This window comes from Carassius gibelio, chromosome B12, assembly GCF_023724105.1.
Source record: "Carassius gibelio isolate Cgi1373 ecotype wild population from Czech Republic chromosome B12, carGib1.2-hapl.c, whole genome shotgun sequence".
Lineage (NCBI taxonomy): Eukaryota > Metazoa > Chordata > Actinopteri > Cypriniformes > Cyprinidae > Carassius > Carassius gibelio.
Window position 1 is genome coordinate 739,499 of NC_068407.1, and position 72,089 is coordinate 811,587.

At 33.5% G+C, this 72,089-nt stretch overlaps 4 protein-coding genes and 1 pseudogene across 4 annotated transcripts in view; 2 read left to right on the forward strand and 3 right to left on the reverse strand.

Annotated features, from left to right (window-relative positions):
- Positions 1-4,507: 4,507 nt before the first annotated feature.
- Positions 4,508-8,755, reverse strand: LOC127969415 (steroidogenic acute regulatory protein, mitochondrial-like). Its single transcript, XM_052571338.1, has 7 exons — positions 8,691-8,755; positions 8,505-8,609; positions 7,701-7,837; positions 7,453-7,611; positions 5,493-5,677; positions 4,981-5,074; positions 4,508-4,797 (listed from the first exon to the last, which is right to left on the reverse strand). The coding sequence occupies exons 1-7, from the start codon at positions 8,752-8,754 to the stop codon at positions 4,684-4,686; spliced, it is 858 nt and encodes a 285-aa protein (XP_052427298.1). The 5' UTR covers position 8,755; the 3' UTR covers positions 4,508-4,683.
- A 4,177-nt stretch (positions 8,756-12,932) lies between these two features.
- Positions 12,933-23,764, reverse strand: LOC127969269 (protein TBATA-like). The gene is made up of 9 exons (XM_052571118.1): positions 23,659-23,764; positions 23,259-23,453; positions 21,258-21,413; positions 20,450-20,544; positions 19,003-19,167; positions 17,745-17,826; positions 16,164-16,317; positions 14,761-14,795; positions 12,933-13,042 (listed from the first exon to the last, which is right to left on the reverse strand). The coding sequence occupies exons 1-9, from the start codon at positions 23,762-23,764 to the stop codon at positions 12,993-12,995; spliced, it is 1,038 nt and encodes a 345-aa protein (XP_052427078.1). The 3' UTR covers positions 12,933-12,992.
- A 2,659-nt stretch (positions 23,765-26,423) lies between these two features.
- Positions 26,424-32,451, forward strand: LOC127969569 (pyroglutamylated RF-amide peptide receptor-like; annotated as a pseudogene).
- A 1,246-nt stretch (positions 32,452-33,697) lies between these two features.
- Positions 33,698-55,546, reverse strand: polr3a (polymerase (RNA) III (DNA directed) polypeptide A). The gene is made up of 31 exons (XM_052571257.1): positions 55,351-55,546; positions 55,074-55,209; positions 54,851-54,988; positions 53,549-53,720; positions 53,317-53,471; positions 53,000-53,239; positions 51,810-51,972; positions 51,596-51,732; positions 50,467-50,570; positions 50,205-50,346; positions 48,998-49,138; positions 48,819-48,888; positions 48,608-48,735; positions 47,264-47,402; positions 46,514-46,678; positions 46,226-46,398; positions 45,905-46,016; positions 44,706-44,824; positions 44,183-44,320; positions 43,934-44,104; positions 42,713-42,826; positions 40,110-40,196; positions 39,946-40,028; positions 39,614-39,784; positions 38,288-38,381; positions 37,728-37,820; positions 37,488-37,652; positions 36,448-36,612; positions 35,567-35,698; positions 35,362-35,494; positions 33,698-34,215 (listed from the first exon to the last, which is right to left on the reverse strand). The coding sequence occupies exons 1-31, from the start codon at positions 55,392-55,394 to the stop codon at positions 34,067-34,069; spliced, it is 4,173 nt and encodes a 1,390-aa protein (XP_052427217.1). The 5' UTR covers positions 55,395-55,546; the 3' UTR covers positions 33,698-34,066.
- An 8,020-nt stretch (positions 55,547-63,566) lies between these two features.
- Positions 63,567-72,089, forward strand: part of LOC127969270 (zinc finger MIZ domain-containing protein 1) — a 30,652-nt gene continuing 22,129 nt past the window's right edge. Inside the window, exon 1 of the mRNA XM_052571119.1 lies at positions 63,567-63,692. The gene's annotated coding sequence lies outside the window, so the exon portion shown is untranslated. The remainder of the gene's footprint in view (positions 63,693-72,089) is intronic.

Below are 72,089 nucleotides of genomic sequence, written 5' to 3' on the forward strand. Positions count from 1 at the left end.
AAATTATTTTGTATCATATAAGAAAAAAATGATTGAGATTTATTTGAAGGGAGGGAATGTGTCCATTCTGCTTTCCCAAAAGCACCTCCTGCTGGCAGACAATGAAAAACAGTGAATTTTTATTAAACATGTCCGCTGTTTTTGTTCAGACCAATGTAAACATCAACCCATGTTTTAAGGTGTAAGTGTAAACTTTTGGATCCACAAAAAGCTAATGTGTAAAAGTTTTAGTATAACATTATAATACCATTCATATTTTTACTTTTATATAATTTAAAGTAGAAACAAATCCGATGTATAGTTGACATCTGAGGCTTAACATAATAAAGCACTAAAAGTTTTTCAGAGTGTTTTCAGATTGTTTATTTTCATATAAAAATGCGGCATGCAGTTGCATCAAACAATGGTATAAACATCATTCAATGCAAATTGTGATAATCTATAATTAATAATCGCGATTAAAATTTCAAGGGAATAATCGACAATTAAGATCTTGTCATAATCATGCAGCCCTAAACTAATGCATTATTATTATTTATTATTTATGTTATTTAATATAGGTTATAATTGATTGATAATTATTTATTTTAATAGAGTTTTGCTGTCAATCAAACACAGCTTTAAGTGCATGTGCATTCAGCTTTAAGTACATTTAACTTTAAGTGCATGTTTCTGCCTGCCTGTGTGTGTGTGTGTGTGTGTGTGTGAGTGTGTGTGTGTGTGTGTGTGTGTGTGTGTGTGTGTGTGTGTGTGTGTGTGTGTGTGTGTGTGTGTGTACGCTGACTGACACTGTGCCGGCGCGTATCCAGCAACATGCCAATCCCGCACTCATTAATTAGTTAGTAACGAGACGCTGCAATAATTTACAGCAGATTGTGTTTCTGTCCATGACACTTGTGCTAACTCTTACATGAGAAATTTATGTTTAATTTTCATTGCATTACTCAAGCAGATGGCATTTTAATCTCATGCATAAACATGTGCACACGTTTCAGCCTTCAGCGCTTCTGGGGTTGGCTTGAAGCTGCACAAATAATAGTGACAAAGAATATGTATTGAGTTTGACAACTAGAAAAACAAACTAGAGGAACGAGTGTGGGCTTCATTAAGTGATTAGTCGTCAAGCTGGTTTGCTTTAAAGCTGTTTGGTCATTGAGCAGATCCAGAGGCTGTTGGTCATTTTAGATGCATAATTCATATCTGTGGTTAAAAATTCTGTTTAAACCTGGAAATTAACTAAGCCTTTAATGCGTAATAACACAAACAAAAAAATAAAAAATAAACATTATTCACAATTATAATGGAAAACATGATCATCTGGTTTTGTTTATGAACTACTACAATTAAAATATATAAAATTAAAAAAAATGAAGATTTTTTTTTTTTATTTGTGTAATTTTCTATTACAAAATTTTTTTATTTTTGTGCTGATATTATAAAGAAAAATCTTTGTATTAAATAGAAAAATTCAAACTTGTAGCATTTTCACTAGTTGGCTTTTGCCAATATATGTAAGAAATATTTAATTATATTTTTAATGGTATCCTAAAGATTATCTTACAATTACTGAATTACAGTTATTTAAAAAAACAAAACAATTATTATTATTATTATTATTTTTGCAGTGTGACAGGCAATGGTAAAATTTTATAATTTACCACTGGCTTCTACTTTATTGTAAATTATATATTTTTTTATACCTTTCTTGAAAAATATTTAGTAGCCTAACAATTGATGGTGAGCTGAGGGTGAGTATATAGTGACAGAATTGTAATTTTTTTGGGAAATATCCCTTTAAAATTAGCACATTTTTTTAAAACATTTATTTATTTAGAAAAACCAAGGCAAATAAACTATATCACAGGTATCAAGTGTAGATTAAAATAAAATGTCAAATATTAAAGCATGGCTTGCTTTGAGAGAAAAAAATAACTTCACCTTCATCGTTCTTCTAGATATGTAAATGTATCTTATAAATATTTTGAATTAGATGTTTTTTTTAAATATATTTACTTTATTCTGTTTTTATTTAATTTAACTTTAAGTTTTAATGATTCTTTTGAAGTTTTAATGATTTTTTTTTTGTTTTGTTTTTGTATTTTTTAATTAGTTTTTCATTTTTAAATATGTCTATATAATTTTTTATTAATTTTTAATTTAATACATTTAGCTTATTTATTTCAGTATTTAGTTATTTGAGTACTTTAAGTGAAACTAAATGGAAATGAGAAATGTTGCCTAGGCAACCAGTTGAAATTAAAGTTTCCTTACCATTTGTTTTGCTTCAAGTAACAATATTGTTTGGAATATTAATAGCAATAAATGTCAACACTGGTTTCTGCGGTGCAAATGAAAACAAAATGTCAAGTACTAAAATACAGCAGCACCAAACTATAGATCATCCTCCATGCTTCTTTAAAGTGTGTGAATGTCATGCATTAGATCTTTTCTCTTCACTAACGTCACTCTTCTTCACGATTGTTGAAGTCTCTGGTGTTTTGGTGATTTTAATAGATGTAGAGAATCACATTAACATGATTCATTAACCACAAAACCAACACGACATCTACTCTTTTAGGTTTTCAAACTAAACAAACGTCCTTCTTTATGCCTCTAAGTTGTGTTTGTGCATCTTTCTTCACCTGATGTAATATCTTGTTCTAATGCATGTATTATTGGTGTCCTGTGTTTGACTCGGACTCAGTCGAGCTCATTGTGTGGGTCACTTGTGAGCTTCTGGCTTCAATACTGGAGAACTTGTACAAATCTGAACTACACTGTAAATTGCATATATAATTTTTTTTTTTTACAAATCATTCAAAAATTGCTAAATGTCACAAATAATTGAAACTGCAAGTAAAATTAAATTAAATGTGAAAATTTGAAGTAGAAAGGCAGAAATGCTATTTTCTTTTGAAAGCATACTCTAATAATCTCAATTTAAAATGACCTTCATTTCTTTTTTTAAATTTTAAATTGCACCAAAGTTAAGTTTTTATTTTAGTTAAACTATTTTTATTTTATAAAAAAAAAAAATACAACTTTTATTAATCAAGCATGCATTAAATTGATCAAATGTGACAATAAAGACATTTATAATGTTATAAAGGATTACATTGCAAATAAATGCTGTTTTTTTTTTTTTTTTTTATTCATCTGTGAATCCTGGGGAAAAAAAATGGTTTCCACAGAAATATTGTGCAGCAGAACTGTGTTCAACATTGATAATAATCAGAAATGTTTCTTAAGCAGTAAATCATCATATTATTCTGATTTCTGAAGATCATGTGACACTGAAGACTGGAGGAATGATGCTGAATATACAGCGGAGCATCACAGAAATAAATTATATCTTACGATATATTAACATAGTAAAATATTCATTTAAATTCAAAAAATATTTTTCAATTTTACTGTATTTTTAAGTAAATAAATGCAGCCTTGTTGAACAGAAGACACTTTTGAATGGTAGTTTGTGTTTATAATAAACGACAGCTCACTTGGTTTTGGAAGAGAGCAGCATAGCAGGGAAAAGTCATATTTAAAGTTCACAGTTGCAGTTGTTAATGGAACAGTGAAGTGACTGTGAAAAGAAATGAAGTCAAAAAGCAGACGGATGTGAGGGAAACGAATCAATCTCCATTCATCTCTGCAGAAACCGGAGTGGATTCATAGCTGTTCAATATAGATTTGTTTGTATTGATTTGTAATGTTTTAAAGTACATCTGTAATATCAGCCAGCAGCAGCTCAGAGAACAACTCATGAACTCATCATTTATAACATAACACAAATAAAAATGGAAATGTGAAACCTTTTCTGTTCAGCCACTGTGAATCTGCAGTTTTGATCATGTTCGTGCCATTTCAGATATTCCTGGAAGTCAAAATTATTACTGTACTTCATTATTCTAGGAGAATTTTTTTATATTTTTATAAAATATTTAATACAAATATTTTTTTAAGTGCATAATATATGTATACTGTATAGTTCATCCAAAAAATATAATTTACAGATTTATAAAGAGATATTTATAAAAATTAAACTATTATAAATAAATATATTTATATATATATATATATATATATATATATATATATATATATTATGATAATGCAGCAGTGATTAAAAGAATGGTTTTATAGTATTTTGAATAGTAATTTTTTTTAAATAATAATTTATAAAAGTAATATTAATATTTTGAATCTTTTATTTAAAATAGTTCTCAATACAATTTGTTATATATATATATATATATATATATATATATATAATTATAGATTTAATTCGTTTACATCTCAGAATTGCAATTGTGACAAAAACAAAGCATTACTATAAAAGTTATTATAGTTATGTAAAAAAAAATAATTAAACTTAATTATTTCATATGCATATAAGCTAATAACATTACATTAATAATTTTAACTAAAATGAAAATGAAAACAGGAATATAAAATTAAAAAACCTGAAATATAAAAATGTCAATATATATATATATATATATATATATATATATATAATGATATTGAAATAATACTCCAGTGAAAAATATTTTTTATTGTCATTTTATATTGTTGGATCAATTTCATAGTAGTTCTGCTCTGATAAGCGGAGTTTCTAACAGTTCGTCTGAGGTGTGTGTTGCATGTCTGTGTTCCTATATCGTCTGTGTTGATGTCTGACTCTCAGTATCTGTTGTTGTCTGAGTTTTGAGCAGCCAGCCGGTGCCGCAGGTGTTTAGTGAAGTCCACTTGAGCTCGAGGAAGAGCCTTGTTCACTAGTGACTGCGGGAGCCATCCCTGAAAACACAAGGACATGCTCAAAACACAACACATTATTTAAATACATGTATGTGTGTGCATTTTTATATGCATGATTATATAGCTTTTGGTTTTGATTAATCACATCAGATTTTGGATGTGATTAATCGTTTGACAGCACTAGTAGAATCATAAATCATAACACAAGTGCATGTTTAGTACCTTTGCATCCATGTTGAGCAGCCAGACGAAGCGACTGCGGTCAGGACGGTCCTGAAGCGGATACAGGATGATGCAGGTGGGGCCGTTTTCAGCTCTGAACACAAACACCAGACCAGAATGGTCTTAACCATCAGAAAACACTTTCAAATTGTGTCCTGTTATACTAACTTCATCAAAATGTAGCCTTTATTAAATAATATACAGGAAAAACTGTCATCAGTTATTCACCCTCATCCATCCAAACCCTTATTAATTATGCATATATATATATATATATATATATATATATATATATATATATATATATATATATATATATATATATATATATACATATATATATATAGGTTTTTTTTTTCAAATGACGGGAGTGCACGTTTAAAAGGGAACAAGCTCATGCATTATTGTGATTGGACCAACATGAGGGTGAATAAGTTAGCTATTTTAAAATGTCATAAAGATTGGCTAAACGAGTGTTTTGAAGGCTTCAATCCTGCACGCGCTGTGTTTACCTGACAATCCCCGGCAGAGGAGGCAGAGACTCCAGCCGCGTCGAGGCTCCGCCCAGATAAACACGTGACTCGCGTGTGGACGAATGTCTGACGCTCAGAAAGTCCCGCTGGCCAATCAGGTTTCCCGCTGTTTCCGACGAAACCTCGTGTGTAACCAAGGTGTTCCTGCCCACGTGTTTTAGCACCTGCGGCATAAAGCCAGAGTTTGGTCTTTCGTTATTTTAACGGAAACATAACAGTCTAAACAAAGAGTCTAAACAAAACAAAACAGAATTTCACATGGACACGCCCCTTTCAACATTGCTAATGAATCATCTAGAACTTCGAACGACAACTCCACTTCATATGTCAGAATTACAGAAAATTACGATGCAAATGCATTCTTGTTTATTTTCTGATCAATCTGTAAAACGTTTTACATTTAAGTAAATAAAAATAATAAATGTATCATAAATGCATCAAATCAAATCATTCTAACATAGCAAAGGTTTTCAGAAGAAAAAATAATACTATCATAACACAACAATGACACTCCACTGTTTATAATTAATATGTTACACAGTCCATGTCTCCATTACAGTACAAAATTATTCCTAAATTTTCCTCTTTTTGTATAGATGGTAATGAAAGTAAAAGACTAACACTTGTGAAGATGTTTAGCTATATGCAAATATTTTTTCTTATTTTTGTACTGTGCTAGGTTTTGAACTTTAACAGTTTTTAAAACAGTATGTAAACAGGCTTGTATAGGTAGGCTACATCAAGTTTTGGTGTTTGTGTGAGTGTGATAAAAGAATTCATGTAATTTGAATTAATGCATTTTGTGCCAAAGCAATGATAAATGATTCTCAGTTTAGCTCACAGACTGATGTTGTGTTCGCTGTATGAAGAGTTTGGGGAAAGAGTGACTTAAGGATTGAGAATTGTGTCCTATAGTGATCATAAAAAACATAAATGAATGCATTTGCAAGTAATAAATTCAAGTCCATTGATTTAATTAAACCTTTTTAGTTGGCTACACTATTTTGATGAGTTCTGGTGACATGATGTGTTTATTGTGCATTATGTGTTAAGTTAAATTGTCTTGTTAGCTTTATAAATTGAGCAGTAGATTTCTTGTTCCCAGCATGCTTTGCTTAGACCTGAACAAGGAGAAAACTGTTAAAAATAAGAGATAATTTATGTGTTTTTGGTGAAGGGAAAGATCATGTTTAAATGCTGTTACAAAACCTTTTCTCTAACTCAACGTAGTTTGATCATAATTTCATTAAAAGTGGGTCATAACTCACGCAAACAGTTGTCCTAATTCATTTAGAAAAACACTGTTGTCCTGCTAATTACACTTAAAGTTAATTAAATGCAAGATCGTTATTTTAATAGTGTGTTTTTCCATTAGACGCCTTGTTTCTCTCTCTGTTCAGCCTGTTTTCTGTAGCTTATTGATTGCATAACAATTTATAATTTACTATCAGTCTTAAGTGTGGAGAATCAATGTATTTACTTATTATTCATAATGCATCCTTATGAATAATTTTCATATTAATAAGCACTGCTGCGTGAATGACAATTAGAACAAGTATAGAGCATGTATTACAGTAGCATGGGCCTAGTATTACATCATTTCTGTTTAATATTTTATTCAGATTATTAACACAAGCAGTCTTAAAAGCAGATGCTGTGTGACCTTTACAGAGGATGAGAGAAACCTCATCTATCTCTGATCTGAAAACTTCTAGCTCTATTGATTTATCAGGAGAGAATATTAATATTAAACAGCGCTGTGTCCTTGAGAGATGCCAGAGATCATCAATCTAGAAGTGATACAATGTATTTTTCAGAATTCACAGATGAATAGAAAGCTTTTATTTTATTGACATTATAAATGTTTTAACTGACACGTTTGATCAGTGCATATAATATAAAACGCAATGATAAACGAGTAATAGGAGATAAGTCTTACTTTGATGCGTCTGATGCTGGGGTTCCATTCGTGCATCTCCTCGAGTCTGAAGAACAAGATCTCGTGAAGTTCCTCTGGAGACGCGTTCAGTTCGGCCTCTAGTCTGAAAACCTTTCTGTTTCCGCTGAGAACTTTACTGTAGATCACATCTCCATTGCTCTGAAGGAAAAAGACGTTCCTCATATCTGTGAGAACACATTCTGTTGATCTACACACCGAGAGAAGATTTTAGATTGAGCGAGGATCACCTCAGCCGTCTCCAGTTGCCATCCGTCCTCAGACTCCACGATCTTCAGAGCTTCCTCCAGCGCTGTTTCTCCTTGTTTCAGATAAAACACGTCCTCATCGACCAGTGCAGACGTCCTCTGCTCCACCGCCTCGGTCTCTGGAGACATTCATGTGTACATTCAAAATAATTAACATAAAATGAAGTATGAGTAGTGTTGGTGTCAATGTGAGTGATCGAAAATTGTCTTACATCATTAAATCTGAAGATGCTTTTTTGAATCATTTTCAGTGTAATTTCTTTACTTTCCTGCATTTGAAAGAACTCAATCTTTTATTCATAAAGAACACATGCCATTATTCAGAAGGGATGATAAAGACATTTAAATGGTTCCCGAAAGATTTCACATAACTTTATGTTCATCTGTGAATCCTGAAAAATAAAATGCATGTTTCCACAGAAATATTGTGCAGCAGAACTGTGTTCAACACTGATAATAATCAGAAATGTTTATTATATGAGCAGTAAATCATCATATGTTCATGATTTCTGAAGATCATGTGACACTGAAGACTGGAGGAATGATGCTGGAAATACAGCGGAGCATCACAGAAATACATTACACTTTAACAGAGACTCACACAGAAACAGATGTTTTGACTTATAATAATATTTCACAATTTTTACTGTATTTATAATTAATTAAATGCAGCCGTGGCGAGCAGGAGACACACACAAGTTACTGACTCCACACTTTTGAAGTGGACTGCAGCTCTGCTGGAGTATTGTATGGCAACTGAAGTTAAACATGAATGCACAGACTCACTTTCAGTCCGTCTCAAAGGGATCCATGCTGGAAGGGGCATTTGTCCTTGCATCTGTAAGTGTGCGAGCTCCAGACCGAACGCCGCCAGAGCTGCTCGCTGCAGACCTGCAGGATGGAAACGACTGCATTAATAAAAACACAAGGCAAGCACAAGCTCACGCATCGAGCTGAAGCTGCAGTCGGCACCTGTCATGCTGCGCAGATGTGGGTATGTGATCCCACAGCAGAGCTTCAGGACGGCCCGCAGCATGTTGGCGAGGACGAGGAGGCCGTGGCACGCTTTTATAGAGCCGCTGAAGGACAGGGACCAAGATAACGGCTTCTTTTTTTAAGATAGGATTCAATTCGGCTTTGCCTTCAAGGACACATTCAGGAGGAACAAGAATACATTTAATATTCATATAATTCCATAGCTGTAAATATTTTTTTTCTTTATTTGTGTGTTTGTTTATTATTAATAATTAAATAATTGTGTTAAATAATTTGTTTACATTTTTTAGCAAAGGTTAAAAATGCCATGGAAATATATTACTCATTGCAAGTTTGTGTTATGTAATGCATCAACTGATGATAACAAATGAGACTTTGTTGTAAAGTGCTACGTTTGTTTTTGTTTTTTTAGATAATTATTCCTTTATTTAATATCAGTACAAGAAAAAACTTTTCCACATGCATGCATTCAAATCTTTTTTTTTTCTTCTTCTCTAAGGTGTTTAATGCTTTAAAGTCTCATTGACTCTGACTAGAGAGATCAGCACTGACCTTAACCTCTTAACCCCTTAACTTCCAGTGTTGCTTCCAGTGGAGTGCTGTGGATTATTGTGATGTTTTTACTGTATCAGCTGTTTGGACTTTCATTCTGACGGCACCCATTCACTGCAGAGCATCCATTGATTCTCCAAATCTGATGACGTGTTGCTGTTGGATGATGTTAATCAACAGCCAAAAAGATATTAAGGTATTGATTTAGCAAACACACAAAAGTCCTTTAAAGTGTATGTTGCTGAAAGCTGTTAAACGGTGTTGTGATGTCATTGCCCAATGATGTCATCATGTAATCATGATGCAAAATTCTCACTGCATCAAATCTAAGCAAAATAATCTATTTAAATTTGTTTGTAAAATCACAATCATCTGTGTTACTAAGAAGGAATTTTCCAGATTGATTTTGTTTTTTAGCTGCATTTTAAATAACGCATTGTATTATTTTGTGTTTTCAGGTTGCAGGGTTACAACGGATAATGGATATGTCCTGGAAAATTACTAGTAACTTTACCATTTCTCTAGATTATTTTTTTTTAACTTTATTTTTTAATTGAACAACTGTAAATAGCAACTGAAGTAATGTGTGTCCAGCCAGGCATCTTTTTGGGTAATCTAGTTGGAAAATGTTTGCCTTTTTATTGTTTGAGTCACTTATCAATAGTTGCTAAAAGTTGCCAAATAAATGTTAATAAAGTTAATAAAAATAGCTACATTTGTTGCTAGGTGCTAGCATTATTGTAAATCTACTGAAACTTAACAATAAACCGTTTCACACATCTCAGATTATATCTAAAAAAAATCTAATAATATTATGCATAAGAAAAAGGAAAGATCCTTAAAAAAAATATATATATATATATTGGTTATGCATAATATTATTAGATTTTTTTTAAGATATTGAGATGGTTTAAAGTTGAGTTTCCGTGGATCTACAGTAATGCTGAAGTGATTGGTGTTAACACTAAATCCAGTCTCATTCACAAAGTCCTTCTGGATGCCTCAGGGAATGTTTTGCTCTTTCGTCCTATGTTGTAAATCTTTAAATGAAAAGCCTCTGTTTCAGCAGGGAACCGAATACAAGATCTCAGGGATTGAACCTGTCAGTTTGATCAAGGATGCAACATTAACATGTGAGTTTGAGACCCTGTAGAAGAACTGTCTGTTGTTTGTTAGCAGTGTTATTAGTTGTTATGTAATGAGTGCTGTAACAGATGTGTTTGGAGCTCGGCCAGTGCTTGAGCATGTGGTCAGCAGGTGAAGTTCAGTGTCAGCCTCATTCATCCTCACACAAGGACACTGTGTATATAACGGAGAGATGCACTTTATCATGCGGCCTGAGCGACTGACTGACCTCTGACCTTTAGTGTGCACTGGTTACAGAGGTCACGTCACATATGACCTGCACTCATTGGTCAAACACAACCTGCATCCACACGACAGAAACAGGTTCTTTATGTAATGCATGAATTCAACATTAAAATAAGTAATAGTAATTACAAATGGAAGCCCGTTTCCAACATTTAATAAAAAAAAATAAAACAGGTAATGTAACTTTTCATCTCACAATTGTGAATTTATTTCATAGAACTGCAAGTTTATATCATGCAGCTGAAGAAAACAAATTCAGAATATATAGTCTATAAAAGTCAGAATATATATATATAATTTTTTTTTTTTTTTTAATGGAAACGGCTTCCATAAAGAATATATTGTTCATTTTAAATCAAGCCTGAACGTTATTATTTCTTAAGTTACTGTAACAAAAAGGTCATTTTAAGTAATTGCAACAACTTTTTTACACTGCAATATATAAAGTGAAATATTTTGCAATGAGGTTTTAAGAAATATTAAGTAATTAAATTAACATTTTAACTGCTTTGATTACTATAACAAGGCATGTGTTGTTCCTTATTAGGAATTTATTATTATAAAATGTGCTCGCATGTGTGTGTGTGTGTCTCTGTGTGTGTGTGTGTGTGTGTGTGTGTGTGTGAGTGTGTGTGTGTGTGTGTGTGTCTGTGAGTGTGTGTGTCTCTGTGAGTGTGTGTGTGAGTGTGTGTGTGTGTGTGTGTAAGGGATAATGTACATCCAGCCAGTTGTTATCTCAGAATGAGTCAGTCCTTCAGTCTGACGGCTGAAGGTCTGGAATCCATGTCATCTTTCATTGGCCAAGCCCCGCCCATGAGGCTGTTTGACTGACATGTCAAACAACCAATCACAGTTTGTTTAGTTTAGGGTAACATTTTCTATGCTGCAAACTTTCAATATTTCACAATATTTGGCTTTTCAATATAACTTTTACAACATACATTATTGCAAAATGCAAAACATCTCCTGCTGCATCCAGAAGGGATTTGAGCATGAGGTTGGGTTTAGTGTGCACTTCAGAGGGCGAATTTCAAAACACAAACATCATAACTACACCTTGTCCCGCATCATTAAATGCACTGTTTTGGGTTCTTTTAAGGTACAAACACAGTCTGTGAGAAGTCATAAGATAAAATATAAATAATATTCATGTTTTCTGAAATTACTTAAGCATGTGAGAAACTGCCATTGAGCTTTATGTTGATGGCAGACACTTTCACTTTCTGAAACACAGGAGGAAGTGTGAAGGACTTCAGTGCACTGACAGAAAGAGCTGCTTTTAGACATCCATGCACTCATTTGCTGTCAATTCTGTCAATTCAATTAAAGAAAGAATAAAGCATGCCATCGATGCTCCACCGTGCAGACTCTCATTATACACTCCCCTTAAATCACAGAGAAATGTCACCTCATTACAGAGGGATATATGATGATTATACACTCTGAATAATGAGGAACGAACAGAAATGAAAGGGTGATGATGACAACCCTCCATTACAGCTGTTCTCCTTCCACAATGTCAGTAGTGCTTCAGCGGGGGACAATCTGCACTAAAAGAAAATCAGTTTTCTTATTCTGGCATCGGATGCAACACATGATCTCGCAGCTGGCCACTAACTCACCCCTGGGAAATAAAACAATAGCGAAGCTGTTTGCATACTGAACCCCGATGAGATTAAATGTTTCAAATGAGAAAACCCTTGGAAGCTCCCGCGTGTTTCAGAAGAGCACCGATATTGTTTCGATCGCTCCTCAGATTTGCCACTGTCTGCAAACAAGCATCACAGATTTTAACATGCAAAAGAGCAAACTATTTGGACTGTGATATGCACAAAGAAAGCATGTTGTTATAGCAGGTTGATCATTTTTACCTGAAAACACTAGTAAAACTTACAAAAAAATTATTTTACTCTTGTTACAATTACAAAACAGTGTAAAGCATCATCACATTCCTGAGTAAATGATGACAGAATTGGCATTTTTGCTTAACTTTTTATTTCAGTTCAGTGTTCTTGATTCAAAATGACGTGATTATCAACTGAAAGTATTGTAATGCAATGGAAGTCTAAGATCTATAATAGAAATGTGCATCTCATATGTGTGTTAAAGCGCTCACAGTATATTAAACCTTCCATGCAAATATTGTTATTTGAGCTGTAAACTGTCTAAATTGTTTGTTTTGGTGCCTGACTTGTGACATTTCACAAGAGACGTCCTGACTCCCACAGACAATAAATACGCTCAAGAAAAATACCTGTTTTATTCTTTATTAACCAGAAATTAAAACTGAACATACTCATGATGATTATGATAATGAAACTGCTAAACGAGCTAATGTTCATGACAGCAGCGGCATTATGTGTTTTCTGGGTACAGCGTGAGAACTTCTGCCTCTCCGATCCGCTCTGGAACAGAAAGAGACAAAGAAACACAACATCCTGAGAACAATCTGAGACTATTATAAGATCCTGAAAACATCCTGAGAATCAGTCAGTCATTTGAGTTTAAAGAAACCCAGAGCATCGGTCATTTCGTTGTAATATCTTATTTATCATGATATCAAAGTATAAAGATGCATCTATTTATTTTTTATAATTCAAAGAAGTTCTTTCTACACAAGGAAATGCATTTTTCTTCGAATTTGGATTTCACTTCAAAAGAATTAACGAAAAAATACAAATAATCATAAGATTTAACAACACAAGTTCAAGATCACTTATTAACATGTTTTCTTCAGAAGAAAGATTTAGGAGATCACTAGCACATGCACACAGACAACAAAAGGTACAATAGCGGAACTGGGCATGTACCCTTAATCATAAGAACCATATAAGTACTAATATTTACACTTTAGATACTAATATGTACCTTTAATAAGTACACTTCAGGGGTAAATAAGGTACAAAAACTTGACTACAAAAAAAAAAAAAAGATTCCGCCTCAGTGACAGCTTTTGTACCTTTTTTCTGAGTGTATATGTAAACCTCAAAGAGTTTAGTTTTTAACTAAAATACAAGTCCATAATTCATAATAACGCTTCCTTCAGTAAAAAAAGTTAATCTGCTGTTGTCTCTCACATCAGAATCCAGACACATATTAGTTTAGATCTGTTTAAACGCTGCTGGATCTGTGCAGATTTCTCTCCTGATTCAGACCAGAACACTTTTTCACTGGAGGAAGTGTTATTATGGATTATAGACTCGTTTAAAATGTCTTAATGCTGGATTTGTTTCATCTTTTGTCTTCTCCAGATGTTCACTGATGGACTGGAGTGCTGTGGATTATTGTGATGTTTTTATCAGACGCTCGTTCTGACGGCACCCATTCACTGCAGAGCATCCATTGATGACACACTGAATGCTACATTTCTACAAATCTGATTGATTTTCAAATTTTTGATGTCATTTTGAACTATTCCTTTGAGGCTGGAATATAAAAGAGTTTTGTAAAGCACCAAGAGAGGAGCAAACACTACCAACAACAAACAAACACAGAAACATGTGCACAGTTGCTAGGAGACAACAACAACAAATGTGTTCTAAGATTGTCTCAAAACATCAAACACGTTTGATCTTCTCTGATTGGATGGACTCAGAGTCTGACACTAAAAAACAGAATCTGTGTCCAATATACACACTAGTGTCGACTCGACATCGAAAAATGTGGACAAAATCCTTCAAAATCAACTCACACTAGAACCATTTAAAAGAAGCATGGAATGTAAAGAACATTTGTGCAATGGAAATGTTAAATGAATATTAAAGCTTAAGCAACCTGTTTATGTGAACAGTGTATCTCAATCCTCAAGAGTCACTTTCCTACAGTGTTTAGCTCTAGATCCACTTAAATCCACTAATCAAAGTCTGTGAGTTCACTTGAAAATCCTACCCAGGTGAAACGAAATGGAAACAGAAAAAGGAACGAGGAGCTCTGATGCAGACAGAGACTCACTAGAGTTTGAAACAGAGCCAAATCGTGTTTTAATGAAAGCTGAGAGCAACATTAATCTTCTCTGCCAAAAGCAGCCTACGTGGAGTCATGAACTCAATCCTCTCGGAATGACAATGGCGTATTAATAACACTCCAATTCACAATACATCTGACACAAGTACAAAAGCCTCACCTGGATTGTCCTGTAATGTCTCTTCGGGATGTGAACTGTGCAAAAGAAAGATAATAATGTCTTGAAACATTCATAATCATAGTCATATAACCATATTATGATAGGGGTAACGCTTAAGAATACTGTACTACTCGGGAACAAATGAGGAAAACAGTATTAATATTGTAGTAATTAATATTAACTTAGTTATTGTCCTTCAGAAGGAATTACTGTCCAAAAACAATCGCTATAACAAATATTATTTAAACACTTACAATGAAAAGACTACTTTACACCATGCTTTTCACTTTAATACTATTCCAAATAATTATTGATGAAAAAATAATATATATTTATCTGCTATAATTTGTGAAATTTGCCAATTTTTTTAGAATATTATTTCAAATAATTATTACTGTATATATATTTATATTTAAACTGCAAAAAATGCTTGCTTAATATTTGTCTTGTTTTTAAAAAAAAATAAAAAACAAAACAATTCTTAGAACAAAATATTTACTTGAAAAGCAAAATGACTTCAGATATTATAACTTATTTTTTAGGGAGAAAAAAAACATCAATTTACAGTAAGTGAGTTTTTGCTTGAAAGAAGAAAAAAAAAATCTGCCAACAGGTCGCAAAAAAAAAAAAAAGTTATATTTTTGACCAAAATGACATATTTTTGCTTATTTTAAGCATAATCTTACTTAATTCTGATTTCAATTTTTAGATAGATAAATTACATTTTATTGGAAAAAAAATACTAGAGAAAAAATACTGAGTAAGAAATAAAAAAAATGTGCATGGTATAATTAATTTTCCATTTGCTGTATTTACAAAAATAGTATTTATTAGATTTAACATTTATTAATTTATTACTACTAATTAGCTTAATTGTTAGTCAGAGTTTCTTCTTAGTTACACTTGTTGAGTGTAATGCATAATCAATTACTTTAAATTGAATTACATACCTTGAAAACATAATGTAAGGGATTACTCTTAATCATTCCACATTTTAATTACAGTTACTCTTGATCTAATAAAATTAAATACTGAATAGATTATACATAAAATAAAACTATAAAGGATATTTAACATAATAAATTTACATCTAATGCTAAAATAAGGGTTTTAACTGTAACTTTCTCCTTTAAATATATATATATATATATACATATACTTATTTTTTAGTTTTCAGTTTAAGAAAAAAAAATGCAATTTTATATTATGTATTTAAGTAAAAGAGCATTTCAATTCAGTTCTTATATTGTTGAACTGGCTGAGGCTGATGTGGGAAAGTAATTAGTAATAGGTAATGCAATACTTTTTAGAGAGAGTAATTAGTGCACTGCATAAACAGATAGGAACAGAATTCTACCAATAATATAAGACAGCTCCAATAAAACCCTGTTGGAAACACCCACATGCTCTTCCTTCGGCTGACAGATGAGCTGAGGAACACGTGATCAGGCAGATCTTTAGACGTCAAAGGCAGAAGTTCAGATCCAGACGTCTGCTGGGTCAGAGAGCTGGGGTCGGCCATGGCCTGCTGGAGTAACCCCTGAACCAGCTCTTTCTCTGAGAGCACAAACACATCTAATGAGTCTTCATTAGCACATCCATCTGCAGGACACCATCGGCCCGTGTCCAAGTGTTAAACTCACAGATGTTACCATAAGAGAAACTAATAGGACCCTTCGTGCTTCCTTGCTGTGTTTGTACTGCATTATTATGCATGATTGTTTTAAGAGTTGTTCTCATGAGTAACTTGAATAAATTGAAAACAGTTTTTACTCATGACAAATTAAATGCACAGAACTATGCACACCTGTCTATATCACAGGATAAAACCATATCTATGTGTGACTTTTTAATCTCACAATTCTGTTACATCTCACAAATCTGATTTTAAATCTTGCAGATCTGAATTTATATTTCACAATTCTGAATGTATATTTCGCAATTCTGAGTTTATATTTCGCAATTTTGAATTTATATTTCACAATTCTGAATTTATATTTCGCAATTCTGAATTTATATTTCGCAATTCTGAATTTATATTTCGCAATTCTGAATTTATATTTCGCAATTCTGAATTTATATTTCACAATTCTGAATTTATATTTCACAATTCTGAATTTATATTTCGCAATTCTGAATTTATATTTCGCAATTCTGAATTTATATTTCGCAATTCTGAATTTATATTTCACAATTCTGAATTTATATTTCGCAATTCTGAATTTATATTTCACAATTCTGAATTTATATTTCACAATTCTGAATTCACACTTCGCAATTCTGAATTCACACTTCGCAATTCTGAATTTATATTTCACAATTCTGAATTTATATTTCGCAATTCTGAATTTATATTTCACAATTCTGAATTTATATTTCACAATTCTGAATTTATATTTCGCAATTCTGAATTTATATTTAGCAATTTTGAATTTATATTTCGCTATTCTACGTTTATATTTAGCAATTTTGAGTTTGCATTTTGAAATTCTGAATTTATATTTCGCAATTTTGAATTTATATTTCGCAATTCTCAGTTTATATTTCGCAATTCTGAGTTTATATTTCACAATTATGAATTTATATTTCACTATTTTCTATTTATATTTCACAATTATGAATTTATATTTCACTATTTTGAGTTTATATTTCGCAATTCTAAGTTTATACTTTGCAATTCTGAATTTGAATTAATGTTGTTCAGTTGCTTGGAAACATTTTTTTTTGTTTAAAGTGCTATATAAATAAATGTGACTTGACTTGACAGGAGAAACACCAATCTTTGCAGCCTTTACAAGTGATCGGCACTTTCTGTCTATTTTCTGGGGGAAAAAGAGCATTTTACATTTCATCAGCAAAAGTGTAATTTTGATAGTTTAGGATAGTAGCATGAAGGTCTTTAAATGCTCTTCAAAGCAGAACATTCACCACGTGTCAGCTATTTGTATAAAATCAATCAATTAAATCAATGGGAAATGGTTCACCTCTGTCACTCGCCAACAGAAGCCAGTGCTGAACCGTCGAGAGAGAATCAGTCTGCAGGATCTGACACAAAAGCTCCAGCACCTGAAAAAAAACAGTTCATTTAGTAGCACTGATATATGATTACAAAGTCAGTTTAGTGCATCAAGTTAAATAAAGCTAAATAAAAATGAGAATAACTTTAATAACCCTGGAGAGAAACAGTGAACACTGATATCAGCAGCTCACAGGACTGAATAAAACCAGCTAACCAAATATGGAAATTATGGAATCGTAATTAAATATTTGAATTGCTTATTAAATGTCTTTGGCATGCAGTCTGTGTCCTGTTTTCATATTCATCATATCCTAAATTGAAAATGAGCAAACAATAAGAGCTTCAGGATCTATCCTGACACACTGTGTTATGAATTTATTATTGTATAGACTGCAGATATTATTGTATTTATACAATTTCAATGTAGTTTGCTACATGGTTATCCACAACATATTGCATGCTTAATTCAGCAAGTACAATAAATACACTTTTTTACAACAGTTTTGTATAGAAGTTTTGGCAGTCTGATCAAATAAGTCTAAGAAATCGACCACAGTTTATTCCTAACAAAGAACGTTTGAGAACACTAAAAATATCAAACATACTTTATTGGTCAAACATTGGGATTAATTAAGAAATATGTCCCTTCTGCTCACCAAGACTGAAATTTTTAAATAAAAAAATGCACTAAAAACTAACAGAAACGAACTATATTTTAAACTACCACTGATGGCAGTAATGATGCTGAAAATTCAGCTTTGCGTCACAGGAATAAATTATATCTTACAATACATTCACACAGAAAACAGTTATGTTAAATTGTAATAATATTTCACAATATAAGTGCATTTTCTTGTATTTTTTATAAAATAATTTCAGCCTTTGTGAGCAGAAAAGTCTTCTTTCAAAAAAAAAAAATGTCTAAAATACCTTATTCGAAACTTTGCACCTGCTGTGTATTTATGCTTGGTGTTTTATTTAAGTTTGTTCACTATGATGCACTTAATTTGTTCTGAAACACTTTGCAAGCGGTGAATGAATGCTATTTAGTATTTTGCATGTATGACGTGACCTGAACACCACATCGTAAAAATCAGATGATGCTTTTACCAAAAATGTGAGTAGCAATTGTAATAAAAAAGCGGGATTTCCTTTCTACTGCATACTAACTAAAAGTTGGAGCTCACATTGACTATCAAACTGTAGCGTGAGAATGTCATTACCTTGAGCTCGACTCCCTCCAGGGTTTGTGTCTGCCATCGCTGGACTCGTTTGTGTGAAGTCCTGCTGCTGCGCTTCTTCCCTCCCCAGGACGAGGCAGGGATGATCCGGCCGGACTGCGCCGAATACTGCGTCTTCCTGCGAGGAACTTCCTCATCCGTCAGTTTCTGAGTTTATTCATAGACAAACACAAAGACTGGCTGTATTCTCCAAGAGCGAATGCATGATTCTTTCTGAATAATCTAATATAATGTCCATTAATCCAGTTCAAAATGTCACACACAAATGCATTTTAAATTATGGGAGGTACTTCCTCTTTGGGGAAGTTTTTGCTCAAAAATACAAAAAAAATTATAAAATAATAATTTGTAATCATAAAGATTAAATATATCTATAATATATCATATAATATATATATATATATATATATATATATATATATATATATATATATATATATATATATATATATATATATATATATCATATCTAAACAATCCTCATCTGTCTGTTTTACTGAATGAGCTGAACATTTTCCTGCATGTTCTATTCTCAGACGAAAGGAGAATGACATGGTTTAACAAGAATAACTATGGAAGAGCTCTTTACACTGCTGTATTATTTTATTATTTGCACAAATTATGTCTAGTTTTTTTCTTTCCAAATGCTTTAAATGTAAAGGTCTCCTCTTTTCACTTCTAATCCCCATCAGCTGCACTGTAGAAAATGATTAAACAGTATTAAAAAAACTGTAAAAATGTTACAGTAAAAACCTATTAAATGGTTAACAATAAATATCTCTACTATATGCGGTGGAAAATTTTTTTTGGACTTAACATGTAATTTTACAGTATATGGTATAACATGTCATTTACAGTAAATAACCGTAATTCCCTGTTACATTTCAAATATAATGCTTTTTTTTGTTAAAATAACTGGTTTTTTCATTGTTTTTTCTTATCAATTTTGGTTTTGTACATTAGGTTTGTATGTTACATCTAATGTTGTTAAAATAATGTTTATTGCATTTTTTAAGTTTTATGTGCGTTACCATCTCTAAAACTAAATCAGTCAAATCAGCCTTTAATTTTTTATTAAATATCTTGGCCGATTTTATTTTGATTTCCACTATTCAAGAGAGTGTTGCAGGCTAAATTTCAGCTTGCTTTGTTTTAATTTAACTAAAAATGTATATATAAAATCAGTGCATAATAAAATACTACAAACATCAAACAAATTTGATCATCCGTTTTCAGCAGATTGTGCTCAAAGCCTCTATTCTCCTGACAGCAGTGTTTTGCAATGTGGGAGATGCCAAAGCTTGAAAACAAATGTTTGATGTCACTCCATCCTTTCAGAAATGCTGCTGTCTCTGCTTCCTACTCATGTGATTTTTAACATTATTCATGCATCATTTGTGATGTCAACAGCCAGTAAAAGGTCAAGCACCTCTCTCTTGTCCAGCTGGGTCTCAGCCGCCGCTGAAAGACTGACTTTAGTGGCCAAATCCTTCAGTTCCTCACGCCAGCTTTCAGAAATCAGTGCTGAGAGCATGAAGAAGAAACAGAAGAGAGAATATCGAAAAGGGAAAAAATAAACACCTACACGTGCAATATATATATATATATGCATGGCAGAATTGATGTTTCTCATGATACTGAATGAGATGCATGAATTTTTTTACGCCAAAAATACTTTCTTCTATCTTAGTTTTATATTCAAAGTCAAACAAAGAATAAGCTATGCATTGGTGATTCTCTGTAAAACATTCAGAACATTTAAACATTCATTATGCGCATATATAACAATATCTCCACAAACATCCACAAACTTATTTCTTTCTATTTATTTAGCTTTTCTATATGTGCATATTTTCTCAAACTTTTTTTTTAAAGTCAAACATATTTTTTTTTTACTTTTTACAGGAAGAAAAATTCTATGCATATACACACACACAAAAAAACAGAAGTAGGAAAAAAAAATTTGCATGCATATTTTTCTCTCTCTGTTGTAAAAAGTAAAAAAGTTGTCTTTAATGTTGTTTTCACTCCTAAAACCTAACCCCCAAGCCCTCCCAAAAACTGAAGCATTAAGAACTCAAACTTGTAAAGATTTTCAATCAATAACCTCGCATTAAAATCACACAAAAGTGCTTTCTGAGCTCGTCTTGCATCTCATTGCCTGAAGAAATAAAGTGATGTGGGTTTGGCCGGGGTGAATAAACATGATTTCTGTGTTCAGTGTTTGTTATCTGCACCTGCTCGTGGTCCAGAGCGATCCGAGCCCATCTCAGGTGTGAGAAACGCAGACGAACGGCTCCCAGACACTTGACTTTTAATGAGAGGATGAGGACAGAGAGGAGTGAAGCCGTACCAATCATCATTCACCGTACAAACCGGCTTCCCATTCAACCCTAGGAAAGAGGAGGCCATTAGAAATCAGAGCTGGAAATGTGATCAGACTTTCAAGTCTCCCAGGATTCAGCAGGAGACATGCATCCATGTGTTGATGCGCTCCCTGATCAAAAAACTGCATTAAACCGCACTGGACTCCAGCTGTGGCCAAACCACTTCACAGGATTACAGTAAATCAAAGTTATCAACAGAAACACTAAATAATCAGAGGGAGCCGTGATGACAATCTGATGCTCGTGTCGTTTTAACACAGCTGTCGATAAATAAATCATCTGTTGCTCGAAGCAACACCTCTTCACACGCTTCACATCAGAACAACGCATGAATATCCAGAGACCGAAGCCTGTTCGTGCTTGATTTCACTCCATAATCATGGAATACAATCTAAATTAGTAACCTATATAGACCTGCTTATTCACACTTTCTCGCAGATGGAAGTATATAAATCAATCACATTTGTCTGCGAGGTCAAACTGTGTGTTAATGCAGTAACTCGTCATTAAAGTCATGCACTGAACAGATGAACATAACATTATAACTCATTATGTGTCAACACTTTCTATCACTAATGCATTACAACATCTAGCATTTAACATTAAGAAGTTACAACTGACTGACAGCTCCATCTAATGAAGAAAAAAATGCCAGGATTGATAATAATCATATTTTGCATTATGAACACATGCATTTAATGCAAACGTTTTTTTCTTCTTTTTTTTTCTTCTGGTGTTTCTGGACCTACTTAAGATGAGAGAAATTACTGCATCTATATACTGCAAAAGACAAACAAACAAAAAAAGTTATGCCTCTAGTTTATCTTGTTTTATATATATAAACATTTTTAATTCAAGATACATTCATTTCAGAATCAAAATAAAATAAATCTTGTTATCAAAAATCAAAAATAAAAATAAAATAATAAATCTGATTTTGTTTATTATATATATATATATATATATATATATGAATTCATTTATTCATATATATATATATATATATATATATATATATATATATATATATATATATATATATATATATATATAATAAAAAAAATCAGATGCATGTATCTTTGTACTGGGTATAGTTATAGTTTTATTAAAATTAAGTTTATGCTCAAATTAAGAAAAAAAATGTCTGCCAACTAGTAAAAAACTTGTTTTCTATATTTATGACCACTCTGACGGATATTTAATGTTTGTTCATTTATTCATTAACAAAACTTACTACATTAACATGATTTATCTTATTAATTAAATGCATTTTGATTCAAAAATGTTAGGATATTTTTTTCAGGCAAACATCCTGAGAAATAATAATAATCATTATTATTATTATTATTTATTTTTCGTTTATTTAGCAAATGTTTGATATGTTGATATATATTGGATGTTGATATATAATCATGACACCAAATAACACCATAAATGAAAAACATCTAAAATTTAAAAATAAAATAAAAATGAACACAGAATTTAATAATATCTCATTTTATAAATTTACTGATATATCTACAAGTGCTGACAAAAAAAAAGAAAAAAAAGACACAAATATGAAATCTTAATTTGAATATATTCAAAACCACTGTTTCTTTCTGTGGCCATAGTTTGATGTAAATACATATTCAGATATATTTTAATTTAATAATACATATATATTGAATTTTGAAGTTGCCCATCCTCATGCATGATCAGTCCCCACTGTAAAATGTATTCACTAACTAACTCTTTAACCTATTAAAATCTTGTCATTGTGTTAATTAAAATAAAAAATACTTTGCAATAGAAATGCTTCCCTTAAATGAAGGTGTTTCTGAACATGCATGTGTATCTGGATGGGCTCACCCTGCATGTGTCTGACTCTGTGAGGATGAGGATTGTGTCTGGAGAAGAAGGAATGATGGCTGAGGCTCCCGAAGCGAAGGCTGCCTCTAGTGGAAGTCCTGCTCGTGCTCGGCGTCTCACACAGAGCTTTCTCCTGACACACAGACTGTGTCTGCTCCGCTTCATACACCTGCTCATCCGAAGTCTCCATAATCTCTGCAAGACAAAATAAAAATCATTCCAAGTGCTTGGTTCTGTTCACCAGGAGTCACAGAGAGAAAAGCATTTTAAAAGCATGCACTACAATATTTCATCATTTTAGTAATTTAGACACACAGAGGTTTTTTCGTTCATGCACTAGACAGTATTTTAACAGGTGGTGTAATATCTTTTTAGGAATGCTCTGAAATGCGCAGCTCACCTCGGTTCACTGTGTTCCTCTGGTGTTTGCTGCTGTTGCCTGGAGACTCTGAACAAAGCCAGACTGAAGCTCCAGGAGAGACACTGAAACACCTCGACCTACTCATTCTGCATTATTTTTAAGCCACTTGAAGCGGTCGTGAGTTCTAGTGAACGCATTAACCTTTAAGTGTGCGCTCGGAGACCCTTCTAAAACATCCTTCAGGCTGACACTTTATTGCATTTTATTTTTTTAAATGATTATGAATCTAAACTATAACACAGTTTTCAAATGCTAAGACCTCATATCTTTTTTTTTTTTTTTTTTTTGCTTGTTGTATTTTATTTAACATGCAATATTAGGGTATATGCAAAGGCCAACATAAACACAGAAAGCATGATGAATACACATTTATGCACACAGAATCAATCAACTAACCAATGCAATGCAATTGCGTCACATTTCGGCTCCACTTTTGTACATCTGTCATGAGCACTCAGCTGTAATTTTCTACACCACATGAAGTGTGTTCTTCTGAAGTATACTACAGCATGAAGAACACACTCTAATACCTCAGTTATCACTCCTCTCTGGTAAATTGGCCCATGCAGACAGGATGCACAGAAGTAATTGGAAATTACTTTTTGTAAAGCAACAAAGCCACAATTCCCATTAAACATATTAGATAACAAATTAAATTCAACACAACCATGTCCACCCACCCCACAACACGACAGGAAGACAAATAGCCTCAATCCACTGATTGCATTATTCATTTTCACACAGACTGGAATTAGACCAGAAAACACCGGATGATCTCTAATGTTCCCGTTCTTTAATGTCTAAATGTTTATGGGGGAAACGATGAACTGTATTAGCAATGCTTAAAAGTTTGAAAATGTAATTTCCAACAGATATACATTTAATTAACATCACAAAAACAACAGCTTAATGCTTAAATAGCGCTCCTCCCAAATACTAGAATATATACTGTGCAAAAAAAAGTGTTTATCTAATAGTTTATAGATTAATAGACTAAATAAAGATACATTTACTTAGGAAAAAAATAGAAAGGACAAATATCTGCCAACGAGCTCAGAGAAATCAACTTAATTCAAAGAAGAAAAAAAACACATTTTCATTCCCCATTGACATATATTGGCTCTTGTTTTAAGCATAAATGCAACTATTAAAAACACTGATTACTGTCATTTTAAAAATCCTTCATCACTTGAATTAAGATTATAATAATTGAATTTAAAAGCACAGACACCACAAAACCAGACTAACTTTGAGATCATTCTGAGGTTAGATTTAGTTTAGTAGCTGTGAAACTGATACGAAGCTATGGTTCATCTTAAAAAAAGAAAAAAGAAAAAAGAAAAAAGAAAAAAGAAAAAAAAAAAGAAATAGAACAGCTATTCTATGTGTCCTGAAACACTGGTGTCTGATATTTTAGAGCAGTCACTACAATCTAGGAAATAAATAATTAAATCTGTATATGGGTGTGAGAAAATATAACAATAAAAAAATAATAATAAATAAATAAATAAATAAATTGGATACAGCCCAGTTTGTAATAGTCAACATTTTCATAAGTAGTTGTAATTTAATTACGTATTTTTTCCCAGCAACTATAACTGAATACAATTACCGTATTTTCTGGACTATAAGTCGCACTTTTTTCCTAGCTTGGCTGTTCCTGCGACTTATAGTCAGGTGCGACTAAATTATTAAAATTAATTTAACATGAACCAAGAGAAATTAATCAAGAGAAATCATTACCGTCTCCAGCCGCCAGAGGGCGCTCTATGCTGCTCAATTCTCCTGTAGTCTACACTGAAAACACATAGCGCCCTCTCGTGGCTGTAGACGGTAATGTTTTCTCTTGGTTCTAAATAAATGCGACTTATAGTCCAGTGCAAATTATATATGTTTTTTTTCCTCATCATGAGGTATTTTTGGACTGATGCGAATTATACTTAGGTACGACTTATAGTCCGAAAAATACGGTACATTTATTTGGGTAACACTTTATTTTAAGATGTCCTTGTTACACATACATGCAAGTTACCTTAAACCTTAATTAATATTACTTAATAGTACTTAAATGTATAATTACACTGTAACAAGAACCCCTTCAAATAAAGTGTATCCGGCTTTGGTATGTGATTAAATTACATAATTTAGTTACATGTAACAACTATCTGCTTCCAAACACTGTGGTAGTAACATCACGTAAAACACGCGAAATAAATAAAAATGCCTTACGAAAATTAACCATTTTTTTACTGTAGGTTTTTTTTTTTTTGCGTATTGATTACCATTTGTATAACCACAGCTTTACAAAAAATAAAATGAAAAAAGTTGCTCAACAGTGATGCCATATAAGAACCTTTTGTGTCTAACTGGTTCCTTTAAGAACATTTAACGTCTGAAGTACATTTCTGTTTCACCAAATATTTTTTATTTTTTTATTTTTTTTGTGGCGAAAGAAGGATCTTCATGTTATAAAAAGATAAGAAAGAGATGGTTCTTTGACTGAATGCTTCTTTGTGGCATCACCGTGAAAAACCCTTTTGAAGCAGCTTTATGTTAAACTACTACAGTTAATGAAGCAAAACCATCGGTTTTTGGTTTTATTTGTAGTAAAATCGTGGTTAATTTTCGTAAGGGATAACTTAATTAAGTGGAAATCAAATCTTTAAGCAACATTACAAGGTTGGCCAAAGAAAGGAAAAAAAAGTAGTCTATTCAGAGACAGTAGCGCGCGCGCGTGACGCGTGTGAGCAGCAGAACAGTTCACGAGACCTCCGCGGATCACTGCATTTACACTTTTCCCGTTTCTCCGAGATCAGCAGAAGCTGGAACCCGACATGTCTTCTTCTACAGAGATGACGGCCACCGCGAAGATCACTCCGGAGGTTCTCCACGAACTCCTGCAGTACTACAACCTCTCGCGACAGGAATTCATCCACACCTACAACATCCAGCCTCTGGTCTACATCCCAGAACTCCCTGCCGGAGCCAAAGCCACGTTCGTCGTGATGTACGTGCTTATCTTCGCTCTGGCTCTGGTCGGGAACAGTCTGGTGGTGTGTATGGTGCTCCGGAAGCGCGCGATGCGCACCGCCACCAACATCTTCATCTGCTCTCTGGCGGTCAGCGACCTGCTCATCACCTTCTTCTGCATCCCGTTCACACTGCTGCAGAACATCTCGTCTGAGTGGCTGGGAGGTCAGAGTCTCTTTAACTAGTCGTTAACAAACTAAATATGATAGGTCTGCTGTCCTGTAATGACATGCTACAGTATTCTTCACCTCATTCAAACATATGCACAATTCAGTTATGCATTAAATGCACGAGCTCATATGATTTAGAATGCATCATGTAAAATCTGCAGGATTGGATGAGGATGCGCATTTTACTCCAAACAATAATACAGATGTTATTTGTGAATTGCACATAAATCAAACGCAATTTTTTGACTCTTTACCTAAAACATGAATTATTTCTGATTTTAACATGCTAAACTGTAACTATGTTTCACACTCAGTGTAAAGTCCTATATATATACACACAACAAAATTACTAAAACATGAACTAAAATCAAACCAAAAATCTAAAAACTACAAATATTATACATTTTCATAAAATGAAATGGAATACTTGAGTCCACTTGACCGATTAACAGCATTCATGATAAACATATTTCCTAAACAAAGAGCTCATTTTAATAAACGACTATCCCTAATTGAATGATAAATAGGAGCTGTGTGTAGTATGAGTTGAGCACTGCTGTGAAGTGTGCTTGGTGTGTTCACGCTGTGTGTATCTTGTGTGTTTGTGCATGCAGGGGTTCTGGTGTGTAAGACCGTTCCTTTTGTGCAGACCACAGCCATCGTCACCGGGATCCTCACCATGACCTGCATCGCTGTGGAGAGATACCAGGGCATCGTCCATCCGCTCAAGATGAAGAGGCAGTACACTCCCAAACGAGCTTACAGGATGCTAGGTGAGGAAAGCAAGCAGAAACAAACCTGCAGAAAAACAAGTCCACATGAAATCAGGCTTGACTCCTAATGCACGCTCCTGGTAAAGTGAGCTAAAGTAACTCCCATCATGCACTGCAGCGTATTGAGATTACTAAAGGATGGAGAACATGTCATTAAATCCTCCGAATGGTGTGACCTCTAAAGGTGTTCTTTTTAGAGACCTGTGGACTGAGACAGAGGATTTTCTTTAAATTCAAAAAAAAAAAAAAGTTTTTAAAATATTCTTTATATATTACGACAGTTTCTCAGTGACCTTAATCCCAGAATTTCCCCCCATGCATTTTATCTCAGGGAATTTTTTAAAAAGTTTTTGTTAAAGCATTAAAAAAAAACAAGCAGCTATGAAGTCAACCACAACGAAAATTAGACAAAAGTACAAAACTTTGAAATATTTTAGTGAGAGAAAAAATTACAATACCCATGAAGCATTGCAAATGAAATATATATATAGTGCTTTCAAATGATTATTTGTATAAAGGTTTTTGTTTGCATAACGTGTGTGCGTTCTGTGTATATTTATAATGTATATATAAATACACGCATACAGTATATATTTTGAAACATTTTTCTGAAAATATATGCACGCATGTGTATTTATATATAAATAATAAATATTCACAGTGCACATACATAGACTGTATAATGTAAACAAAAACTTTTATTTTGGATGCAATGAATTTAATACATATATTTATAGATATATAAATGAAGGGCATTTGCATGTGTAAATATGAAGTGCTCACCTGAGAGGTTTTGTCTGGATGTCCTCTGATAGGTTCATGCATCATTCCCAGCACAGGCTCATGGGACAGAACCCAGCAATCATCTGATTTATTTCTATACATCTCTACAGGGCTGGTGTGGATCGCTGCTGTCGTGGTCGGATCACCAATGCTGTTCGTGCAACAGCTCGAGGTGAGCCACATCACAAAATAAACGGAGAACAGCATTACAGTCACAGATAGTATTTAATAAAAGCGCAAGGTTGATTGCTTCGCCATAGCTTGACCGTCAGCAGATCAAAGACACTGATCATTGATCAATCATTGTTTTATCAGAGTTCACCAAACGAGTCATTACTCACCCTGCTGGACGCTGATATGAACACTTCTAAAGAAATCTACGCTGATTTTTTTGGAAAGCTACAAAAATCTTTCGTATCATATCAATAATCCCAGAATAGTGTTGCAAATGGACGATTGCTAAAAATGTGCTCAAACTCAGGTCTATCAAAGATCAGGATGAGTTTGTGTCATCATCAGGTTTGGAGAAATGTAGCATTGCATCAGTGTCTCATCAGCAGATGCTCTGCAGTGAATGGGTGCCGTCAGAACGAGAGTCCAAACAGCTATTAAAAACATCACAATAAGCACTCCAGTCCATTATTGCATTGTACTATTGCTTCAAACGTGGTTTGCAATCACATTAAAGGTGCTATAATCAATATCAGTCGTTTTGCAACTTCCACCAAACTCTCTCTTTCAACACAAAAATACCTAGACATCTACAAAGCATGACTGAAAGAGAGCATGACTTTATTTAGAAGACACACATTTCAGCAGTTCCTGAACAGAACATTTTATACATGCAACTCTTAAATAGTTTACAGCAGCTTTAAACTCATGCATGCTCCATGTGAATCCCAGTTGGTTGACTCTCTACTCTGTGTTCTTCAGGTAAAGTATGACTTCCTGTACGATCATCATCACGTGTGCTGTCAGGAGCGCTGGCATTCGCTGCTGCAGCGTCAGGTTTACACCACCTTCATCATGGTGGCGCTGTTCCTGCTGCCGCTGGCCGCCATGCTCTTCCTCTACAGCCGCATCGGGATCGAGCTCTGGATCCGGAAACGTGTGGGAGACTCTTCCGTCCTCAGCACCATGAACCACAGAGAGATCAACAAGATCTCCAGGCAAGTGTCCGAACAAACAGAGACCTTGTTTTACAACAAGCAATTTCACAAGCATTTTCAGCTTTTCCATTTTACCATTTCATTTCCAAATCAAACAGGTAAATAAAATGCAAATAACTTTTTTCACCTTTCATTTATAGCTTTCTGAGGAAACGTTTTTCACATTTTACTCAACATGTTTCCATACATTCAAATTCTGGTGATCAAAATCAGGCTTATTTGCGGAATAATATGGAATATAACTACTTTTTAAGACATTAAATGCAGTATTGTTTCATAAATAGACTAAATAGCTCACTAAACTAAATTAAATAATAATTAAACAAGCTAAACAAACTAAAGTTAAAATGCATTACAATATTTGTTGATTCTTGGATTATTAAATTGTAAATTTTTGGGGGAAAAACTCTTAATTGCAAGTTTTCTGATATAAAATGACATTTGAGGCACCCCCCCCCCCCCTCCAAAAAAAAAAAAGAAAAAAAAGAAAAAATAAAATAAATAAATATATATATATATATATATATATATATATATATATATATTTTTTTTTTTTTTTTTTTTTTGCTTGTTTCTAGGAATTCACAATATTTAATTTTTTTATTTAAATACATATATGGCAATACTGTAAAAAAAAATACACTATGCATTATGAGATTTTTTGTTGCATCTGTAATTGGTTTTCATGCATTATACTGTTTAAAGCTGTAACAGTGAATAGATGAGTATTATATTGTTTTTCATGAGATCATGCAATGCATTAAAAGGTGCATCACAATGCATAATAAAGACATTCAAAATACTAATGCATTATATATAAAGGCTGCAAATAAATATCTAATTCAGATGACATAAGCAAAATGCATCGTATAAATGAGTTGTTCTATTAATAAACTGTAATAAAATGACCTTCACAGCTGTACTCTGTTGTTGTTCAAACAGGAAGAAGAAACGTGCTGTAAAAATGATGATCACGATCGTCCTGCTGTTCACCGTCTGCTGGGCTCCGTTTCATATCGTGCACATGCTGTTTGAGTACAGTAAGTGTGTTTACTCCTGTAACTGGTGTCACATGATGTGTGAGGACATGGGGCTTGAACAGAAATGATCACTGAAATGTAGCAAGGCACATTATTCTCCGTGGCAGCTGCAGCAACAAGCAAGTCTTAATGTAGGGCTGTACATTTTTTTAAATATGTATTTAGTAATTTTTCTAATATACATTTTTTATAAAAAAAAAAAATCTGGTTTGTAGGGCTTGTGCAATTTTATTAATATATCAAAAAAATATATATTGCAGCTAATAAAACCTAATATTAATTTGTTTACTAACAACAATAACAATGATTATTATTAATAATTATTATTTAGATTTTGCGATAAATGTATGTATTAAGCAATGCACAATTTGGCCAAAATGTTGTGATTATGTATCATTATGGTTATTAAGCACAAAAGGCCTCTAACACTATAATATGCTAATAAAAAACAACTTGCTTTGTGTATGCATCTCTTTGGATAAAAGCATCTGCTAAATGACTAAATGTAATAAAACAAAATTTTTGCAATGGTAATAATTATGTAGTACTGCACAATTTGGACACAAAGTAATAATAACAATAACAATAATGATTAATAACACTGCTTATTCTAATTATTTAGTAGCATTATACTACAAATTATACCATGACTATACCACCAATATAAATTATTATAATATTTAACTGTAACAAACATATCTAAATAATATCTAAATACCGGTTATGATTGACTATTATTATTCTCAAATTGAGAATGAAACCGATTAAATAACCTTCGTTTGGTGATTAACTGTTAATATGAGCTGTCCAATAAAGAAATAAGCCCAAAGAAGTCAGTGAGTTTATAACAGTTTAGGGACGTTGTTAGGTCTGTTATAAATTCACTGTAAACCACGGCTTTATGAGGCTTACTGCTGTTATAAAGCGGTTATTCCATATACGTAGCAAGGTTTCACAGAATAAAACCGAGCAAATAAAGTGTAATGATATTAATAAAAACAGTATTCTTCCACCAAACAATGTAGCTCCTCACAAACAGTTGTGATTGTAACAAAGTGGTTGCCGAGCAACACACAAACATAAACAAAGGTGAATGTTACTTTGTAGAGTCATTTACAACAGCTTTGAACTCAGCTCAGCCAATCAGAATCAAGGACCGGAACAATCCAATTTATAATAAGAATGTATCAAGATCTGTCTGTTATTGATTCAGACGAGCTGGAGAAGAACTACGACGAGGTCACGGTGAACATGATCATCGCTGTGGTGCAGGCCATCGGCTTCTCTAACTCCTTCAACAACCCCATCGTCTACGCCTTCATGAACGAGAACTTCAAGAAGAACTGCGTGGCCACTGTTTCGGTGTACCTGCGGCGTCCCGTGCAGCGTCCCGAACACAGCGTGCACTTCTCCAAACAGCTCAAAACAGAAGCCTTCAGCAGGAACCAGGCCGGCCCACAGCAGAACCCAGCGCTGATGTCTTCACAGGGAGACCTGGAGATATCCACGGCGTTCACCGAGCAGAACGTCAAAACCACATCCTCTCAGCTTCCCTCCAGCAGCTCCTGCCTCAAATAAACTCAGCACAGGAAGAGGAGGACTTGATTGTGATCTCAGCTAAAGCAGCCTCTGGATCTTCAGCACTGCTGTCGGATGAGTTCAGGATAACAGATGCATGATGGGAGATGTGCTGGAGGACCATGAGCAGCACAGTGGACACACAACAGACTGACCTCATCATTCTGTCATTGTTTACTCTGCCGTGTCATTTCAAACACAGATGCTGTGGTTTTTATGAGGAACACAAAATCTGACGCTCCATAAAACAACTAAAGCAAGCAGAGCCTAAAGGAACATGGAGATGCAAAAAAAAAAAAAAAAAACATGGAAGGAAAAATTGTATTTCTTTGCTTTCTCTGAGGGACATAAAAGTGTTATTTTAGATTTTTAAAAACATATTCAATATTTTTTTATTAAATTTGTATTTACTTAATTCTAATTATTAAACATTAAAGCTATAAAACGGAACAATATATATCTCAATAATAAAAAAAAACGTCATTTTTGATTTTTTTTTTAGGTTTAGTAAAATTAGATCTTTGCTATTTTTATCTTTAATGTCTATAGTTTTGATGGATTTTTTATTTAAATATTAGGTTTAGTTACTTTAGTACAGTTTATTAGAGGAACAAATGTTTTGCAAGCAAATGCAAAAGTTATGAAATAGTTTTTCCTTCTTTCTAAATATCAAATAACAACAGAACATTTTTCAATGAATTATTTGAGTTACACTTTACTTGATTCATTTATGCATGTATAAGTATTCATTATGCACAATATAATGCATAAAAAACTAATGTGAAAATGCATTATAATATTTGCAGATTCCTTGTTACGTTACATTTGAGGTTGTTTGTTGTGCATTATACTTTCTAAAGTTGTAACAATGAATATGAGCATCATAACTCTAATCACAATTACCCACGTTACCATGCGATGCATAATGAGGTATATTAGAAGGCACAATTAATGCATTTAAATACTTTTATTTAAAATTAAAAATAATTAATGCATTTAAAAATTAGTTTTATTTTTTTAAATCTTGAATAATTAATAGAGAAGGACAGTGTAAAAACTCCATTGGCTGCTGTGCTCTTCAAACTGATTTCCTGATGTGGACTTTATATAGAAATGTTTAAACATTATTTTAGAGTGAAACCATGAACAGCTGGGACTGTTAAATGATTCCTGCTAATGACAATGAACTAACGAGTTTCTCAACAGGCTGAAAATGTGCTCGTTAAAGGAGGAGGTTGTGTTTTTAGCAAATGCATGCTGCATTAAAGATGAGTTTAAAGGGCACTTACATGCTCTGATGCACAGGAACACACACCGACTTCAGAAAATCATATACATTTGTCTGTTTTAGATCAATCTCAGAGGCTTGCTGTGTAAAAGCATGCAATGTGCAGGGTCTTAAATGCATTCAAAGCGTCAGACAGTTTTAATAATGAACAAAAAAATAAATAACGTGAAGCAAAGTGCTGCTGGAGTTATCGTAATGTACATTTTATTCACACCTGATACATATTTACATTAAACATGCACGTCAGAAAACGAAACCAAAACCACACATGCATTAATTAGATTGATTACTAATCTATAAATACAAGTGCTTAACTTAAACTTAACCACTTAGCCTTTAACAAGTGAAAAATATCATCTCGAATGAGAAAATAACCGCTGAACATTCACAGGAATCCTAACATAAGGGGCTATTATCATCAAGATAATATAAATCAGTGATTTCAGTCTTCATCAGAACATTATTCCCCAAGCCAAAAAACCCTAAAGGCACAAAATGATTGATATGCAATATAAAACACCCTAAGAGGTGCAGAAGAGCTCATTCCGCTCCAGGTTTATAAAGCCAGAGGGATGTGGAAGTCAGGACTGTCGAAGAGCAAAGGTCTGCGCGGGGGGTTCGGCTCCTTCGTGGCGCTGTGTAAAAGTTTAAAGAGTCCAGTGCCGATGTTCATGGGGATTCCCATTATAATGCACTCGGAGACACCTGCAGAAAGAGGAACGAGTCTGAGTCACGATTGCAGCTGACATCCTTATTCAGGCAAAAAATTAAACATTAAAATTAGTGCACGGCAACAATTAATCGCGATTAATCGCATCCAAAATAAAAGTTTTTGTTCATATAATGTGTGTGTGTACTGTGTATATTTATATAAATGCACAAATACAGTATATATATTTTGAAAATATATACAATGTATACATTATTTAAAATGTAAACATAACACATTTTTCTTTCAAAATATACATGCATGCTTCTGTATTTATATTAGTGCCGTCAAATGATTAATCGTGATGAATAGCATATAAAATAAAAGTTTTTGTTTGCTAAATATATGTTCTGTGCATATTTATTATGTGTGTATATATATATATATATATATATATATATATATATATATATATATATATATATATATATATACATACATATACATACACACACAAAGTATATATTTTACAAATATTTACATGTATTTACATATTCATAAAGTTTCTGTTATAAATACATTTAATATATAAAAATAAAATGTTTCAGAAATATAAACACAAACTCTTATTTTGGATGCGATTAATCATTGCCCAGCACTATTAAAAATACATTAAAAAAAATAAAAATAAAATGTAATAAAAAATAAATGTAAAAATCATTTTTAAAAAACATTTTATAAATATTGAAAATGTCAGTTTGCACTGTTAAAAACAACAGCAGTGCTGGGTGAATCTCACAATAAAACAACATTTGTTTTCTCACATTAGGAAAATTAGTAATAAATCATTTTTCCATCAAGGACCATTAAGAGTTTCACATTTTGCAGCCAACACATTTCTTATTAGATGCTCATTACTGCAAATTTGTAAAGAGATTTAATTATTAAAATTATACTAGAATAAATTAAAGGCAGTGCAACAGTTTACTAGGATTATGTATAAATCCTTTAAAAAATATATTAAAATGAAACCTTAAATAGATATACAGTATGCATGCAAGACTGAGCATATTTATATAGCCTGAGCATGCATATATATATTTACAGATAATCAAATGAATATATTTTCAGGAGTGCTTCATGCACGTCATGAATGCATCTTCTCCGTTGTGTCGTCATGTGTGTTTCTGCTCATCACTCACCGCAGACCGAGTCTTTCTGTCCGAAATAAGCCGCATCAAACAGATGATCCGCCGTCTTCTCAAAGGAGGCCAGCATGAGAACGCTCTCCTTCATCTTGGCCAGACCGAAGCGGGTGATGCCCAGAATCTCACCCTACGACCCAAGAGTCATCAATCCGTCATTATAATGCATTCACATCCCTTCATTAACTCCTTCAGCTCTCACCTTATAGGACATGAGATCCGCCAGCAGCATCACGTGTCTGCGGTCGATGCTCATCCCGTGGTTTACCATCGTGTACTGGATCTCGTTAATGATGGTGGACCTCGCCGCTTCGATGCCTAACGTCCTCTCCACCTGAAGATCATCAAAAACATCTTCAACCGCTGTGCAACTCCAAAAACTGATGTGCAAGAAATATTTCTCCTCATACTACCTTTTTTGATCGTGCAGAGTTCAGAAACATCAAAACAAATCTTCCATCATGTACAGTTTTTAAGAAAATAATAATTGCATGTGTCGGTTTCGATGCACTTGTCATCACACCAAAAGCAGTCAGATGTGACTTCAATTTGCAGAGTGTAAAAACCTGTTCAAATACTCATGCAATAAACATGAGTTCATAAATAAGCAAGCTTTTTCACTAAATCTATAATATTTCATCAATATTTCACCAGCACAGATGAAGCAGAAAACATACGGCTCGTGTTTGCATCTTCTAACCTTGAAATCAGCGTTAGGTGTAAAATAATTACAGCAGCAAAGGGACAGAAACTTCACAAAATGATCCTGAAATCTGATGTCATGCATGTGACAAACACAGATCGTGGCAATGCGGCTCAGATTCAGACAGGGATCATGTGTTTGTGGTGCTTGTCTGCCAATTAAGGGATAAATAAAGACTTCTTTAACTAATAAATGGTTGTAAAATGCAAAAATGCTATGAAATGCATCATATTTTGTGAGAAAGTGTGACATTTCACGTCTATTTAAAATGCAAGACACTGATGTCTGTAGAGCTGCACGTGTTAAAGACTTCTGCTTATATGTCACACTGTGAAGGAGATACAGAGGAGAGTGTGTGTGTGTGTGTGTGTGGTCCGAACCTCGTATGTGTTGTTGGATGTTGTTCTGTTGCCGTTGACGCCGTGTGTTGCCATGACAGCCCTGAGGTTATCTCCCTCCACCAGCAGTTTGAACTTCTGTTTGCCGCTCTGTTCATCGATGTGAATGACAGCACGGGCCACTTCAGGGATGCCCTGGACCACCACCTGCACACACACACACACACACACACACACACGCTTTTGTGAATTGTGGGGACATTCCATAGGCATAGTGGTTTTTAAACTGTATGTGCTATTGCCCTACACTAACCCTACAACTTTGTGCATTTTTACTTTCTCAAAAAAACTCATACACACATGCACACACACACACAGGCAAGCACACACACGCGCATACATGCACACACACACGCGCATGCATGCACACACACACACGTGCACACACATGCAAGTGCACACACACAGGCAAGCACACACACATGCATGCACAGACAGACAGACAGACACACACACACACACACACACAGACAAACATTTGCACGAAAACACACATACTCATGCATGCACAGACAGACACACACACACACATGCATGCACGCACACAAACACACACACACTGTACTTAAACTTCTTTCGAGTTATTTGCCAAAGCAACATTTTTAATTTTTTATAATTTCTAAGTTTAGTTTGTTTCATCTAACATCTATATTTTACGTCACCTCTACTTCAATTTGTTTCATAGTTTCCCTTTACACATACATTTTCAAATTTAATGAATAATATATTTGCACATAACTTATTTAACAGTATGTTTCTAAATGAACACTAACTCCCATAAGCTTGCTTTGAAAAAAATAAGAGAATCCAATGCATTTGGTATTTATTAGAAATGAAGTCTTTTTAAGTGAATATCAGCAGACCATCGGCTGTTTATTAGTGCTTCTAAACACATTCTACATCCCTTACCAGCTATAGATAAGAAGCACATTAGGAGTTCACCGAGGAAAAAGTTGTAGTTTAATGGTTTGTTAATAGCGAGCTCTGAACCTTAATAAAATGAAGTGTTAGAGACTAGAGACCTTGGGAAGCAGCTGTTTGAGCGACTGCAGGACGTAATACATGGAGCTCTTGCTGTTTTCTCTGGGATTCACACAGACCACGGCTTCTCCGTGAACCGCGATATCTCCCGGCTTCACCCGCAGCTTGGACGTACAGATGGAGTATCGCACCGTCTCTGCGTTCACCTGCACAGAACCGACAACAACACGACTCTAGAACCGAACGCTGACGCCGGAAGAACCCCTGATCATCATGATTACCTCCAGCCTCAGAAGACGAATCCTCTCGAGCGACAGCTTCACCAGGATGAAACAATCATCAGGCAGGAACACCTCCTCGATGTACTCGGAAATCTGAGAGAAACGAGCAATCGATCCACTGATTAATCTGAAAACAACAAGACAACGTAACACACAAACCACCGACATCACAGAATAAAGCACTGGCTTTCCATCTACTGCACTGTTTTCAGAACTGGTATGTGTTTCTCCACAAAGTGCATGCTCAGAGTTGCTAATAATTTAGGTAAAAGGGATGCATTTCGATGCAGAACCCCGCGACTCTGTCTCACTCAGATCAAAGGATATTCTGCATGTTTTAAATGATTGCTATGTATACATGTTTGACATGCATTTCGAAGGTGTTGCTATCAGTTTTTAATGCATCTTTGTGCATATTAAATGCACTTCTCTTCAGTTTGCATGCTGTTGCTGATTCAATGCACGTCTGATTCACTCGTGTGCATGTTAAACTGACTCCTAACAGGAAGCATGAGCAATAATGCAGGATTAATAACCCGCACAAGTCAGAGTCAGCGCACCTCTCCCAGAAGAGTTTTCTCAATGCGTCCTTTCACCAGCCGAGCGAAGTCTGGGTCATCATCTCTATCCAGGTTGGCACTTATGATGGGCGTACTGAGACACAGAGAGACTCATTAGTTACTGCAGACATTAATCATCCGGGATGAGTTTCCTCCTGCAGGGTCGAGATCAGACTCTCACGCATCGATGGCTCTCGTGTCAGCCGCTGCACGTCTATCATTCTCACAGGGTCTTTTCCAGAGTCTAGAAATTCTGTACTGCTGTTTTCAGGTCAGTTTAAGGGATTTTAGTTTGGCTTATGGTTGTGTGTTGATTATGAAAAATGCTTCAGTGTTTATTAATATAGTGGTATATCAGATGGTAATACTACAGCACATTATCATATTCATGTACCATAGTATTTATATGGTACTCAAAGTGAAGAAATAAAGAATAAGAAAAAAAAAAAAGTAGTAAAGCTGCATACAAAATACAAATAACATACATTCTTTTAAAGATATGGACAAAAAATCTAATTAATAAAAAATCATTAATAAATACACATTTAGATAAAAAAATTAAACACATTTAAAATAATAATAATAATAATTGTAATTTATATTATAAAAAACTTAATTACTTTTAATTTCCAGTCCTGAAAACAAATTCAATTCAGTTTATATATAATTTAAAATATCTATATAAATATAATCTATATCAAATTTCTAGTTTATAGATCAGAATAATCTACATATAAACTGTATGTTTTTTTTCTGTATAAATAATAATTTAAATGCTGTTAAGTTAACAAAAACTGAAATAAATTTTAATTTCAAACATTTAAAAATGATTCAAATGGCCAAAAGCACAATTAGTCAAACTAATTTTTTTTAAACTGAACTATTTTTAGACTATCATAAATAAAAAATATAAATTAATGCTAATAATAATTAATAATAATAATAATAATTAATAATAATAATTTTAATAATAAATAAAAAATAGTAATAACTTTTTTAAATGAAATATTTTAGTATATATATATATATATATATATATATATATATATATATATATATATATATATATATATATATATATATATAAAATGCCGTATTAACTGTTAACTAAAACCAAAACTATTTACTAAAGAAAAAAAACAAAAGAAAAAAACTGTATTAAAAATGTTACTTAAATATGTTGCCTTAGGTACTAATAAATACAATATGTTTAAATACTAAAATACATTTAAGTACTAACATTTCCTAAACTAAACTTCCTAAAGCCAAATATGAAAAAAAAAGAAAAAAAAAAAGTCCAAGTTGTGTGAAGGTTTCTGAAGTCACCTGATGTTTTTGGACGCATTGATGATCTCTTTGATTCGGGGGACTCCCAGAGTGATGTTCATGGAAGCGACTCCAGCGAAGTGAAACGTCTTGAGGGTCATCTGAGTCCCCGGCTCCCCGATGCTCTGAGCACACAGCGCCCCGACGGCAGAACCGGGCTCCATCTGCGCCCTGAGCGGCACACAGGTCACATTAAAACCCTCTCACGCTCTCAACAGCGGCTACATCATCTCAGGATCTTAGTTTAGGCCGAAGTCATTGCATCAGCGTTATACAGCCGGCCTGGACTGGTCAGTGATGCTACGACCAGCGCTATCAGAGCTCAGTGTTACCTCATATATTTGTCCCTGCAGGTTTCCAGAAACTTCTCCAGCTGGGTCGGAGTGATTCTGTCCAGCTGGTACAGGACTTTAGGCTGTAATGATCGAGAGAACAGAGCGTCACACACACACACACACACACACACACACACACACGTATGAAGCAGAGCTCTCACTTCTGTCGTTCCGTTGTCGTTGATGCCGTACTTGTCGCGTGTCTTCTTGATTTTTTCCGAAACTGTTTTTATGAACTTTCTGATTTCCTAGAATTGAACAGATTTTAAAAAGCATTTAGAAACATCTACAAGAACAAGGTGAGCAACACAGAGCGCGTCAGCTGCTGCAAACTCCTTCATTAAAATACTTCAGCACTGCACAAGAGTAATAAACCAGCAATTACTGGAGTGTTTCCAAGAACATGTCAAATATCACAACAATCCAAATAAAAAATAAAAGAAACGACCAATAACTGTTTTATATGAAGAAAGGACTACTTATTTTTAGGGCAATTAAGATGACATGCATTCAAAATCTCAGTGTAATATACAAAAAAAAAACAAATTAAATAAATGATCATTATAAAAAAAAAAAAAAAAAAATCTTTAAAATTAAATAATGCAGTTTAAATATAAATAAATAAATAAATAAATAAATATATATATATATATATATATATATATATATATATATATATATATATATATATATATATATATATATATATATATATATATATGTTTAATATTTGTTACTGTCAACTAAAATAAAAAATATTGTTTGTCAAATTCATTAAAACTAAAATAAAACTAAACCTTCACACACTGTATTAGAAATGTTAATTATATGTGTTGCCTTAGATACTGATAGATACAATGTTTAAATACGTTTAAGTACTAAAATTTTCTAAACTTAACTTGAATAAAGGCAAACATAAAAATATTAGAAATAAAAAAAAAATGCAAAAAGAAAATAATTTTATAAACTTAAAAAATAAATTTGCTACCATAAAAATAAAGCAAATTCTAAATATTAACAAATACTATATTAGTATAAAATAATACTAAATGACAGTGATTTATACTGATAGACAGATTACAGTAATAAGAAAATAATGAGAACAAAAATAAAACATTTGAACAGTTACTGTAATTAATGCTTAGGGGAAATGCGCTCAAATATCATAAAAATAATAATGCAATGTAATGCAATTCATTTTGATTTATGGTGAAATATAGGGCAAAAACATTCACCCATTTGTATAATATAACAGTGCAGTGAGATGCAAAGTCAATGATCACAAATTCACATAAGCGTCAAAACCTGTTGAAACAGTGTTATTACAGTAATTCATGCTGGAATACACACACACACACACACACATCATGCGTGCTGTACTTTACCTGTAAGTATTTATCACTGCCAGTGTCTGTCAACGCCTTCAAACCAAACACACAGACACTGACCACATCAAATTAAAAGAACCACACTAAAACATCTTAACTACAACAGGGACACGGACGGCAGAAGTTGGACTCATTTGAGGAAATAAAACTCATTCTGGGGAAATGCATTCATTTTCAGGAGATATTAAAGAGTAATTCACTTTCAAATGTGTATTCGGTCATATTTTTCTCAGCCTCTTGTTGTCGGGCAGAAGGTTCATGCTGCTTTTACATCTTTTAGACTTCAAAACAATTTTAAGTACATTATCTTTTTCTTATTAAAGACACATTAGTTGAAGTGGGAATGCACTTAAAATACAGATTTATTAAATCAAATATAAAATCCAATTTTATTGTGCATCAGATTTAATTATCCTGAATTTGCAAAAATCCAGATTGACAAAAATCAAATATAAATATTCAAAAAATGTTAAGAATTAAAAAAAAAAAATTACAATTTCTCAGCATTATTTAAAATAAATATTTAGAAATAATTATCAGAACATTTTAGAGTTGGAGTAATTTAAAGTTTGACATCATAATAATAATAATAATTTAAAAAAAAATCATAAAAATTTCCATGACGTTTCCAGGTATAGAAATAATTTTATTATAATGTATCCAAATTTATTAAAAATTTTGAGGCTTATTGTCTAATATAAAAAAAATACAATTTCTCAGCACTTTCTACCCAATAAAATATTTTAGTGCCTAATGAATAAAAAAAACATTTTAGCAACATAAGAAAAAACGGTCCATGACTTTTCCATATCTAGAAATTAGTGCTGTCAAACGATTAATCGCATCCCAAATAAGTTTTTGTTTACATTATATATATGTGTGTGCTGTTTATTTATTATGTATATATAAAAACACATGCATGTTTATATTTCAGAAAAAATATGTTGTTAGTATATTAAATATATTTATATATAACGATATTTAAAAATATAAATGTATATACATGTAAATATTTTCTAAATATATACTGAATGTGTGTATTCATATACACATAAATACACACACAAATATAACGTGAACAAAAACACATTTATTTTGGATGTGATTAATCACGATTAATTATTTGACAGCACTACTAGCAACTACTTACTAAAAATAGTAGTTGATGAGGGGGTAATTAAAAATAAATTATTTTTATTTTTAAAGCTAGTTTTGTCTTATTTGAATCTTTTTAACCCACTTGTTGAGAACTACCACTGTAAAGTTAACAGACTTTAATCATATGGACCACTTTAACACACTGGAGCTTGATTTCACTGCATGGAAAAGAGCAGCGTGAACATTCAGCTAAACTTCTACTCGTACGAGGGTCTCACCTCCAGAAAGGTGTCTTTACAGCACAGGAAGTCTTTTCTCTTCATGATGGAGTCGGAGGTTAGGATCAGCTCGTTTCTGCTCAGCGCTGGTTCACCAGGACAGCTGTGCACCGACTGAGAAACACACCACACCAGTGTTAAAGAAGAGCAGCGGTGACTGTGTGAAGTGATGTCCAGCTCGTCTCTCTCGTCTCTCAGCAGACGCCAGCATCCTGTGATCGCTCACACACGAGCAGAACCACATCACATCAACAACTAACTAAACAGAGCTCAGGTTCTCTGAAGAACACTACGATCGCTGGATTTAGGCTCGATAACTGCCCCACAACGGTTTAACAAAACTACAACAACAACACAGTTATGAAGATTTAAACATCAATAATATATAAACACACACAGGTAAGTTAATTAAACAATAAGAGATAAAAACACTATTTCCTATGCTTTAATATATATACAATAAACCTTTCGTTTTATTTTATTAATTGAAAAATAAAATAGTTGAAATAAATAATAATAATTTTATTAAATTAATTTATCACCATTTTGATGATAAATTTGTATTAGAATTATTTTATTTGTATTATTATTGTATTATAAATTTGTCAGCTCAATGACTAAATGTAAATGTTTGAGATCATAAGATACACGTTCCAAAAATATTAAAAACAAGCAATTTGTGAAGAATAAAATGGATTTCATTATTGTTCAAATTGCAATCATTTATTAAATTGCTATTAACTCAATTGGTTAGACATGCTTTTATTATTAAATAAAAATTGTAAAAATAAATATATATATATATATATATATATATATATATATATATATATATATATATATATATAAAAAGTCACTTAAATTTGTTCCTCATTATAAAGCAGCATCCTATGAATTGTTAAAGTTTTAAGAATTCAATTTACACTGAATTATACTAAAACTATTTTATTTGATTAAACTATTAAAATATATATATTTTTAATCATCCAAGTGTTTCATGAAAAACAGCGGAACCATAAAAAGTAAATAAATAAAATTGTCACTTTTTGGATTTTATTTGATCTGTTCTATGTACAAGGCCTCCCTACAGCCACCGGACACTCGTTCATATTGTGTGAAAAATTAATTTAACAAACACGCAGGTGTAAGTGTTTTGGACGACACACACGTTGCACCTAAACGGGTTTAAACACCAAGTTTCTTTCCTGATCTCTGACGTACTCTGATGTTGTCCAGGACTCTTCTGAACTCCAGCGGCTCATCTTTCCCCTCCATGGCCGCGGGGTCGAGTCCGTCTCCGCCGTAGATGAACTGTATGATGTCCCCGGTGGAGCTGCGCACCGTCAGATCGTACTGAGAGCACAAGTCCTCCAGAGACTTCACCAGACGCCTCTGAAGCACACAAACACATGCATGCAGAAATCTGCTGCTCGCACCAGGTGCATCGTCACAGAGGAGGCGCACACACACCTGCATGTATCCCGTCTCTGCCGTCTTCACAGCCGTGTCCACCAGACCTTCTCGACCGGCCATAGTGTGGAAGAAGAACTCTGTGGGGGTCAGACCAGAATAAAAGCTGTCTGCCACAAAGCCCTTCGCAGCAGGGAGCTGAAACATTCAAGAACAACCGCACAAACATCATCACGCTTTTATTCCATGCAGCCTTGTGCTCCGAGTCTTCTTTAGCCTCAGATAACTTTTAAAGTTCAAAAGAGTTAATGACATGACTGCAATGGAAACAGACAAAATGTGCAGAAAAGTCTGGAAAGATTGCTAGCAGTCATTTGTGTAAGGATGCATGCATTATTTCTGACAAATGCATGATTGCAAAAATTAAAAAATGCAGAGCTACTGCTTTTAGTAAAAAAAAAATAAAGCATTGATTTGAAAGCCTCACAGCAGACGGTGGACTGTGACTGAAGAAGAAAGGATGCATGCAGAGAGAAAGGGACGAAGAAGAGAGAAGCTGCAGACTCGAGGGCTTGGTTCTTACTTTGGAGTGTTTTTGGAAGTGAGGGAGCGAGCGGTTCTCGAAGCCGTCGGGAACACGAGAGCCGCTGATGGCCTGCTGCCCGACGCACGCGATCATCTGAGAGATGTTGATGAACGAACCTGGAGACACAGATTATTATTACAGACACACACACGCACGAGCTCTCAACGGGACACACTTCAGTTAGGGATGATGCTTTCTTTATTCTGACACAAAAGAAAAGTTAGCCAGAGCTTACTTGAAGCATTTTTGGAAATAGAGTTATAAAAAGTAAGTTGTAGAGTATTTTATGCATACATCTACATAACATATCAGAATATCTATACATGCACACACTATTTTAATAATCTCTGTAAAAACCATGCTAAAGTCTCAAAACCTAACAAGCATCAGAGTTTGATTTCAGCAATTCATTTCACTTTGATTTCAATCTCTGACATGGTCTTACTCGATATCACCATAACATTTTCACAAAGTTTTTTTTTTATTTTTTTACCGTAATATGATTTTATGTGAAACACAAAAAAATGACTTTAGCAGGGTTTTAAATATTTTTTAATACAGTTCTAAGATATAAACTTTTGAATTACTAATTAGTATGATTACATACTTAACGAAATTGTTCAATTAATTTAATATATACACTTATGTAATTTTCTTAAAAAAAATAAAAAATAAAAATAAAAATTATATATATAATTTTTTTTTTTTTTTATATTCATTTTTATTTTATATAAATATATTTATATTTTCATTTTATGGAAAAAATTACTATATAACAAAAAAATAAATAAATAAATTGACAAACACTAAAGCCTTCAGAAAGGCATGCAACATTAAATGGCGCACGTCTGACCATCAAATCATTTTTAGCGACAGATTAGTTACATTGTATGGGTCAAAATTATACATTTCTCTTTTATGCCAAAAATCATTAGGATATTAAAGTAAAGATCATGTTCCATGAAGATATTTTGTAAATGTCCTACCTAAAACCTAATGTTTGATTAGTAATATGCATGACTAAGAACTTCATTTGAACAACTTTAAAGATGATTTTCTCAATATTTAGATTTTTTTGCTCCCTCAGATTCCAGATTTTCTAATAGTTGTATCTCAGACAGATATCGTCCTCCTGACAAACCACACATCACTGAGAGATCATTTATTCAGCTTTTTTGTGATCTACTCGGAGGCACCTTTGGATCCACACAGAGCCATGATCAGAGGACTGTTGCTCTTGTCCAGCTCTCTCAAACACGCACTGCCCGCGTGATCTCTGATGACGGACAGCTCCTTCAGGATCAGCGCCTGGATGGAGCACAGAAATTAATATATATATATATATATATATATACAAAAATAAAATAATGCATTAAATGTAAAATAATTATACAAATTATAAATAAATAAAATAAATATTATTGTACATTATGCAAACGAATTATTATTTTTGATTAATTGCATTATTTTGATTATGTTTTAATGGCTTGATTCCTGCTGTAATAGCGGTGTCTGACCTCCAGTGTCTCCTCGGCGGTGCAGCCCGGCTGCTGCTGTAACCGGCCCGTCTTCAGCGCTTCGATGTACTCGTCACATTTCTTATATCCAGCGTCCAGCAGCTCCTGTTTGGCCGTCAAGAGTCCCTGTCCAGGGGTCACGTCTCCGATCCCGATGGAGAAACCTCGATTCGCTTCAACACAGGAGTCATCGAAACATCACATCAATCAGGACTTTAACCAAGAAACACAACCAGACAAATCAGACCGGAGACATGTACACACACACACACACACACACACACTCACAGAGGTAAACGGGAGCCAGTCGGGCGAGGCGTGACATGGCATCGGCGGCCTCCTGTTGACCCCAGTCTCGCAGCAGGATGTAGAAGATGTTGTTCTTGGATCCGGATCCCAGAGTTCCTTTATCCATGCTGCCACACATCAGCTCACTGTTCTGGATCACCACAACTGCACGGAAACACACCGCTTACTCATTGAAATGTTTTAATTTTAGCATTTAACATTAATGTTTTCATAATTTACATTTTTCAGGATTCATTTTTTTTTCTTTTTAATATTTTTGCATTAAATTAACATTTTTCTGCATTGTTTTCATACATTTTTTTCTGTATTCCTGTTTAATGGTAAATTAATATTGTGATTAAAAAGCAAGTCCAATTATTTAAAAATCACATATACAATTTTTTCAATAACTTATTAAAAGTTTAAAAAAAAAACTAAATTTTTAGGGCCCAGTTTCTTTTTTCTGGTTTAATGATTTAACACAATTAAAAAAAATGTAAAGCATCTCTTAAAGTATATTTATTAAAATAAAAAAAGGGTTCAGACTTAAAATTAAAAATAAATTGCGTGATATTCATGAAGTTTTTAAATATTTATTATATTTTATAAAAAAAAAAAAAAAGGTGACTTCAAGATTAACCCTTTAAGTACTCCTAACCAAATGTTTATTTTGGAATTTGCCGAACGTTCTGCGTCAGACAGTCAGTTCTGGATTCAATGATCCGTCCAGGTTTTTCCAGGCTCACTCACAGGAATCATTGTGACACAGATCCTCTCCTTTCCCGCAGTACTGTTTGCCTTTGGTGCGCAGGTTGGCCTTCACCGGACAGCTTTTACTGGGCTTGAGTATCAGACTGAAGATCTGCTTCCCCGTCCACAGCCTGATGGGCTTCAGCAGAACAACACAGACGTCACACACACACACACACACACACATCAACTCATTTACTAAATATACTGCAGCATCTTCAGAAAATGCTACTCCTCCACCTTAAAAATCTAAAGTAGTAACATTTTTATTGTCTAATTATTGTATACATGGTTTTGCATTTTTTTGCAACCCTGTTGAAAAAGGATTAAAATGTTATTTTCCAACTATGAACATGATAGTAAAATAATAATAACTTATATTTTAATATCTAAAATATTTAAATTAAAATACATTTTTGCAACCCTGCTGAGAAAAAATTTGGACGTCTGAATAAAGAATAAAAATGCTGTTTTCTAACTATAAACACTGAAGTCATTTAATAATAATTAATATTCTAATAATCAATAAAAATAAACTTACAATACAGAAAATATAATGCATATTTTTGGTGTTATTTCAAATAATAACTTCTAATAATAATAAATATTATTATAATTAGCATTATTAAAGATAATTGTCATTATTTTTCTCATCCATTGCAATCACATTTCTTTTTAAATCTAAATGATTTTAATTAATGTTCACTTGAAATGTTTTTTTTTTCTTTACATTTTTCAGGATTCTTTTTTTTTCTTAATTATTTGGCATAATTTTTTTTTCTGTTTAGTTTTCAGCATTGACTATAATACATATCAAAATAAATGTGTTTATTATCGGTGTTATTCCAAATAATTACTTCTTATAATAATAATATTATTATAATTAGCATTACTAATGATAATTGTGGTTATTTTTAAGTAATATCAATTTCAATAAATGTCACTGAGGAGGAGACTAGCAGTTATTGATAACCTTATAGTGCTCACAAACAATTAAAAGCACAATAATGAACAAACAAATAGAAATAGTATCAAGTTTGAGTAGTTGAGGTTGATGCAGACACTAAAGTGTGTTTGATTAAGGTTTTAGAGAAGCTTGGAAAGAGAACAACTTTGATTGCTCGTCTGTAGAAAAGCTCCAAAGTGATGTCACTTCCTGTTTATCACACAAAATTGAATACGATAGGAAGGAAAACAATCTAATAATTAAAGTTAAACTACAAGTGCACTAAAACTCCACAAATAACCTTTAAAAGACAAAAGAGATTTAATTTGAAAATAGTCTGTCTAAAACAAAATTCATTTATATGACAGAAAGAAAGGAGAGAAAGAGGTGCTCCTCACCTTCAGAATGGCAGGCGGCGGGAGGGAGATCTTGATCTTCTCATCTTTTCCCACCAGGATGGAGGCGACGATCTGACAGGCTTTGGTTCGGTCGAAGAACGTGTCTCTGAGCGTGAGCAGGTACGCACCTGTCACACGAAACACAGCTGAGCATCAGCAGCCGAACAGCGCCATCTACAGGCCACACTTCAGATGCAGGAGCAGCTCTCACCTGTCAGGAAGTCCTGGATGGCTGCGATCAGCGGCTCACCGTTTCGAGGAGTGACCAGATTAGCCTTGGTCTGTGAGAGGGACACAGGAAGAGTCATGATTAGGTCATGGTCATGATTAGGTCATGATCTGACGGCGTTCGGATGCTGTGATGACGTGGTTTGTCTCTCTCTCTCTCACCCCCATGAGCACGAGCGCTTCAGCTTTGGCCTCCTCCGTCTGCGGCAGGTGGAGGTTCATCTCGTCTCCGTCAAAGTCAGCGTTGTACGGCGTGCAAACACACTCGTTAAAACGAAACGTGCGATGAGGTTTCACACGCGCCTGCAATTATAAAGCAAGCACAAACAATCTGAGATTCACAAGCTCTTGATTCATTCCTTTCCAATCCGGTTTGAACATTTCCGGAATTTTATAATGGAAAACAATTTTCCAACTTTTATCAAAAGATTTTAGATATAATCAAACAAAATACACTTTTTTTTTTTAATTTAAATTAAGTTTTTAATGACCTAATTGTTTACTTCAGAATTGAGAAACTATTATAAGTTTTCATTATAAAAAGAAATCAATTAAAATTTGATGCATTTTTTTTTTTACTTTAATTTAATGTTTTGATAATTTCTAATAACTAATTTTTAGTTCAGTTTTAAATGTAGTAATTATAATTACAAGTTTAATTAAATGCTTCCGTGTAAATGTTAAAATAAATGCACCTTTTGGAAATATGTTACTTCAGTTAACAATTATTCAATTTGAAGTAACAAAAAACTATTTTTTATGGTTTCAGTTTTAGTTTGCTTCCTATAACCATGCTTTCTAATGCAATTTGACTTTGAAAAAAGACTTATTATAAAACCCGTCAAAATAAGAGTCCCGCCTTAGTAAAGACAATCTCATACATACTTGTGAAAAATATTAAAATGTATACCAAAACAAATCAGAAGATTAATCATACTAAACTCTGTTACAATGAAGAACTAATATGCATTTACATTTGTTTACTTAATTTCTGTTCCTGTTAAACCTTCCTAAAAAACAGTTTATTTACTAAATGTCTTTGTTCTGTTGTATTTATGTGGCTCTGCTGAACGTCAAATGGATCTGATCCATGTTCATTAGAAATTATTTGATGATGCAGCTGGTATAATTTAATGCAGGTGATATTTTTTTTACATAAAACATGATCAAAACACAATTTTTATGACAAAATTTCAAATAAGAGAGGAAGTGACAAATATTGTTTGCCAATAAGTGTTTGTTAAAATCAGTATCAGCCCTCAAAAATCCTATCCGTGCATCCCTGATCTGGAAAATGTTATTGAATTTAATGCAATATGGTTTTAAACCCCCTTCTCTTTTTTTTTTAAGCAAATGAGAAATCGCTCACGATATGAGCCATGATGCTGAGTTTGTGCAGAGACGGCTGTCTGTTGAACAGAACGATGTCTCCATCGATCATGTGTCTCTCAACCACGTCACCGTACTTCAGCTCCTGAGCCATCTTCTCACGATTACCGTACTTCAGAAACCTGAAACACAGAAGAGCAGCATAAGCATTCTGCTAAACATCTGCTCCTGTGTTAAACTTCTGCTGACAGAATGGTGATGGTTGGCTGGTTTTCGAGAGGACGGAGAAGTGTGTATCTGACCTCTTCATCTGCATGTGTCTCTGCTGAATGAAGTTTGCTCCGGGGTGAAGATCAGGACCGTTTCTCACCAGCTTCCTCAACAGCTCGATGTTGGCTTTATTCACCTGAGAGAAAACAAATCACACCTGCTTCATTACACCACAGCTACACTACAGGTTCATTTAACAGGAAACAATGTTTGCAAAAAAAAAAAAAAGATTTTCATCCGATTACATTTTAAAGGATTAATTAAAAGGTTAGTGTTTTCTAGCCTTCGTTTTGAAAATACATTTATATTACAGAACTTCTGAAAAATATAATATTTTGATAAATAAAATTACATTGCATGCATGTAAAGAAAGAAAGAAATAATTACAGTAAAATAAATTTAATTAAAGCTTTTTAGAGATTTATTTACTAATGTAAAAATAATAAATTAATAAAATAATTTAATTAATGCATTAATTAATCTAGAAGAATTAATACAGATGACAATATAATTTCTGAGAAATAAAACATTTCATAGGGCTTCATTATTGTGTAAAAATAAATAATTAAAGTTTTATAAATTTAATTGAACATATCCTATTTTCATTTAATCCAATTAATTAAACCATTGATTAAAAATGCATATGGAAAACACAGAATTTGGAGAATAAAAAAAAAATAAAAAAAAATAAAAAAATAGTAAAACAAAATAGAATAAAATATGAGAAAAAATGTAAGATTTACACATAATATATATATATATATATATAGAGAGAGAGAGAGTTTTTATATACATTTAATATATTTATATAAAATATTAGAATATGAATATATAAATACATAAACTTGTAAATATTTTCAAAATATATACTGCATTTGTGCATTAATATATACATAATAAATATACACAATACACACACACCTATATAATGTAAACAAAAACGTTTATTTTAGATGCAATTAATAGCGATTAATCATTTTAAAGCACTATTTTTGTTTATTATTTGACTAGAATCCAGAAAAACTATCTATCTAGGAAAATTTTGTGAAAACACAGAAGATTTTATAGCGCCCCACATGAAGTAAGCATCATTTCTCCAGCGTTTGACAAGTGAAATAAGTATGTGTCAGTATTACTTCCACCACATGCTTCAGCTCTGACCTTCTCGGGGTAGGTGAGGATTTTGGCCACGTGCACCGGGACAGCGACCTCATCGATCCTCAGGTTGGGGTCGGGAGAGATGACCGTTCTGCCGGAGAAATCCACTCTCTTTCCAGACAGGTTCCCACGAAACCGCCCTGAACACAGCAGAACAAGGAGACATCTGATGTGAAAGCAGCCCAATATAACCCCCTCCAGCTCCCCGCAGACGTACCCTGCTTCCCCTTGAGTCTCTGCACGAAGCCTCGGGTCCATTTCTTGGGGGCCATATTGAGCGGGATGCCCGACAGCTCGCTGTTGATGTAGAGAGCGCACTGCAGCTGCAGGAAGTCCCAGTCCTCCATGATCATCTGTGTCTTGGCTCCTGTCATGCGATGCTGTGGGCCAACACAAAGGGTTTCTTTACACATGCGTGCAGTGAGAAACATCTCACATCTTCTGAGGTGCCTTGATTTATTCAGCTCTCAGTCACGGTGTTACCTTATTTTCCAGACTATAAGTTGCACTTTTTTTCATAGTTTGGCTGGTCCTGCGATTTATTTATCAAAATGAATTGGACATGAACCGAGAGAAATGAACTAAGAGAAAACATTACCGTCTCCAGCCGCCAGAGGGCGCTCTATGCTGCTCAGTTCTCCTGTAGTCTACACTGAAGACATAGAGCGTCCTCTGGCGGCTGGAGACGGTAATGTTTTCTCTTGGTTCTAAATAAATGCAACTTATATTTAGACCATTTTATGTCAGTACCTGCTCTACTGTTGTAAATAACTAATTAATTTACATTAAAACACCGCTTTTTGTGCATATGAATATGAACATGTTCATCAAATTGCATATTTTAGCTCATTTTGAGTCAGTATATAAATAACTAGTTTGTTTAAAAGTATAATCAACTAAAAAAATTACGTTTTTCTGACCATCATTCAATCTGTTTTGTGTTACAGGGTTAATAACCTCCTGTTTTTCGCTCAAATATTTATATTTAATGACAATGCAGATTTCCCAAGGACGTAATTGCTCAAGGCTTTATTTATTGTTCACAAGGTTTCGTTTAAATTACAAAAAGCATTCATTTTTTTAAATTAACTTCTTGATTAATCATTTGATCTGAATCATTTAATTACTTCGCTAGCAGCTGCTTTAATCCAAAGCGACCTACAAATGCCTTCATTTAATTATCAATCAATGGAAAAGAGTTTTTTGTGCGATTACAGAGAACATGAGATCACAAATCCAGCCACTTTAATGGCAGCAAAGCTTTGCAACTAAATGATAAAATCAATAAATTGATTAATAATTGCGACACAGTATTAAATCTCTCATTTATGTGTGGACACAGCTCATGATTAGCGGGATCGTTGGGCTTTGGAGCTGGTTTTCCTAATTTAGATCACATGACTGTACCTTCTTGATGACATCATTGAGGAAGATGATTTCCGTTAACTTCATGGTCAGATCGTCCTCGTTTGTGCCTGATTTGAGGTCGCTGACGACGGAGGGCCGGATGCAGAGGGGCGGCACTAACAGACGGGTCAGGATGAGGTCAGCGGGTTTCCCGGATTCTGGATTCATCAGCAGAAGAGGAATGTCCTCGTTGGGAATCCTCCGGAAAAGATTCAACGCCACCAGAGGATTGAGGTTTTCCTGGAGTAAGATATCAGATAGGGTTGAGAAAGGGTTGATCTAAAACCCACTAAGTGCTCTGATTGGTGGATATTAACCTGTGCTCTGGTCAGAAGAGCCTCGACTTCTTTATTGTGCTCGATGGCGATATCAAACGACTGGAGGAAATCTGACACCATGGGGTCGACCACCTTCTTTGTGGTCTTGTACTTCTCATGAATGATCTTCAGCAAGCCACATTTCTTCACAGGGCCTGAAAGACATCCGACGCATTATAACATCACACTATAATAAATCATCAATGTGGCATTGAAGCATCCGCTGTTTTACCATTAAATGCATTGCAATGCACACACGTGGTCTTCTTCCTGCATTTGTCGGAGATCTTCTTCTTGAGGCCGCGCTTCTGAAGATACACCAGTCCCGGTCTACGCAAGTGATCCAGAAACTGAAGCTTTTCCTCTTTGGTGAGGAGGATGTGAGAACACGTCTTACAGATCATCTGAATAAACAAAAATACAAATATTGCATATGGCGTTGTAATATGCAATTATACAGTATTAAAAAAAATGCTATAACATGGTATTAAAAGAATAAAGACGTATACTGTGACTGAAATATGTAAAAACAATCTGAGAAAAAATTTAGTTGTATTTTTATACTTTATATAAAGCACATTCCTATTATTATAAATCTATAATATAAACTAACTTAATACAGTTTAAATGATAAAATATGTAATGATTTGAAAAAACAAAATTATATTCTTATGATTTACATTGTATTATTATTATTATTATTATTATTTCAATTTGTGTGGCATTTTATATAAAAAGTATAATATATTTTAAAACAATAAAATATAAAATATATATTATTTTAGCTTTTTTGGTATATAAAATATAGTATAATTTAAAATAAAATATAAAATATTTTTCTAGTTTTTGGGCATTTGATTTAAAACAATATAATTTAAAATGAAAATAATTAATATATTTAATAAAATATGAATATAAATAATTTTATATTATAATTGATACTGAATTGTATATTAATATTACATTTCGTTTATTAAAGAATATTATATTATTCACACATTTTATATAGTACTATAAATAATTTCATATTGTATTATAGTTTTTGTGGCATTTAATATAAAATATAATTTAAAATAAAACATTAATTAAAAAAAATAATCAAATTTATTTAAAAAAATTACATTTATAATTATAATTGCTAATTTTACACAGATTCCTACTGTATTATATATTAATATTACATTTCTGCTTATTAAAAATAATCATATACTATCCACACACTACGTTTATAATACTTTATGTCAATCAAATAAAATAACAAAATGCATAATATAAATCCTAACATAGAGATAATATAGCATGTTAATATAAAACAAAGATCTGGCCGTATTTATTTAAATTAAAATTAATGCATTTAGCAGAGCTTTAATCCAAAGCAACTTAAAGTGCATTCAGGCTAACATTTTTTTACCTAATGTGTGTTCCCTGGGAATCGAACCCACGACCTTGCGCTGCTAACGCAATGCTCTACCACTGAGCCATGCTATAGTGAATCTGACAGCTTCTCGGCGGTTCGGACTCATTCTGTGCTCACCTGCAGGATCCCAATAATGGCTTTGAAGTATCCCACGTGGAAGCAGGGCAGCTCCAGGTCCAGATAGCCGTAGTGACCGAGACAGTCGGCCAGGTTCTTCCCGCAGGTCTCACACGGTCTGTCCTTCTCACTGGTTCCCTGAACACCACACATATGATTAGGCCTCTTTTAATCAGTCATCCTTCTGTTTTACTATTGCAAACATTGATATCTGCTCAGTCACCATGCGGTGGTCCAGGACTCCATGCTGCAGCGGTGTGTGGCTCGTGTCTTGGCTGTACAGGTTCTTACTGACCACCTGCATGTGAGCCTGCTGTCTCATCTGCTCTGCTGACTTCATGCCAAAACAGATGTGACTTCTGATCAAACAAGAGAAACAGACATCAACAGAGCTGGAGCATGCATGAACACAGTCATATACACACATGCACAGTCAGTTAGTCAGCTAACATATTCGTGGGCCGAGTTCTGTTTATACTCCATGCAAGACTCCAACTTACATCTTTTTGGCCACATCCGTCTCTCTAAACTGCTCCTTCACCATGACTGCGGCGCGTTCGCGTAGTCAGCGTGGGGTTACGATGAAATAAATATAACTATAATGATATATGGGTAAACTAGAGAGTTTAATGAAGGTCTGAGCCTTCTGCCACATGCAGCACCGCTTTGACGTCAGTGAACGTCCATGCGTCTCTCAAGAAGATTTAGTGCGTCACGACGCATCATACGCGCTCAGCGCCACCTGCCGACGGGGAGCGCGTTTAAAAATAAAAAAATCATGTCAATATGGTTATGGATTTAAGAAAAAAAACGGTTACATGTGGATTAATATGAATTATATACATTTTATTGGTATTACAGTAAGTGTCTGCAGCTAAACGACGTTTATTTTTTTTCCAGAAACAATCTGAAGATGTCAGCGCTTTCGTATTTATATTTATACAGTGACAAATACGCGTAAAATAAAAAATAAAACATACTATAAAAATATTTTCACATTCACACATCAATATTATGTACAACAAATAAGATCGAGGGAGAAGTGATAGGGCATCATGATATAAATATAATTTCTAGAATAGACACCATCACAGAATGTGTTGTACTGGTCATAATGGGACTTGTATTGGTTTTAATGGAAACTGTAAAGGTGCCTGTGGGTCTCTACTGGTAATTGGTAACCTTCTATCGGTGACTTCTTAAAAGCAATAAATCCTTAAGAAACATGACCAAAAACACACTACAGAAAACCATTTTTAATGGTTTCAGTGTTTAAAAGTTGATGGTTTGTAATGGTATTTTTAGTGGAAACCATTAGAATTTTCTGCGATGTGTCTATCAGCAGGATACATACTGATAATGACTGAAAAACTTTCAATAATTATTTTCATTGAGACTTATGAACACAGCAATGCCAAGCAGAAGTTTATTAGCAATATTATTCATTTATTCAAGTGTCTGATTTGCATATACAGTACAAGCTCTATTTGACACTAACGGACAAATCTATAATGCTAAATTAACAAGTGCTTTCATTTCAAACCTCCAGGACATCAAACATCCTCACTAATACAGAGAAGTCATCTGTTGAAAAAACTTATGCTCCAGATTCTGTTTATATTTCACTCTAATAATGTGTGATTGACAAATGAAATGTAAAACTGACTTTCATCTGAAGAGAGGACTATGGAGCACTGAGCATTAGTCTAGTTCATTGTTTCCTGAGGCCAGAAGTGGATCGGTAGCTCTTTTCCTGAAGACGTCTGAGCTCTCCCAAGTGTTTGAATCGGCTTTGCTTTACAGTATTCGCAAGTTTGCGGGCATCTCTGTTGCTTGTGCACCTTTTCCTACCCAATTTCTTCATTCCAGTCAACTTTACATTTAATATGCTTTGATACAGCACTCTGTGAACAGCCAGCCCTTTCAGTTACGACCTTTTGTGACTTAAGGTCATTGCACACTAGCTGCTCAATGTGAAGTTTGTGTGAAATTTGAGTGTGAAATTATTTTCATTGAGACTTATGAACACAGCAATGCCAAGCAGAAGTTTATTAGCAATATTATTCATTTATTCAAGTGTCTGATTTGCATATACAGTACAAGCTCTATTTGACACTAACGGACAAATCTATAATGCTAAATTAACAAGTGCTTTCATTTCAAACCTCCAGGACATCAAACATCCTCACTAATACAGAGAAGTCATCTGTTGAAAAAACTTATGCTCCAGATTCTGTTTATATTTCACTCTAATAATGTGTGATTGACAAATGAAATGTAAAACTGACTTTCATCTGAATAGAGGACTTTGGAGCCCTGAGCATTAGTCTAGTTCATTGTTTCCTGAGGCCAGAAGTGGATCGGTAGCTCTTTTCCTGAAGACATCTGAGCTCTCCCAAGTGTTTGAATCGACTTTGCTTTACAGTATTCGTAAGTTTGCGGTTATCTCTGTTGCTTGTGCACCTTTTCCTACCCAATTTCTTAATTCCAGTCAACTTTACATTTAATATGCTTTGATACAGCACTCTGTGAACAGCCAGCCCTTTCAGTTACGACCTTTTGTGACTTAAGGTCATTGCACACTAGCTGCTCAATGTGAGGTTTGTGTGAAATTTCAGTGGAATTCGAGTGTGAAATTTTTATCCAAAATTTTTATTCAAAAAATAAATACAACCTCGTGTTGTGTCAATCAAGTTTACACACTGCCTTGGAAACTTTCATCCGTCATTAAAAAAATTTGGACCAGGTTCAGTTTGCTGTGTTGTCGCATACGTAGCATGCATTTTCATATTGGAATGGATGATGAATGTGAGAAAAATAGGAAAAACGCATGCAAATATTTAGGAGTGTGCATCGACCTTCACCCTGTTTGTGAAGACGGTGATCTTCTTCTGGACCATTGCCAAGTCAGATGTCTTTCCAATTATTGTGGTTTCAAAGAACAAGAGATACTCGGAAATTATTCAGAAGGGATGTTCATTTAATATTTTAATATATAATATTTTGAGATACCGAATGTTTGACATTTTAATGAGCTGCTCTAATCATCAAAATTAAAACATCAACAACAAAAAACTTTTGAAATGTTTGACTTTACATGTAATGAATCTAGTGTATATGAAAATAAATAAGTTACAAAACAAAACAAAAATACCTTTCCACAATATTCTCATTTTTTAGATGCACCTGTACACATCACTCACTCACCTGCTGCCTGGCTCATTTTATGACTGAACCAAAAGTGTAGAAGCCCATGGATCATGGGAAATGCCTCCATCTGGGAGAAATGAAAACATATGAATACAGTAATGTTTTGTAATGTAGTCTTTCTGTGATTAGCGGCGGTTGCCAGTGAGGAATTTGAATGTTCAGTTTGCCGCCAAAATAACGGTTAATCACTAAGCAGATCTGTCTGGAGATTAAGAAGACTTCCAAATACACTGGACATACGTCTTTATACTTCAAAACAAGTCAACTTGAACAACAAAGGTAACTTACATCATACAATAACTTCATTTCAAAATCTTTTTCTTTGCGTTCCTCTTCTGCTCTAGCTTGAGTAGTAGGCTAATCTAGGTAATATTTAGCATTGTGTAACTTACTACAGGCATTGTTGACTGGCTCTTTGTGATTATGTTTGTTTTATTGATTTTTTTAGATTCCAGCCGTATCTGTCGTTCTGCCGATAGGTGGCGCTGTTTGATTGTGATTGTTTACAGCAAGTTTTGCCGAGAATACTAACCCCAACCAAATCAAGCTCTGATTATAATAGTTGAAAGTGTTAATATAGTCAGCATTAATGCTACAGTAAAAAAGGAAATGTTGTAATAATGTATAATTCCTCATACAGCATTTTTCCACCTGACAGTAGATTTAAATGGAATGTGATTTCATATTCGTTTTCATAATCTGTTAAACAACTCACATGCACAGGCTTTTAAAAACCTTTTAAAATGTCCAGGAAAGGCAGTGTTCACAGCTGAATGATGCAGACAGCTAATGGGATCCAGCAGATGTTTCCAGTGTGGAATAATTCAATTTCAGTCTCTGTGTCAGTGAAGGTGCCATGATTTATTCATCTGTAGTTTGTTTATGGCATCTGTTGAGATAAAGGAAGCTTTAGTTGAGTTACCAGCTGACACACAGGATGCTGAGTCTCATTAATGTGCTTTTATCTACTATAATTGTGTAATGATTTACTGTAAATGCATATTAAACTGCATATGAGACTGGTTATTGTAGATTTTACTGCAGTGGATATTGCTTTGGTTTGAAGCCTCGCAAGTCTTCTGTGACTTGATCATTGTTCAGATTTAGTTTTGTAGAGGAAATGATGAATAAATAAAGCGTGTGTGTTTTGAGCATGTGCATGTAATGACACTGCATGTGGGGGATGTGTGGATAAGATAATGCATGTGTGTGTGTGTGTGTGTGTGTGTGTGTGTGTGTGTGTGTGTGTGTGTGTGTGTGTGCATGAGTCAGTAATGGACACTGCGAGTTGAAGGAGAGGTCAGGAATATGAAAGGCAGTGTGTGTCAGAGGAGAGGAGGGTTATAAAAAGGCTTTTATCACGAGAGCACTGATCATTACTGCCTCATCACAACACTCTGTGTGTGTTACTGTAACTCTGATTGTGTGCATGTTAAGTTAATAATCACATCTTCACGTCCTGCTCAGATCTTTACTGCAACACATGCATCAACATTTCAATAATAATCAATATTTTGTTGTCTTTTCCTGCAAATACTTTAGCAGCAAAACATCATGCATATTACATTTTTCACATTATTGCATTTTACCTTTCTATTTGAAACAGTATGCATGGGGAAAAGCACTGTTTTAATATAAATTATTAGAGCAAAAATATTTTTATAAAAAAAAAAATATTGAAATATTTTATTGAAATGTTATGCAATATATACTATTTTAATAAAATATTAATTAGCTTAAATTAAGGCTAGCAAATAGGAATTAATTATTTTGCATTTTTAAACTAAGTTTTATGCTTTGAAGTGTAATAATAATAATGATAATCAAGCAACTTGCATTTAAGTTATGCATCTCATGCATTCAACTAGATATATCACAAGACATGACCCATGCAGACACCTAGTGTTTCAGGTTCTTTGATAATGTCGTTACTGAAGGACACTAATCCTCTCCAGAAGATTAAGGTCAGTGTGTGAAGAATCAGTGACATATGTTAGCGTTTAAGCTTTAGTTGTGTGTCCTGAAGCTTTGCTGCGCTGATGTGAGATTCGGCTGCGATGCATTACTGAAACAGCTTAATTAAATTAGCATGCTGCATGTTGTTCATTATATTAGTCATTATTAGAATATACAATTAACGTTAATCAAATAAAAAAAGACAAAAATCCAGATTAATACGCATAGAATCTAAAGGTACACAAATTATACTGCAAAGTTTGTGAATTTTTTTAATGAAATAACTGTGTTATAACAGTGAATAAATGCAACTCTTTCAATTTATTATTTTAAAAAAAGGTCTTAGATTGGATCAGGAAGTTGTTTTAATTTATAAAGCTAGGATGTAAATTTTGCATTTTGCAAAAAAAAAAAAAGGAAAAAAAAGAAAAAGAATATAATTATTATGCATTTTAAATAAATAATTTTTCTTGTTTTTTAATACAAATTAAGATGAATCCTTTTTTGTTTTCAATCAATCCTCTTGTTCCAAATTAAATCAATATGCATTTATGTGAGATGCAAAATATATTTTTAACCATTTTTAATTTTCAGCATTTTAATTTGATGCACTAAATCAACTAAACAAAAACGGATATAGAAATTAATAAAACTATGTAGAAATTTAAAAAGCTAAAAAAACAACAAAATTACTTGCATTTTAACTCAAACAAAAACAGATAGCAAAATAAAAATGTATTCAAAATATTAATACAAAATGTAATAGTAGCTCGATACTAAAACATGACGGATTGTATTTAGAATCAAACTCATTGTGTAGAGAACATTGTTGTGTTTCCTTTCATTTACATTTTCTTTAAAACATGCTCTCAAAAAAAGTCTTAACTTGACCTTCATGTAGCCTGTAAGAACCCTGTATAAATGCAGTACTAGTATTGCACTCATTATAATTTAAGTCACTTTTAAAATATTTTATTTAAGCATTTAGAAAGAAAATCTGGAAACTGAGTAAACATCTCCATGCATCATTTTTTATTTATCAATCTTAATGTCTTAAAACAGTTTAGTGCCTGTGGTTTCTGTAGGGTCAGAGTGCAGACGTGGTTTATCTTCATATACTCATGCACATGTGATGTCGTTCTGTCAGCCAATCAGAGCTCAGCCCACGGCTGCACCAGAGGAATCATCAGATTCTGTTTCCTGTGTGGCACTTTATCGCTCATTAGAGCTCAGCACACCTGCATGTGATAAATTCATAACACACTTATACACAGCAATCTGCGAGATCAGGAGGACCTGCTGCAGGCTATAAATATCAGCAGAAGAGGAAATATGGACGTGTGTTTGCATGCTATCTGCTTCAGGGTGTGAGAGAGTTACTTTCACTCACATTTTAGTAATTGATTCAGATCATGGAAATCTGACGAACCCACGTGTTTAAATCTGCTCGGTCACACCTGAGCGCAAATACACAAATGTGCTTCTAAAAATATACCCGCATGCAAATCATATATGTTATGTATATGCACACTTCAGATCAAACCGAGACATTTAAAGGTATAGTTCACACAAAAATCTACATTTTGTCATTGTTTACACTTTCTGAGGCTTATTTTCTTCTGTGAAACATGAAATGAGATGTTAAGCAGAATGTCATAAGCACTTCTTACATTGAAAGTGAATGGAAACAGACTTGAAACCATATTTCATCTCATTCTGTTCAACCGAAAGAACGTCATACAGGTTAGGAACAACATGAACATGACTACAGCTGTTCAGTGCAGAGACATAGAATGGCTAATTACTCACTTGAACCTGTTCAGCCCAGTTTGCATGTGTAAAACCTCATGCATAAACCCAAACAGCAGTGATGTGCATGGCTTGAACGCATGTCACGTCTTCAGACGGTTGGAGGAAGTCCTTCGACGTGTGTCTGCAGGTTCAGAGGCTGGTGGATATTTGCATATGTGAAGATAACAGAGAAGCTGCATGAGCAGATAAGTGGAGACAGGCAGAAATCAATGCAGATGGTGACCTTTAACACAACTCATGAACCTTATTGTTCAGTCCTGTCTTTCACACACACACACACACACACACACACACACAGTTTGTGGGGGCATCCCATAGGCGTAATGGTTTTTATTCTGTAGAAACTGTATATTCTATGGCCCTACACCAACCCTACACCTAACCCTAACCCTCACAGGAAACTTTGTGCATTTTTACTTTCGTCTCCTTGTAATACCTGTGTCATACCCATGTCATTATACAGAGTTGTGTCCTGATATGATACAAAAACAAGAGCACACACACACACTCAAACACTACTTGGTTCCTTTTTGTCCCTTAGGAACTTGACAGTATGTGTGTGTGTTTTATTTTTATATTTTATATATTTGTGTGATGTAATACATTTTTTATAGATATGTAAAATATAACATGTATATATGCGTATATACATGCGTGTCTATATACATGTTTATACAGCGTACTTTTTTAATGTAATGTTTTTAACAGCCAGAAACTGCAGTGTGTGAGTACCAGGTGCCATTTATTATTACTTCTGACTATCTGAACCGAAGTCTTCATTCTAGGTACACTGCTAGTAAATAAACCTGTTAAGATATGATAGGGACTCTCTCTCTCTCTCTCTCTCTCTGTGTGTGTGTGTGTGTGTGACATCATCACTCAGTCAGGCTCCTGCTGCTCCAATCTCAAACCTGTTCTTTGTTACTCCGAGCTTCACACCGGAGAACTGCAAAACCCGGAGACCGGAGCACATGCGAGAAGCGATTACTTACCCACTTCAGCCTGTGAAACATTACAGAAGACACACAAATAACCTACGGAATATACATTTGATAATGCAAGTAACGCAATTTCAATGTGATGTACATGTGGAAGAATTGACAATAAAGCAGACTTGACTTGATCAGTGGTTCCCAATTCCAGCCCATGTTCCGAAGTGAAGTAAACGCCTGCTCAGGGAGTAGGGAGCAATGAACACGGTGTAGGGATCATATCGATCAGGACACAGCTCATTCATACAGCTCACTTCTAATAAGTTTGTAATCTGAATCGGGTGCGTTAACTAAGCAAAACATGTAAAATATGTGCACGAGGCCTGGAATTGTAACTGTTGGGCTACACCATGAGTCATTAACCAGTGAGAAAAATGAAAAAATACTACAATTCCAGAAATATATAAATACACATAAATACATTTAGACCACTTAATGTCTGCTATGGGGATGTGAAGAGACTTTTAACCAGTATAACAAAAAATGTTTCTGAAAACAATCACCTATTGCACCTTTAATATTATTTATATAAATAATAAGATAAATTAATATTAATAATATATTACTGATGTACATAATGTATTGTAATATATCCATATTAGAATATGTAATAATATATATATATATTTCTTATTACTTTCATTTATTTACATTATGCATATATATAGTTTAAGTATTTTTTCGAGTGGTTTTCCGCCAGAATCCAGGATCGTTTGAATCCATGCCGTGTGTTCCCTCCGCCCGCAGCGTGTCTGTGGAAATAGAAAGAGCTGGATGTAATGTGACACTGGAGCTGAGAGATCATGAGAGAACACCGCACACTTCAGCAGCACCGCGGATAATAGGCGATCACCTCCGGCGGGATTTAACCGGTAAGAGCCTTTTCAGCTGCTTCGGGATGGTTCTGTTCGGGGTTCTGGTTCTGGATGATGAAAGAGTTCATCATCTCTATCCTGCGGGATGATCGGGATCGCGATGCGCCGTGATTCGGATCATTAAGTGATGTTCGGATGATTCAGGCGATTCATTCTGCTCGGTTCTGTCGATTTTACACACATCGTTGCTCTGATGCGTATGGAAGCCCGTTCCCGCCACAGTTGAGAAAAATATGATACTGTAAGTCTTAATAATAATGAGAAACTTATTATCTCGTTATATTGAGAAACTATCTCGTAATATTGACTTAGTTTCTCATAATAACGAGAAACTTTCTCGTTATATTGAGAAAATGTATCGTAATAATGACTTAGTATCTTGTTATATTGAGAAAATGTATCGTAATAATGAGAAAATGTATCGTAATAATGACTTAGTATCTTGTTATATTGAGAAAATGTATCGTAATAATGACTTAGTATCTTGTTATATTGAGAAAATTTATCGTAATAATGAGAAAATGTATCGTGATAATGAGACAATTTATCCTAATAATGAGACAATTTATTGTAATATTGACTTAGTTTCTCATAATAATGAGAAAATTTCTCGTAATATTGACTTAGTTTTTCGTGATAATGAGAAACCTTTTCATAATAATGACTTGATATCTTGTAATAATGAAACTTTTTTCGTAATAATGACTTGGTATCTTGTAATAATGAGAAACTTTTTTAGTAATAATGACTTAGTATCTTGTTATATTGAGAAACTTTCTCGTAATAATGAGAAAATGTATCATAATATTGACTTAGTTTCTCATAATAATAATAGTAAGGAAACTTTTTGTAATAATAAGAAACTTTCTCAAAATAATGACTTCATCCACAAAAAATAAAATAAAATCTTAATCGACGCATGCACAACACAAGAGCGATGGCATGCTCGCGACATTTGTTTGTCATACCCATGCAGGAAAAACACAAACATTGCTTGTTCTGTGATCTAAAATGTATAATATTATAATCTGTCATTAAATAACGATTTCAAATCAATTATCTGCATGTAGTCTTTTGTTAGTTTGTAACACTGTTACTTTTCCAGATAGTTACGGCTTCAAACATACCAGACTAATATTTCAGTTAATAAATCCAGGCATTTTATAAAGAAAGCCATTACACATATAAACTTAATTTATAGATGTTTATTTCGATGATTTATTAATTTTATTAGCTGTCCCTTTCATGCATCACATGCCGTCACTCTTGTGTTATGCATTCGTCGATTTACATTAGTTTTTTGTGGATTTCGAGAAAGTTATGTATGACTTACAGAAACACATTTTTCTCAGTTGTGGCGGGAACGGGCTTCCATATATTTAGCATTTATTCCATTCGTAAAATCCTGTGTGTTTTACTGCATTAGTTAAATGTTTGCGCTTGCACTTTACGTTTATCCCATCCTGCTTTTATTTACACACATAAGTACTTCATGTGTTTATCTTGTGCTAACACTTCTTGTTGCATTCATCACTTCCATAATAGTTAGTTATACTAACACGTACTTACAGTGTAAAGTGTTTTAACTTTAAGCAAACTTTTAAAGTCATAAATGTGTTTTTGTGGTTATAACGTAAAGGCAGGTGTGTGCATGTTTATGTGGTTTCTGGGGAAACACATTTGTATCTTGACATTAGTATGACATAGATATTACAACATGAAGGTGATTTATTTATGAGGACACTTTTGGTGTCCCTGTGATTCAAAATGCTTATGAATCATACAGAATGAGTTTTTATTTTATCTGAAATTGCACAAAGTTTCCTTTGAGGGGTAGGTTTCGGTGTAGGATTATAGAAAATACAGTTTGTACAGTTTAAAAAAGCTATTACGCCCATGCATAGTCCCCTTAAACCATAAAAACCAACATGTGTGTGTGTCTGTGTGTGTGTGTGTGTGTGGAGATGCTGCTGTTTCACGCCTGGACATCTGTGTAGAAACAGCTTTCCTCTAGTTGAGTCACTGACCATCTTTGACTGTGAGTGGACTTTAGTCACCAGTGATTGTACCGAGTTGCACAATGTTCTGTTGCAGTTTATGCATAATTAAAAACAAACTCAGCCGGCATTCTTGGTAAGTGTGCTTTAGCTCGGAGAAGCCATTACAAGCTCTGATCACATCTCTGGTGTGTTTGTGCACACGCTGTCCAGAAACAGGAAGACCAGACGTGAATCTGAGGAGGGATTTTACGGCCACGCTCTATCTGTCCTCCTTGACGGGCCCCAGAGGGTGTAGCGAGGGGGGCGTCTGTGCTATTCAGCTGTAGATGTGGACAAAAGACACATTGACACTGAGCAGTGTTGTAGCACGTGTGTTTGTTAACTCTACGTTCAGTCTTTACACACACTGCACTCTCAGAAAAAAAGGTGCAAAAACTGCCACTGGGGCAGTACATTCTCAAAAAGGAAATTTTTGTACATTACGGTTATGTATCTTTAAGACCCTTAAGGTACTTTACCTTTTGAATCAAAAGGCTGTGGGTCTTTATCAAGTCAAGGCTGGTGGAAATGTTCCTGGGATTGAATATGAAGGTAATCTGTTGTGTTTTAGCAGGTAAACATCCTCTTGTTGCTCTGTTTGTACACACTAAAGTGGCTACAGTGGTCCTATTTTGGCTGTGTTTTGGGTGTGTAATCCTCTGCGATTAGATGCCCGCGAATCAGTCTACATCAAACACACACACACACACACACACACACACAGGTCAGATGGCTAGCGGAGACCCAACACTAAGATCTGTGGAAAGGTCACTGACCTCTGCCTTCATCCTAAACACATCCGTTTGCACAGAGCCGCACAAACACACCACCTCCTAAACAATATCCTGGTTAATTATATACAAATAATTTACTTAGAGACACATGAATACACACACTGATCAAGCACCAAACGTGGCTAAAAATGAGCTTCATGGGAAGTACAATGTATTTATCATTTCTTTGGATGCTTTGTTTAGTTTGTTGACATTGGGAAATGTAATCATAAACATATTATACTTAAAAAAAGAAATTGTTATTATTATAATAATGCTAGTTGTACAGATTAAACAAACAAATTAATATTCTAATATTTAATAATACATATAATTATTAAATATTACTAATGTACTGTGAAGTAAATGGAATGGTTCATATTTTTTTTATAAAGTAAATATAGTATTATTTTAATAAATTAAATATAGAAATAAATATAATATGAAATATTGACATTAGTATTTTATTTTATTTCAAAGTACATTAATAATAATACATTATTATTATGATTATTAATAAGGTATTCTATTAATTAAATACACTAAAATGGAATTTCATAAAATGCATATTAAAATATAGAGTGTTACTGAATAAAAATAAAAAATGTAAATATATTTTTAATATTCTGTTTAATTTCATAGTACATTAATAATAATACTTGTTGCCATTATTATTAAAACCTACTCATGTATATATATATATATATATATATATATATATATATATATATATATATATATATATATATATATATATATATATGTTTTTTTTTTTTTAAGTTTATTTAGTAAAAAGTAAATATTTACATGTTTTTCTTAACACATTATTAATAGTAATATGATGATTATTATTAAACATTACTATTGTACTATGAAATAATGGAATAATAATGGAATAATAATGGAATATTCCATAAAATATTTAACTACTGTATTTAAATATTGAATCATTTTATAAATATATATAAAATATTTATAAAATGATTAAATACTTAAATACAGTAGTTAAATATTTACATAACAATGGTTTTGTAGTACATGAGTTATATTACAAGAGTAATATATTTAACACATGTGGAGTGCTCCAGAAATGAGGCAGTGCTGTGTTATTAATGAGCTCATGGTTGGTTCAGTAGATTGGAGATGTGAATGTTGTTTTTGTCTGACAGACTGACGTGGGTCCAGATGTTTCAGTCAAACTCTCAGTGACGTAATGCTGTCGAGCTTCTGAAAACAAGAGTGATTTGATCAGAGCAGTCTGTGAGTCAGTACCAAACGCTCGCTAAACAAGCACTTATCAGTGCTCTGATGTTAGTGTGTGTGCGGTGTTATGAGACACTTACACACACCAGATCAGGATCTGAAGAAATCCCCCAGTCATGTCATTAGCCTTTATTTAAGTCAGTTTAGTTGCACCTGCCCTTTTCTTGAACTGACTGAAATCAACACTAGAGGCTTAGCGGCTGCTAGTTTGTTAGTATTTTATACTTAATTTAGTTTCCCTGTTTATTCTTAAAGGCATAGATCACCCAAAAATAAACTCGAATGAAAAAGAATTTTAATAATTTCTCCAATTGTCCAATTATTGGGCATTATTCTTCAAAAGGCAACTTATGTGTTCCTTAGAAGAAAGAAAACAGAGAAATAAATTTTGTGTGAACTGGAAATAATAGTATAAGCTTTCTGTAATAGTATTTTCTTGTCATTTTTTTATTTATTTATTATATTATTATTTAAAATGAATATGTATAAATTCATTTTTATAAATTATTTAAAATATGCATTTTTATTTTAGTTATTATATATCTTCGAATCACTAATTTTTTAAATCTATAATAAAAGTCATGCATTTCAGTTTACTTGGATGCGACGGATTTTTCACACTTCGTTTGCTTCATGTAAATGGTAAAACAAAAATTCTAAACATACTGAAATAAATTTATAAAATAGAAAAAAATGCATAATGTTTCAGAAACATTAAAAATCATTAAAAACATGCTCCTTATATGTGAGTTATTGAAGGGCAATAAATAAATAGTACTACAACAAACAAGAAGAAAGTACAGGTATTGACTTCTTTTGTGTTACACATGTGAGATGTGCATGTAGAGCAGGTTTTCGGTGTAATATCTTGTGATTGGAGATGTTTCGAGGGCGATTGCTGGATGTTAGATGTGTGTGAGGCTCAGTACACGTCTGTGATCTCACATCACAAACCCTGAGCGTCTGAGACCCCTGACATGATGCCGTCTCGCCTGACTGCTTCTCCATCACAGTGACATGGAAGCATTCCAGTGCACGGATCACAGCCATGACTTCCCTTCATCCCGAGAGATGATCCTCTGTGTGTGTTTGCAGAGAACAAACAGCCAGAAGTGTGTGTTTGTGTGAGGGTGGAGCTGTGTTCGTCAGGGATTGAGGTGCCAAAGCTCATAAAGAGAGAGAGTGAAGCGATGGGAGGAGAAGGAAACGAGAGGAGGATGAAAGTCAGACGCTCAAGAGATCAGGAGGCATCCTGTGATTGTTCACACTGATCTCTCTTATGATTCTTGATTTGTGATTAAAATCAGCTACGCAGCTGAAGCATTGTTATGATACTGATTCATAAAGCTGATAGTTCTGATCTTAATAGACTTTAGTGCTTTGGTCAGTGTTGGCTTTCTCTCTAGTGGAGCAGGAATCAGTCTGGATCTGGATCAGTATGGGTCACTAAAATAACTAATAGTTCACTAAACTAAAACCATGCCTGTCAAATACAGGTAAAAGCCTAGTTGCCTAGCAGCATTTTTTCAGTTTTGTTTAAAGGTTACATCGTAGAATAACTAAAATTAACATTATATTAAAATAAAAATGATATAAATGTGCAAAAAAGTTACTAAAATGAAAACCGAAAACATAAATAAAATTTAGATTTTTATTACAGTACTTGAAATAAAATAAAAATGAACTGAAATCATATTCAATATTTTGCTTTTTTAGCTATTTGCCAAGCCAACTTATTTATTTTGCAAGCTAAAGTACTAAAATAATTACTAACTAATTTAACTAAAACGTCGTTTGAAAAAATGTGTAAACAAAGTAAAAAAAATTGATACGAAAAAAAATACTAAAACTTAAAAAAAAAAATTAATGAAAACAGAAAATAAATTGTGAAAAAAAAAAAATAATAATAATTAAAAATAATATATATATATATATATATATATATATATATATATATATATATATATATATATATATATATATATATATATATATATATATATAATTGTTTTTCTGATTGGTTATAGCAGCACTGACTCCAAAATAAAGATGTGAGGAGAGAGAGAAGCATGGCTTCATTTATTAAGAATAATGTTTTCAAATACTGATGTTAGAATAATGCAACAGTGACTTTTTAATCATATTTTTTTCACAGTTGGCTTACTTCAATTAAAATTGTTTTTGAATATGGCTTTGAACTTTATCAATAATGTATCACTTCTGATAATGTAGATGACCAATCGAAATATATATAATATAATATAATTGTCTGCAAAATGCATGCATATAACATTTAAGTGCAACATTTCCTTTTGTGTTCCTTATAAAATATCCATCAAGCAGGGTTGATTGAGTAAATGTCCGCCAAATCAGCATGTTCCTAATGATCTTTTATCTACACGTCTAAAAGCAAAAGTGAAGAAACCTGCATCATTTCCAGCACATGCACACAACAGAAGAGCATTCTGAGTGCATGCGCTGTGTGGATTTGCATGTGAACACAGGCCGATGTAAATCTACAAACAGTTGTTGAGCTCTGAGAGCGTGTGACGTGTTAACTCTGAGCTCTGAGACGTCACGCCGAGGCTCTTCTGCGCTTTCACGGTTAAACGGTTATCCGTTAACATTGTCCCGGCTCTGCGCTCGATGATAATGCCCTACAATCATTCACTAGCCTCTGCTAATGCCCTTGTGTAAGCATGCAGCTCAGTGAAGCTCTCAGAGTCGGTGTGTTTACACAGCACACACACACACACACACACACACACACTCAGTTTCATTGTAATGGGATCTGATTGAAGACGTTACACGCTAATGATGTTGTTTCTTTGATAGCTTCTGAAGCTACTGGTCAGTACTGGCTTCAGAGTTTATTTGATTGAATTTGCAGTGTTTTTTATCTGTTGTCTCTGAATCTGAAAACTTGGGACAAGCTAAATATTGATTTTGACTGTGTTTTGCATCATGTATTTAGTTTTTTTCTTGGCAATGCATTATGGCTATGATATATTGCTCAGCTCTCTTTGACACAGACAGGACAGTAAGTAGATGACAGGCGTCTGGACGCTTTATTTGTACATTTGCGTTCGGCTCTAAACTGCAGGAGCAGCACAGCAGGTCTGATCAGTAAAGAGCCTTCAGTTTGTTTAAAGCTGATGAAATGCAAATGTCTGTGAACCCGAGTGAACTATAGTTTAGAGTTTAGAGAGACTCCTTCACTATTTCCAATCAATTCTGCTGGAAAATGTAACATCCATAAAGAGCCATTAAAACATAAAATATATATGAATATTATATATGTGTGTATAATTATATATGTGGTTTTAATGCAGTTTGTTTAAAGATAATATATGTATATATTTACTATAAGCTAAAATCCTGATTATAAAATGTAAATGTAATTGTGTGTATTATTTATATAGAATTGTTTCCCTTAATTTGTGTCATGCGTAAACAGCCATTTTTGCCAGTGGAATAAAAAGGGGAAATAAATTGTATTATTTGTGATATATTTGCTGAACACAATAATGACATAATGTCTTGTGCACTTTTGCTTCTCAAGTAAATGCGTCTTGTTTCAAAGTAATGTTTGTCAATGCGGCGATGGACTTAAATGTAAGTGATATTGTAGGTTTATTTACAATATTATGAAGCAGATCATTCCGGTCCTTGATTCTGATTGGTCGAACCACGTTCAAAGCTGTTGAAAATAACTCAAAGTAACAAAGTAACATTCCCCTTTGTTTACATTTGTCTGTTGCTCGGCAACCACTTTGTTGCAACCACAACTGTTTCTGAGGAACTACAGGTGCTTATAAGTGATTATAATGTTATTAGTTTTATATTAAATAAAAATATTGAAATGTATAATATAGTATTATATATAATTTTGTTAAAAAAAATTATTACTTTCATGTTATGTGTGTATTCTAAAATGGTAATATAACATTATAAAAAAATTATAAACTGATTTTATTTTGTTTATAGTTTTATTTTTAGCCTGACAGTTTAAGTGAAATATAAAGTTGGTATAGTTGGTTTTAGTGAATATTTGATTAGCATCTTAAAGTATTGAATCGTGAAAAATCATTTTAAGGCATTTTTTTCTCTCCCTTGGTATATATATATATATATAAATTTATTATTATTATTTTTTATTTTCAGTATATATTCAGTTTTCAGTATATAAAGTAATATTAATGCATGTTTGTGACCAGCATTCTCTGTCGGTTTGTGTGAACCAGGCAGCTTTTGAGATCAGTTCATAAGTGTTTCAGCAGCTGTGTATGAATGGCGGTGTGTGTGTGTGTGTGTGTGTG

Bases quoted from the DNA above. Each gene is read 5' to 3' on its own strand.
- LOC127969269 (XM_052571118.1), bottom strand. From the start codon at position 23,764: ATGAGTAGGTCGAGGTGTTTCAGTGTCTCTCCTGGAGCTTCAGTCTGG. The intron at 19,168-20,449 runs GTGCTTGACCTT...GAATAAACTCAG, and splicing joins CCCAGCTGGACAAGAGAGAG to AAACTGACGGATGAGGAAGT. The intron at 16,318-17,744 runs GTGAACCATTTC...TTGTGCTCTCAG, and splicing joins TCTGTTGGCGAGTGACAGAG to AGAAAGAGCTGGTTCAGGGG.
- polr3a (XM_052571257.1), bottom strand. From the start codon at position 55,394: ATGGTGAAGGAGCAGTTTAGAGAGACGGATGTGGCCAAAAAGAT. The intron at 53,721-54,850 runs GTGAGCACAGAA...TTGTTTATTCAG, and splicing joins CCATTATTGGGATCCTGCAG to ATGATCTGTAAGACGTGTTC. The intron at 35,699-36,447 runs GTTCGGACCACA...GATGATCTTCAG, and splicing joins CATCCAACAACACATACGAG to GTGGAGAGGACGTTAGGCAT.
- LOC127969415 (XM_052571338.1), bottom strand. From the start codon at position 8,754: ATGCTGCGGGCCGTCCTGAAGCTCTGCTGTGGGATCACATACCCACAT. The intron at 7,838-8,504 runs GTGAGTCTGTGC...GAATGTCTCCAG, and splicing joins CCCTTTGAGACGGACTGAAA to AGACCGAGGCGGTGGAGCAG. The intron at 5,678-7,452 runs GTAAGACTTATC...TTTATGCCGCAG, and splicing joins CCAGCATCAGACGCATCAAA to GTGCTAAAACACGTGGGCAG.